The following is a 72,089-nucleotide window of genomic DNA, read 5'->3' as shown; positions in this document are numbered from 1 at the left end:
AGTGTGTCAGTGTGTGGGCTTACAGAGCGGGCGAGTGTGTCAGTGTGTGGGCTTACAGAGCGGGCGAGTGTGTCAGTGTGGGCTTACAGAGCGGGGGCGAGTGTGTCAGTGTGGGTTTACAGAGCAGGCGAGTGTGTCAGTGTGAGCTTACAGAGCGGGCGAGTGTGTCAGTGTGGGCTTACAGAGCGGGCGAGTGTGTCAGTGTGGGCTTACAGAGCGGGTGAGTGTGTCAGTGTGGGCTTACAGACCGGGCGAGTGTGTCAGTGTGGGCTTACAGAGCAGGCGAGTGTGTCAGTGTGGGCTTACAGAGCGGGCGAGTGTGTCGGTGTGTGGGCTTACAGAGCGGGCGAGTGTGTCGGTGTGTGGGCTTGCAGAGCGGGCGAGTGTGTCAGTGTGGGCTTGCAGAGGGGGCGAGTGTGTCAGTGTGTGGGCTTATATAGCGGGCGAGTGTGTCAGTGTGGGCTTTCAGAGCGGGCGAGTGTGTCAGTGTGGGCTTGCAGAGCGGGCGAGTGTGTCAGTGTGGGCTTACAGAGCGCGCGAGTGTGTCAGTGTGGGCTTACAGAGGGGGCGAGTGTGTCAGTGTGGGCTTACAGAGGGGGCGAGTGTGTCAGTGTGGGCTTACAGAGCGGACGAGTGCGTCAGTTTGGGCTTACAGAGGGGGCGAGTGCGTCAGTGTGGGCTTACAGAGCGGTCGAGTGCGTCAGTGTGGGCTTACAGAGGGGGCGAGTGCGTCAGTGTGGGCTTACAGAGCGGGCGAGTGCGTCAGTGTGGGCTTACAGAGCGGGCGAGTGCGTCAGTGTGGGCTTACAGAGCGGGCGAGTGCGTCAGTGTGGGCTTACAGAGCGGGCGAGTGCGTCAGTGTGGGCTTACAGAGCGGGCGAGTGCGTCAGTGTGGGCTTACAGAGCGGGCGAGTGCGTCAGTGTGGGCTTACAGAGCGGGCGAGTGCGTCAGTGTGGGCTTACAGAGCGGGCGAGTGCGTCAGTGTGGGCTTACAGAGCGGGCGAGTGCGTCAGTGTGGGCTTACAGAGCGGGCGTGTGCGTCAGTGTGGGCTTACAGAGGGGGCGAGTGCGTCAGTGTGGGTTTACAGAGCGGACGAGTGCGTCAGTGTGTGGGCTTACAGAGCGGGCGAGTGCGTCAGTGTGGGCTTGCAGAGCGGGCGAGTGCGTCAGTGTGGGCTTGCAGAGCGGGCGAGTGCGTCAGTGTGGGCTTGCAGAGCGGGCGAGTGCGTCAGTGTGGGCTTGCAGAGGGGGCGAGTGCGTCAGTGTGGGCTTGCAGAGGGGGCGAGTGTGTCAGTGTGGGCTTACAGAGCGGGCGAGTGTGTCAGTGTGGGCTTACAGAGCGGGCGAGTGTGTCAGTGTGGGCTTACAGAGCGGCCGAGTGTGTCAGTGTGGGCTTACAGTGCGGACGAGTGTGTCAGTGTGGGCTTGCAGAGCGGGCGAGTGTGTCAGTGTGGGCTTGCAGAGGAGGCGAGTGTGTCAGTGTGGGCTTGCAGAGCGGGCGAGTGTGTCAGTGTGGGCTTGCAGAGCGGGCGAGTGTGTCAGTGTGGGCTTGCAGAGCGGGCGAGTGTGTCAGTGTGGGCTTGCAGAGGGGGCGAGTGTGTCAGTGTGGGCTTACAGAGGGGGCGAGTGTGTGAGTGTGGGCTTACAGAGGGGGCGAGTGTGTCAGTGTGGGCTTACAGAGCGGGCGAATGTGTCAGTGTGGGCTTACAGAGCGGGCGAGTGTGTCAGTGTGGGCTTACAGAGCGGGCGAGTGTGTCAGTGTGGGCTTACAGAGGGGGCGAGTGTGTCAGTGTGGGCTTACAGAGTGGGCGAGTGTGTCAGTGTGGACTTACAGAGGGGGCGAGTGTGTCAGTGTGGGCTTACAGAGGGGGCGAGTGTGTCAGTGTGGGCTTACAGAGCGGTCGAGTGTGTCAGTGTGGGCTTACAGAGCGGGCGAGTGTGTCAGTGTGGGCTTACAGAGCGGGCGAGTGTGTCTGTTTGGGCTTACAGAGCGGGCGAGTGTGTCTGTTTGGGCTTACAGAGCGGGCGAGTGTGTCTGTTTGGGCTTACAGAGTGGGCGAGTGTGTCAGTAGGCTTGCAGAGCGGGCGAGTGTGTCAGTGTGGGCTTGCAGAGCGGGCGATTGTGTCAGTGTGGGCTTGCAGAGCGGGCGAGTGTGTCAGTGTGGGCTTACAGAGCGGGCGAGTGTGTCAGTGTGGGCTTAAAGAGCGGGCGAGTGTGTCAGTGTGGGCTTACAGAGGGGGCGAGTGTGTCAGTGTGGGCTTACAGAGGGGGCGAGTGTGTCAGTGTGGGCTTACAGAGGGGGCGAGTGTGTCAGTGTGGGCTTACAGAGCGGGCGAATGTGTCAGTGTGGGCTTACAGAGCGGGCGAGTGTGTCAGTGTGGGCTTACAGAGCGGGCGAGTGTGTCAGTGTGGGCTTACAGAGGGGGCGAGTGTGTCAGTGTGGGCTTACAGAGCGGGCGAGTGTGTCAGTGTGGGCTTACAGAGGGGGCGAGTGTGTCAGTGAGGGCTTAAAGAGCGGTCGAGTGTGACAGTGTGGGCTTACAGAGCGGGCGAGTGTGTCAGTGTGGGCTTACAGAGGGGGCGAGTGTGTCAGTGTGGGCTTACAGAGCGGGCGAGTGTGTCAGTGTGGGCTTACAGAGCGGGCGAGTGTGTCAGTGTGGGCTTACAGAGCGGGCGAGTGTGTCAGTGTGGGCTTACAGAGGGGGCGAGTGTGTCAGTGTGGTCTTACAGAGGGGGCGAGTGTGTCAGTGTGGGCTTACAGAGCGGGCGAGTGTGTCAGTGTGGGCTTACAGAGCGGGCGAATGTGTCAGTGTGGGCTTACAGAGCGGGCGAGTGTGTCAGTGTGGGCTTACAGAGCGGGCGAGTGTGTCAGTGTGGGCTTACAGAGGGGGCGAGTGTGTCAGTGTGGGCTTACAGAGCGGGCGAGTGTGTCAGTGTGGGCTTACAGAGGGGGCGAGTGTGTCAGTGTGGGCTTACAGAGGGGGCGAGTGTGTCAGTGTGGGCTTACAGAGCGGTCGAGTGTGTCAGTGTGGGCTTACAGAGGGGGCGAGTGTGTCAGTGTGGGCTTACAGAGGGGGCGAGTGTGTCAGTGTGGGCTTACAGAGCGGGCGAGTGTGTTAGTGTGGGCTTACAGAGTGGGCGAGTGTGTCAGTGTGGGCTTACAGAGCGGGCGAGTGTGTCAGTGTGGGCTTACAGAGGGGGCGAGTGTGTCAGTGTGGGCTTACAGAGCGGGCGAGTGTGTCAGTGTGGGCTTGCAGAGGGGGCGAGTGTGTCAGTGTGTGGGCTTACAGAGGGGGCGAGTGTGTCAGTGTGGGCTTACAGAGCGGGCGAGTGTGTCTGTGTGGGCTTACAGAGCGGGCGAGTGTGTCAGTGTGGGCTTGCAGAGCGGGCGAGTGTGTCAGTGTGGGCTTACAGAGGGGGCGAGTGTGTCAGTGTGTGGGCTTACAGAGCGGGCGAGTGTGTCAGTGTGTGGGCTTACAGAGCGGGCGAGTGTGTCAGTGTGGGCTTACAGAGCGGGCGAGTGTGTCATTGTGGGCTTACAGAGCGGGCGAGTGTGTCAGTGTGGGCTTACAGAGCGGGCGAGTGTGTCAGTGTGGGCTTACAGAGGGGGCGAGTGTGTCAGTGTGGGCTTACAGAGGGGGCGAGTGTGTCAGTGTGGGCTTACAGAGCGGGCGAGTATGTCAGTGTGGGCTTACAGAGCGGGCGAATGTGTCAGTGTGGGCTTACAGAGCGGGCGAGTGTGTAAGTGTGGGCTTACAGAGCGGGCGAGTGTGTCAGTGTGGGCTTATAGAGGGGGCGAGTGTGTCAGTGTGGGCTTACAGAGCGGGGGCGAGTGTGTCAGTGTGGGCTTACAGAGGGGGCGAGTGTGTCAGTGTGGGCTTACAGAGGGGGCGACTGTGTCAGTGTGGGCTTACAGAGCGGTTGAGTGTGTCAGTGTGGGCTTACAGAGCAGGCGAGTGTGTCAGTGTGGGCTTACAGAGGGGCGAATGTGTCAGTGTGGGCTTACAGAGCGGGCGAGTGTGTCAGTGTGGGCTTACAGAGCGGGCGAGTGTGTCAGTGTGGGCTTACAGAGCGGGCGAGTGTGTCAGTGTGAGCTTACAGAGGGGGCGAGTGTGTCAGTGTGGGCTTACAGAGCGGGCGAGTGTGTCAGTGTGGGCTTGCAGAGGGGAAGTGTGTCAGTGTGTGGGCTTGCAGAGGGGGCGAGTGTGTCAGTGTGGGCTTACAGAGCGGGCGAGTGTGTCTGTGTGGGCTTACAGAGCGGGCGAGTGTGTCAGTGTGGGCTTGCAGAGCGGGCGAGTGTGTCAGTGTGGGCTTACAGAGGGGGCGAGTGTGTCAGTGTGTGGGCTTACAGAGCGGGCGAGTGTGTCAGTGTGGGCTTGCAGAGCGGGCGAGTGTGTCAGTGTGGGCTTACAGAGGGGGCGAGTGTGTCAGTGTGTGGGCTTACAGAGCGGGCGAGTGTGTCAGTGTGTGGGCTTACAGAGCGGGCGAGTGTGTCAGTGTGGGCTTACAGAGCGGGCGAGTGTGTCATTGTGGGCTTACAGAGCGGGCGAGTGTGTCAGTGTGGGCTTACAGAGCGGGCGAGTGTGTCAGTGTGGGCTTACAGAGGGGGCGAGTGTGTCAGTGTGGGCTTACAGAGGGGGCGAGTGTGTCAGTGTGGGCTTACAGAGCGGGCGAGTGTGTCAGTGTGTAGTGCCGGCGTCCCTGCCCTCTGCTAGGCAGGGACGCTGTTCCCCTCACCGCTCTGCTCCGAGCCCGGCATCCCTCTCCCGCTCTGCTGGCAGCGCGCGCTACTTCCCGGCCACTGTGCATAGGGCGCGCGCGCCGTCCTAAGGAGTCCCCGGCCAATGGCCGGAGGACTTTACCGTATATAAGGCACCTCCTCCAAAATGGAGGTGCCCGAGCAATGTTGTTTGCACCTGTGTCTCACCTGTGCTTCAGCCCTCAGGTCCCGTTGCCAGTTACCTGCCAGTTACCTGCCAGATTCCTGCCTGATTACTTGCTACCTGCCTGCTAGTCTGAAGTCCGACGGTCTGCCTTACTAATCCTGTCAGTCTGTCTAAGGACCAGCCTGCCCGCTCACCTGGGAGCGCACATCTGATACCTGCCAGCTTGTCTGAGGTCCGACGGTCTGCCTTACTAATCCTGTCAGTCTGTCTAAGGACCAGCCTGCCCGCTCACCTGGGAGCGCACATCAGCTACCTGCCTGCCTGCCTGAGGTCCGACGGTCTGCCTTCCAACTCCTGTCAGTCTGTCTATGGACCAGCTTGCCCGCTCGCCTGGGAGCGCACATCTGCTATCTGCCTGCTAGCCTACCTGGAGGCTCCGCCGTCACGTGCTGTGACCACCTGCCTGTCCTGTGACTCCTGCCCGCTCACCTGGGAGCGCTCTTCTGCTGCCTGTCTGTTTGCCTACCCGGAGGCTCTGCCGTCACATGCTGTGACCACCCGCCTGTCCAGAGACTTCTGCCCGCTCACCTGGGAGCGCTCATCTGTCGCCTGTCCGCTGGTCTTCCTGGAGGCTCCGCCGTCACATGCTGTGACCACCCGTGCATCCAGAGACTCTCGCCTGCTCACCTGGGAGCTCACGTCTATCTTCAGCCGCCACAGATCGTACCAACCCTATACCTAGAGACTGTCCCGGTCACTTGCCGTGATCTCCAGCCCGTTCACTCAGAGACTGTCCCGTTCACTCAGAGACTGTCCCGTTCACTCAGAGACTGTCCCGTTCACCTGCTGAGACTTCCAGCCCGTCTTCCCTGGTCGCCACCCGCTCCCTTACAAGGACCGCCTCCTTGTATAGTAGCTCTGAGGTTCCGCCTCCCAGACCCATTACAGTTTGCTCGGGCCATGGAACCCGGTGGCACCCAAGCTCCCTCGCTCTCGGACCTGTGTCATGAACTGTCCCATCAAAGGTCCCAACAGGAGTCCATCCTGGGTCACCTGCGGAATGTCAATACTCGCCTGGACACTCTGACTGCTCCACCAGCAACCTCCGCCAGTGCCATGTCTCGCAATCCGGCAGCTCCGCTGCCCACTAATACCATGGTATCCTACCCTGGACCCCGGCTTTCTGCACCTCCTCGCTTCGGAGGCGACTCCGCCCAGGCTCGGGGCTTCATAAATCAGTGCACCCTGCACTTTGAACTTTTGTCCCACCAGTTTAACTCCGACCGAGCCAAAATTGCATTCATCATGTCCCATCTCACCGGGGAGGCCCTGGCCTGGCTAAATCCTCTATGGGAGAGAGGAGACCCCCTGGTGTCCAACTTGCCTGCTTTTCTCACGGCTTTCCGGAAAGTCTTCGACGAACCCGGACGGAAGACCTCATCCGCATCATCGTTGCTACGCCTCCGTCAGGAGAGTCTCACCGTGGGCCAATACGCCATACGGTTCCGTACCCTTGCCTCGGAGCTGGCCTGGGATAACGACGCTCTGGTTTCCGTCTTCTGGGAGGGTCTGTCCGGCCGTATTAAAGATGAACTTGCCGGTCGGGACATTCCTACCACTCTCGATGACTTAATAACTCTTGCCACCCGGATTGACCTACGGTTCCAGGAGCGTGCCAGAGAGGTCACCCGTGAGAGGAGGTTACCACGTCTAGCTCCTACTTTTCAGAAACCCGTCACTCCTTCTGTCTCTAACCAGGTACACCCTCCTGAGCCTATGCAGGTCGACCAGACCAAGATGGTCAAGACCCGTCAGGACTTACGTCGTGCCGAGGGGACCTGCTTCTACTGTGGCAGTAAGGAGCACCGGATCCGTGCCTGCCCGGAGAGATCGGGAAACGCCTGTGTCTAGGTTCGCTCAGAGAGGTCCACCTAGACAAGAATAAATCCTCTCCATCCCTGCTGTTGTCAGTTTCAATCGTCTACGGGGAGAACCGTTATTTCGAACTAGCCCAACTGGACTCTGGAGCAGCCGGGAATCTTATTTCACAGTCCCTGGTAGAGAAATACCGCATCCCCACCAAACCTCTGGCTGTACCCTTGTCTGTTGCTGCCGTGGATGGGGGGCTCTTACCACGCCCCATCCAACTCATCACCGAATCCATTACTCTGCAGGTGGGAATGCTGCATTCTGAAAGTATCTCCTTCCATGTTCTGCCTGGACTCTCTCACGCCCTCTTGCTAGGCCTACCTTGGCTCCAGAGACATGCACCCGTTCTTGACTGGCAGACCGGAGAGGTCCTTCGCTGGGGACAGGGCTGCCATAAGACCTGTCTGGTTCCCGTTCATCCCGTCCGTCCTTCTCCTACCCCAGCTAATCTACCTGGACTTCCGATTCCTTATTGGTCTTATGCTGATGTCTTTAATAAAAAGGAGGCAGAGACACTACCCCCTCATAGACCATACGACTGTCCTATCGACCTGTTACCTGGTACTTCTCCTCCCCGTGGGCGTATTTATCCATTATCCGCTGCTGAGACCCGGTCGATGTCCGAATATATTGAGGAAAATCTGGCCAGGGGATTCATTCGGAAATCTACCTCCCCGGCGGGAGCAGGCTTCTTTTTCGTCAAAAAGAAGGACGGCTCTCTCCGTCCCTGTATAGACTATAGAGGCCTTAACCAGATCACGGTGAAGAATAAGTACCCCCTTCCGCTCATTCCGGAGTTATTTGATCGTCTGAGGGGGGCTAGAATCTTCACCAAACTGGACCTCCGTGGGGCGTACAACCTGGTTCGTATCCGTCAGGGGGATGAATGGAAGACGGCATTCAACACCCGGGACGGCCACTATGAATATCTAGTAATGCCCTTTGGTCTCTGTAACGCTCCTGCCGTCTTTCAAGAGTTGGTCAATGACATCTTCCGGGACCTTCTCTACTCCTGCGTAGTGGTGTACCTGGGCGACATCTTGGTCTTCTCTCCGGATCTCCAGACTCACCGGAGGGACGTTCGTCAGGTCCTGCTCAGGCTCAGGCAGAACCATCTCTACTCTAAATATGAGAAGTGCCTCTTTGAGCAGACCTCGCTTCCGTTTCTGGGTTACATTATCTCTCAGACCGGCCTACAAATGGATCCTGAGAAACTGTCTGCCATCGAGAAATGGCCCCGACCAGAGGGGTTGAAGGCTATTCAACGGTTCCTGGGCTTCGCCAACTATTACCGCCTCTTCATCCCGCACTTCTCTTCCCGGACTGCCCCAATTTCCGCACTCACCCGTAAGGGTACTAATCCCAAAGAGTGGCCGCCCGAAGCAGAGGAGGCCTTTCTTTCCCTAAAACAGGCCTTCTCTTCCGCCCCGGTGCTGCATCGCCCGGACGGCAACAAGCAGTTCTTCCTGGAAGTTGACGCCTCCTCCTTTGGAGCCGGAGCGGTACTTACTCAAAAATCATCTTCCGGGAGAATGGTAACTTGTGGCTTCTTCTCCAAACTCTTCTCCTCTTCTGAGCGCAACTATTCCATAGGAGACCGAGAGTTATTGGCCATCAAACTGGCGTTGGAGGAGTGGCGTTACCTACTCGAGGGGGCTCTTCATCCGGTAATAATTTACACTGACCACAAGAACTTGGCTTACCTCCAGCATGCCCAGAGACTTAACCCGCGCCAAGCCCGGTGGTCCTTGTTTTTTGCTCGTTTTGATTTTGTTCTTCATTTTCGCCCGGCTGACAAAAACGTCAAAGCAGACGCCTTGTCCCGATCCTTTCTGGTGTCCGATCTCGAGGAAGAACCTAAACATATCATCGATCCCGCCAGAGTAATGCAGGTGGCTCCCGTGAGTCTAAATCGTCTCCCTCCCGGTAAGACGTTTGTTTCAGTACCTGATCGGGAGAAGATCCTACACTGGGGCCATTCGTCTAAACTAGCTGGCCACGCCGGTCAGAAAAAAACCCTCCAGCTTATTGCCCGGCACTATTGGTGGCCTACCCTGCACAAGGACATAATAGACTTTGTTTCTGCCTGTGTGTCCTGCGCTCACAACAAAGTCCCGAGACATCTGCCAGCCGGACGCCTCCTTCCGCTTCCTGTACCTGCTGCCCCCTGGCAGCATATAGCAATGGACTTTATAACTGATCTCCCCGTCTCTGCCGGTTGTACGGTCATTTGGGTGGTCGCTGACCGCTTTTCCAAGATGGCTCACTTTATTCCCCTGCCAGGCCTTCCGTCTGCACCCGAGCTGGCTAAAGACTTTATCCGCCACATCTTCCGTCTTCATGGCCTGCCCCTCCACATCGTGTCGGATCGTGGGGTACAGTTCACCTCACGTTTCTGGAGAGCCACTTGTAAACTACTAGACGTCACCCTGGACTTCTCTTCCGCTTACCACCCACAGTCCAATGGTCAAGTGGAGCGGATCAATCAGAACCTGACCAGTTACCTCCGGCACTTCGTTAATGCCCACCATTCTGACTGGGTGGATCTCCTACCATGGGCCGAGTTCTCTTATAATAATCACGAGAGCGAATCCTCCTCCAAATCCCCGTTTTTTGTAGTCTTTGGTCAGCATCCTCGGATTCCTTTTCCTGTCTCCACCTCTGTGGACAACCCGGCTGCGGAATCTCTCGTTAGCAAATTTTCCTCCATATGGGAGAGTACCCGGTCCGCACTCCTTCTGTCATCCGAGCGTATGAAAAGACACGCTGACAAAAAACGCCTGGATCCTCCACAATTTCGTCCAGGAGATAAAGTCTGGCTCTCATCTAAATATGTTCGACTCAAGATACCTTCTTACAAGTTAGGGCCTCGGTTCATCGGCCCTCTGGAGGTCATCAGTCAGATCAACCCGGTGGCCTATAAATTGAAACTCCCGGCCAACTTACGGATCCCTAACTCCTTCCATGTATCTCTCCTCAAACCCGTGGTGCTTAACTCTTTTTCCAAGTCTACAGGTACGCCTCCTGCTCCGGTTTCTGCTGAGGACGAGTTTGAGGTAGAGAACATTCTTGCCACCAAAAGGGTAAGAGGAAAGACCTTTTTTCTGGTAGATTGGAAGGGGTTTGGTCCTGAGGAGAGAACGTGGGAGCCCCGGGAGAACATCCATGCCCCTCTCATCCTAGCTAAATTTCTATCTGGCCTAAAAAAGGGGGGGCCTAAAGGGGGGGGTACTGTAGTGCCAGCGTCCCTGCCCTCTGCTAGGCAGGGACGCTGTTCCCCTCACCGCTCTGCTCCGAGCCCGGCGTCCCTCTCCCGCTCTGCTGGCAGCGCGCGCTCCTTCCCGGCCACTGTGCTTAGGGCGCGCGCGCGTGCCCTCCCTCCCTCTTAAAGGGGCCGCGCGCGCCGTCCTAAGGAGTCCCCGGCCAATGGCCGGAGGACTTTACCATATATAAGGCACCTCCTCCAAAATGGAGGTGCCCGAGCAATGTTGTTTGCACCTGTGTCTCACCTGTGCTTCAGCCCTCAGGTCCCGTTGCCAGTTACCTGCCAGTTACCTGCTAGATTCCTGCCTGATTACTTGCTACCTGCCTGCTAGTCTGAGGTCCGACGGTCTGCCTTACTAATCCTGTCAGTCTGTCTAAGGACCAGCCTGCCCGCTCACCTGGGAGCGCACATCTGATACCTGCCAGCTTGTCTGAGGTCCGACGGTCTGCCTTACTAATCCTGTCAGTCTGTCTAAGGACCAGCCTGCCCGCTCACCTGGGAGCGCACATCAGCTACCTGCCTGCCTGCCTGAGGTCCGACGGTCTGCCTTCCAACTCCTGTCAGTCTGTCTATGGACCAGCTTGCCCGCTCGCCTGGGAGCGCACATCTGCTATCTGCCTGCTAGCCTACCTGGAGGCTCCGCCGTCACGTGCTGTGACCACCTGCCTGTCCTGTGACTCCTGCCCGCTCACCTGGGAGCGCTCTTCTGCTGCCTGTCTGTTTGCCTACCCGGAGGCTCTGCCGTCACATGCTGTGACCACCCGCCTGTCCAGAGACTTCTGCCCGCTCACCTGGGAGCGCTCATCTGTCGCCTGTCCGCTGGTCTTCCTGGAGGCTCCGCCGTCACATGCTGTGACCACCCGTTCATCCAGAGACTCTCGCCTGCTCACCTGGGAGCTCACGTCTATCTTCAGCCGCCACAGGTCGTACCAACCCTATACCTAGAGACTGTCCCGGTCACTTGCTGTGATCTCCAGCCCGTTCACTCAGAGACTGTCCCGTTCAATCAGAGACTGTCCCGTTCACTCAGAGACTGTCCCGTTCACTCAGAGACTGTCCCGTTCAACTGCTGAGACTTCCAGCCCGTCTTCCCTGGTCGCCACCCGCTCCCTTACAAGGACCGCCTCCTTGTATAGTAGCTCTGAGGTTCCGCCTCCCAGACCCGTTACACAGTGTGGGCTTACAGAGCGGGCGAATGTGTCAGTGTGGGCTTACAGAGCGGGCGAGTGTGTCAGTGTGGGCTTACAGAGCGGGCGAGTGTGTCAGTGTGGGCTTACAGAGGGGGCGAGTGTGTCAGTGTGGGCTTACAGAGCGGGCGAGTGTGTCAGTGTGGGCTTACAGAGGGGGCGAGTGTGTCAGTGTGGGCTTACAGAGGGGGCGAGTGTGTCAGTGTGGGCTTACAGAGGGGGCGAGTGTGTCAGTGTGGGCTTACAGAGCGGTTGAGTGTGTCAGTGTGGGCTTACAGAGCGGGCGAGTGTGTCAGTGTGGGCTTACAGAGGGGGCGAGTGTGTCAGTGTGGGCTTACAGAGCGGGCGAGTGTGTCAGTGTGGGCTTACAGAGCGGGCGAGTGTGTCAGTGTGGGCTTACAGAGCGGGCGAGTGTGTCAGTGTGAGCTTACAGAGGGGGCGAGTGTGTCAGTGTGGGCTTACAAAGCGGGCGAGTGTGTCAGTGTGGGCTTGCAGAGGGGGCGAGTGTGTCAGTGTGTGGGCTTGCAGAGGGGGCGAGTGTGTCAGTGTGGGCTTACAGAGCGGGCGAGTGTGTCAGTGTGGGCTTGCAGAGCGGGCGAGTGTGTCAGTGTGGGCTTACAGAGGGGGCGAGTGTGTCAGTGTGTGGGCTTACAGAGCGGGCGAGTGTGTCAGTGTGTGGGCTTACAGAGCGGGCGAGTGTGTCAGTGTGGGCTTACAGAGCGGGCGAGTGTGTCATTGTGGGCTTACAGAGCGGGCGAGTGTGTCAGTGTGGGCTTACAGAGCGGCCGAGTGTGTCAGTGTGGGCTTACAGTGCGGGCGAGTGTGTCAGTGTGGGCTTACAGAGCGGGCGAGTGTGTCAGTGTGGGCTTACAGAGCGGGCGAGTGTGTCAGTGTGGGCTTACAGAGCGGGCGAGTGTGTCAGTGTGGGCTTGCAGAGCGGGTGAGTGTGTCAGTGTGGGCTTGCAGAGCGGGCGAGTGTGTCAGTGTGGGCTTACAGAGCGGGCGAGTGTGTCAGTGTGGGCTTACAGAGGGGGCGAGTGTGTCAGTGTGGGCTTACAGAGGGGGCGAGTGTGTCAGTGTGGGCTTACAGAGGGGGCGAGTGTGTCAGTGTGGGCTTACAGAGCAGGCGAGTGTGTCAGTGTGGGCTTACAGAGCGGGCGAGTGTGTCAGTGTGGGCTTACAGAGCGGGCGAGTGTGTCAGTGTGGGCTTACAGAGGGGGCGAGTGTGTCAGTGTAGGCTTACAGAGCGGGCGAGTGTGTCAGTGTGGGCTTACAGAGGGGGCGAGTGTGTCAGTGTGGGCTTACAGAGGGGGCGAGTGTGTCAGTGTGGGCTTACAGAGCGGTCGAGTGTGTCAGTGTGGGCATACAGAGGGGGCGAGTGTGTCAGTGTGGGCTTACAGAGCGGGCGAGTGTGTCAGTGTGGGCTTACAGAGCGGGCGAGTGTGTCAGTGTGGGCTTACAGAGCGGGCGAGTGTGTCAGTGTGGGCTTACAGAGCGGGCGAGTGTGTCAGTGTGGGCTTACAGAGCGGGCGAGTGTGTCAGTGTGGGCTTACAGAGCGGGCGAGTGTGTCAGTGTGGGCTTACAGAGCGGGCGAGTGTGTCAGTGTGGGCTTACAGAGGGGGCGAGTGTGTCAGTGTGGGCTTACAGAGGGGGCGAGTGTGTCAGTGTGGGCTTACAGAGGGGGCGAGTGTGTCAGTGTGGGCTTACAGAGCGGGCGAGTGTGTCAGTGTGGGCTTGCAGAGGGGGCGAGCGTGTCAGTGTGGGCTTACAGAGCGGGCGAGTGTGTCAGTGTGGGCTTACAGAGCGGGCGAGTGTGTCAGTGTGGGCTTACAGAGGGGGCGAGTGTGTCAGTGTGTGGGCTTACAGAGCGGGCGAGTGTCAGTGTGTGGGCTTACAGAGCGGGCGAGTGTCAGTGTGGGCTTACAGAGCGGGCGAGCGTCAGTGTGGGCTTACAGAGCGGGCGAGTGTGTCAGTGTGGGCTTACAGAGCGGGCGAGTGTGTCAGTGTGGGCTTACAGAGCGGGCGAGTGTGTCAGTGTGTGGGCTTACAGAGCGGGCGAGTGTCAGTGTGTGGGCTTACAGAGCGGGCGAGTGTCAGTATGGGCTTACAGAGCGGGCGAGTGTCAGTGTGGGCTTACAGAGCGGGCGAGTGTGTCAGTGTGGGCTTACAGAGAGGGCGAGTGTGTCAGTGTGGGCTTACAGAGCGGGCGAGTGTGTCAGTGTGGACTTACAGAGGGGGCGAGTGTGTCAGTGTGGGCTTACAGAGGGGGCGAGTGTGTCAGTGTGGGCTTACAGAGCGGTCGAGTGTGTCAGTGTGGGCTTACAGAGCGGGCGAGTGTGTCAGTGTGGGCTTACAGAGCGGGCGAGTGTGTCAGTGTGGGCTTACAGAGCGGGCGAGTGTGTCAGTGTGGGCTTACAGAGCGGGCGAGTGTGTCAGTGTGGGCTTACAGAGCGGGCGAGTGTGTCAGTGTGGGCTTACAGAGGGGGCGAGTGTGTCAGTGTGGGCTTACAGAGGGGGCGAGTGTGTCAGTGTGGGCTTACAGAGCGGGCGAATGTGTCAGTGTGGGCTTACAGAGCGGGCGAGTGTGACTGTGGGCTTACAGAGCGGGCGAGTGTGTCAGTGTGGGCTTACAGAGGGGGCGAGTGTGTCAGTGTGGGCTTACAGAGCGGGCGAGTGTGTCAGTGTGGGCTTACAGAGGGGGCGAGTGTGTCAGTGTGGGCTTACAGAGGGGGCGAGTGTGTCAGTGTGGGCTTACAGTGCGGGCGAGTGTGTCAGTGTGGGCTTACAGAGCGGGCGAGTGTGTCAGTGTGGGCTTACAGAGGGGGCGAGCGTGTCAGTGTGGGCTTACAGAGGGGGCGAGCGTGTCAGTGTGGGCTTACAGAGGGGGCGAGCGTGTCAGTGTGGGCTTACAGAGCGGGCGAGCGTGTCAGTGTGGGCTTGCAGAGGGGGCGAGCGTGTCAGTGTGGGCTTACAGAGCGGGCGAGCGTGTCAGTGTGGGCTTACAGAGCGGGCGAGTGTGTCAGTGTGGGCTTACAGAGGGGGCGAGTGTGTCAGTGTGTGGGCTTACAGAGCGGGCGAGTGTCAGTGTGTGGGCTTACAGAGCGGGCGAGTGTCAGTGTGGGCTTACAGAGCGGGCGAGTGTCAGTGTGGGCTTACAGAGCGGGCGAGCGTCAGTGTGGGCTTACAGAGCGGGCGAGTGTGTCAGTGTGGGCTTACAGAGCGGGCGAGTGTGTCAGTGTGGGCTTACAGAGCGGGCGAGTGTGTCAGTGTGTGGGCTTACAGAGCGGGCGAGTGTCAGTGTGTGGGCTTACAGAGCGGGCGAGTGTCAGTGTGGGCTTACAGAGCGGGCGAGTGTCAGTGTGGGCTTACAGAGCGGGCGAGCGTGTCAGTGTGGGCTTACAGAGGGGGCGAGCGTGTCAGTGTGGGCTTACAGAGGGGGCGAGCGTGTCAGTGTGGGCTTACAGAGGGGGCGAGCGTGTCAGTGTGGGCTTACAGAGGGGGCGAGTGTGTCAGTGTGGGCTTACAGAGCGGACGAGTGTCAGTGTGTGGGCTTACAGAGCGGGCGAGTGTCAGTGTGTGGGCTTACAGAGCGGGCGAGCGTCAGTGTGGGCTTACAGAGTGGGCGAGTGTGTCAGTGTGGGCTTACAGAGGGGGCGAGTGTGTCAGTGTGGGCTTACAGAGGGGGCGAGTGTGTCAGTGTGGGCTTACAGAGGGGGCGAGTGTGTCAGTGTGGGCTTACAGAGCGGGCGAATGTGTCAGTGTGGGCTTACAGAGCGGGCGAGTGTGACTGTGGGCTTACAGAGCGGGCGAGTGTGTCAGTGTGGGCTTACAGAGGGGGCGAGTGTGTCAGTGTGGGCTTACAGAGCGGGCGAGTGTGTCAGTGTGGGCTTACAGAGGGGGCGAGTGTGTCAGTGTGGGCTTACAGAGGGGGCGAGTGTGTCAGTGTGGGCTTACAGTGCGGGCGAGTGTGTCAGTGTGGGCTTACAGAGCGGGCGAGTGTGTCAGTGTGGGCTTACAGAGGGAGCGAGTGTGTCAGTGTGGGCTTACAGAGGGGGCGAGCGTGTCAGTGTGGGCTTACAGAGGGGGCGAGCGTGTCAGTGTGGGCTTACAGAGCGGGCGAGCGTGTCAGTGTGGGCTTGCAGAGGGGGCGAGCGTGTCAGTGTGGTCTTACAGAGGGGGCGAGCGTGTCAGTGTGGGCTTACAGAGGGGGCGAGTGTGTCAGTGTGTGGGCTTACAGAGCGGACGAGTGTCAGTGTGTGGGCTTACAGAGCGGGCGAGCGTCAGTGTGTGGGCTTACAGAGCGGGCGAGCGTCAGTGTGGGCTTACAGAGTGGGCGAGTGTGTCAGTGTGGGCTTACAGAGCGGGCGAGTGTGTCAGTGTGGGCTTACAGAGCGGGCGAATGTGTCAGTGTGGGCTTACAGAGCGGGCGAGTGTGACTGTGGGCTTACAGAGCGGACGAGTGTGTCAGTGCGGGCTTACAGAGGGGGCGAGTGTGTCAGTGTGGGCTTACAGAGCGGGCGAGTGTGTCAGTGTGGGCTTACAGAGGGGGCGAGTGTGTCAGTGTGGGCTTACAGAGGGGGCGAGTGTGTCAGTGTGGGCTTACAGTGCGGGCGAGTGTGTCAGTGTGGGCTTACAGAGCGGGCGAGTGTGTCAGTGTGGGCTTACAGAGGGGGCGAGCGTGTCAGTGTGGGCTTACAGAGGGGGCGAGCGTGTCAGTGTGGGCTTACAGAGGGGGCGAGCGTGTCAGTGTGGGCTTACCGAGCGGGCGAGCGTGTCAGTGTGGGCTTGCAGAGGGGGCGAGTGTGTCAGTGTGGGCTTACAGAGCGGGCGAGTGTGTCAGTGTGGGCTTACAGAGGGGGCGAGTGTGTCAGTGTGTGGGCTTACAGAGCGGGCGAGTGTCAGTGTGTGGGCTTACAGAGCGGGCGAGTGTCAGTGTGGGCTTACAGAGCGGGCGAGTGTCAGTGTGGGCTTACAGAGCGGGCGAGCGTGTCAGTGTGGGCTTACAGAGGGGGCGAGCGTGTCAGTGTGGGCTTACAGAGGGGGTGAGCATGTCAGTGTGGGCTTACAGAGGGGGCGAGCGTGTCAGTGTGGGCTTACAGAGGGGGCGAGTGTGTCAGTGTGTGGGCTTACAGAGGGGGCGAGTGTGTCAGTGTGTGGGCTTACAGAGCGGACGAGTGTCAGTGTTTGGGCTTACAGAGCGGGCGAGTGTCAGTGTGTGGGCTTACAGAGCGGGCAAGCGTCAGTGTGGGCTTACAGAGTGGGCGAGTGTGTCAGTGTGGGCTTACAGAGCGGGCGAGTGTGTCAGTGTGGGCTTACAGAGCGGGCGAGTGTCAGTGTGGGCTTACAGAGCGGGCGAGTGTCAGTGTGGGCTTACAGAGCGGGCGAGTGTGTCAGTGTGGGCTTATAGTGCGGGCGAGTGTGTCAGTGTGGGCTTGCAGAGCGGGCGAGTGTGTCAGTGTGGGCTTGCAGAGCGGGCGAGTGTGTCAGTGTGGGCTTGCAGAGCGGGTGAGTGTGTCAGTGTGGGCTTGCAGAGCGGGCGAGTGTGTCAGTGTGGGCTTACAGAGCGGGCGAATGTGTCAGTGTGGGCTTACAGAGGGGGCGAGTGTGTCAGTGTGGGCTTACAGAGGGGGCGAGTGTGTCAGTGTGGGCTTACAGAGGGGTCGAGTGTGTCAGTGTGGGCTTACAGAGCGGGCGAGTGTGTCAGTGTGGGCTTACAGAGCGGGCGAGTGTGTCAGTGTGGGCTTACAGAGCGGGCGAGTGTGTCAGTGTGGGATTACAGAGGGGGCGAGTGTGTCAGTGTGGGCTTACAGAGCGGGCGAGTGTGTCAGTGTGGGCTTACAGAGCGGGCGAGTGTGTCAGTGTGGGCTTACAGAGGGGGCGAGTGTGTCAGTGTGGGCTTACAGAGCGGTCGAGTGTGTCAGTGTGGGCTTACAGAGCGGGCGAGTGTGTCAGTGTGGGCTTACAGAGCGGGCGAGTGTGTCAGTGTGGGCTTACAGAGCGGGCGAGTGTGTCAGTGTGGGCTTACAGAGCGGGCGAGTGTGTCAGTGTGGGCTTACAGAGCGGGCGAGCGTGTCAGTGTGGGCTTACAGAGGGGGCGAGCGTGTCAGTGTGGGCGAGCGTGTCAGTGTGGGCTTACAGAGGGGGCGAGCGTGTCAGTGTGGGCTTACAGAGGGGGCGAGCGTGTCAGTGTGGGCTTACAGAGGGGGCGAGCGTGTCAGTGTGGGCTTACAGAGGGGGCGAGTGTGTCAGTGTGGGATTACAGAGGGGGCGAGTGTGTCAGTGTGGGTTTACAGAGGGGGCGAGTGTGTCAGTGTGGGATTACAGAGGGGGCGAGTGTGTCAGTGTGGGATTACAGAGCGGGCGAGTGTGTCAGTGTGGGCTTACAGAGCGGGCGAGTGTGTCAGTGTGGGCTTACAGAGCGGGCGAGTGTGTCAGTGTGGGCTTACAGAGCGGGCGAGCGTGTCAGTGTGGGTTTACAGAGGGGGCGAGCGTGTCAGTGTGGGCTTACAGAGGGGGCGAGTGTGTCAGTGTGGGCTTACAGAGGGGGCGAGCGTGTCAGTGTGGGCTTACAGAGGGGGCGAGCGTGTCAGTGTGGGCTTACAGAGGGGGCGAGTGTGTCAGTGTGGGATTACAGAGGGGGCGAGTGTGTCAGTGTGGGTTTACAGAGGGGGCGAGTGTGTCAGTGTGGGATTACAGAGGGGGCGAGTGTGTCAGTGTGGGATTACAGAGGGGGCGAGTGTGTCAGTGTGGGCTTACAGAGCGGGCGAGTGTGTCAGTGTGGGCTTACAGAGCGGGCGAGTGTGTCAGTGTGGGATTACAGAGTGAGTGTGGGTGAGAGCACTTTATGGCTGTGTGGGCTCTGGCAGCATGATGGCACTGCCCGGGTATTGTATGGGCAGATGACTGCACGATGTGATCAGTGTACTGACGCCATTTTCTCATGTGTGAGCCGCACACCTCCTACATGTGATCAGTTTTCCTTTTACTCGTTTCTTATCTGCACTGATGTCTGTAGGAGGAGCGGCCGCACAAGAGCTCCTCAGTGCAGTCCCCGGTATGTGAGTGCTGCGTCGTATATCACCTGCAGGAGGCGCAGTCACTGAGCCGTAAGTGAGTGCAGGACTTTTCCCGCCATTTTTCCTGACACAGCTTCATGGTACACTGACTGGGCAACACAGGAGGCGGCAGATACTGCGGAGGCCACATCACGGATTCTGATTGGTGCGTAGCATCAGCTCGTAGCCAATCAGAACGCGCAAAGAACGGACCCATGGATAGTGGTGCCGCCTGAGGATTTCTCTCTGAGGCGGGTCAGTCAGTCACAGCCGGCGGTGTATTGGATAGCACATAAATGTGCCGGGGGTAGTGAGTACAGTGCTCTGCGTGGTAACGCGTCCTGACCTGGAGAATTGAAGGGAACCTGTCACTAGCAATAAACGCTATTGACCTGGAGATACAGGGTTAATCTGCAGTTTAATAGCGTTATTAACCCGTCAGGTGCCTGCACTTAGCCGATCGCTGTGGGGTAAAAATTAACTTTATTCTTCCTGTCAGCGGCCCTCCCGTTTCAGTCACCGTTCTGTAACCGCGCCTCCGCCCGGTGCAGAGCGATGTCAGTCAGGGCCGGGCGGTAACAGCAGCCGCTCTCTATACTCCGCAGGGCCTGGACCCGTCTATGCCCCATCTCTGACTGAAACCGAAAGCTGCCAGGGAGACTAAAGGGCATTTTCTCTCCGCAGCTTTCGGCTAAGTGCAGGCGCCGGGCAGGTTAGTAACGCTATTAACCTGCAGATTAACCCGATATCTGCTGGTTAATAGCTTTTTTTTTTTGCTGGTGACAGGTTCCCTTTAAGATTCAGAGTAAGTTTTTCCCCGTGAAAAAAATAAAAGCTCAAAAAACAATGGCAGAATTATTTTTTTTCTCTCACAATTTCTAAACCCTTGGATTTTTAATCCATTTTGCAGTGCATTGAATGTAGCATGAATAGTGACCATCACAACTGCAACTCCTTCTGCAAAATATAGTAGGAAGTAGGGGAGCAAAAATAAAAATTGGCTGCAGAGAGAAGTAAAAAGGAATCTGCAATTGGATTTTTCTGCCCCACTGAGAGCAGCATAATGTAGGGACTGAGACCCTGATTCCATTGATGTATCACGTGGTGGGCTGCTTGCTGCTGTTTTGATAAAATATCTTATTTATCTGCCATAGATCTACCAGATCTCTGATTGCAAAGCTGTGTATAACCCGCCCACACCACTGATTGGCAGCTTTCTGTGTACACTGTGCATAGGCAGAAATCTGTCAATCAGTGGTGGGGGAAGGGTTATACAGAGCTCATGAGTATGGAGGACTACATGACAGCAGATTTACTAGGCCTCTAGTGATAATCTGCTGATAAAACAGTAATTTTATCAAAACTACAGCAAGTAGTCCAGTAAGTGACACATGGCTGGAATTAGGGTCGCTGCCCCTACATCATGCATGCTGCTCTCAGATTAGGTAGGAGAAAATGGTGATACTCTTAAAGGTGATTTTTCAGCAGGATTTCAGCCTTTGAGAACTATGCGCGTGTCTGTCCAAGACAGGTCCAGCAATACCTTTTACATGATCAGTCCATTCCTCCATTACTGATAAATTGATATTCCAAAGAGACTGATTTGTATATCTGAAGCCTCTGTCACTCCAGCTCTATTCCCCATCAGCAAGAGCAGGATTGCCAACTTGACATTTCATTTTTTATGGACAGTTTATCAAAAAATTACAGACAGTATTTTTTACGGACACATTGGAAAACCATAAGAAATCAGAATGATTATAAGTGATCCCTGTCTACAGCCTATAATTCTGATATGTGTAGACATCAGCTGCATTCATTGTAAACTGTAAAATGATAATTACAGTCATAATCTGTATAAGGTTCTTTGGCTTCAAAAACATCATGGATGCCTTAAAAAAAATTTTACGGGCACGGTTAAAAAGTGCCCTATTTTTATGGACTGTCCTGGAATTTCTGTACGGTTGGCAACTCCGACGAGGAGGCAGTGCTGAGTGGGGAATAGGGTTGAAGTAGTTTGATCCTACTGCCAGATTGCCTTTAAACAGGGGTGGTGCATATGTAGACTTACATGGTCTAGTCATTTTATTATTATAAGTGGATAGGCAGATGAGGGCTGCTTGGATGAATGGCCACAAAGGTCACCAGACCTTACCCAAATGGGGAGTTATCAAATATTAGGTATATTCAAGAAAATCATGCACAGTTGATAACATGATTCAACTATATACAGGTGCATCTCACTAAATTAGAATATCAAAAAGTTAATTTATTTCAATTCTTCAATATAAAAAGTAAAGTATGTGCCCACGATGCAGAAATGCTCAGGATTTTTTTTGAGCGTTTCTGCATCTCCCCTGGCAGAAAAAACGCATGCGGATTGTACATGCGTTTTTCCTGCCAGGGACAAGCGGAAGTGAAGCGTTCTTCACATGCGTTTCCGCATGCAGGTTGACAAGCGCTTTCCAAGCGATTTTAGCATCACTTGGAAAGTGCTTGTCAACTTGGTCACACTATATAAATCCATGCAAACAGCATGGATTTATATAGTGTGACCCGAGAGAATGTAGAAAAAAAAAAAAATCTATACTTACCTTCCGATGGCCCGCGCTGTCTTGCTTCACTCGGTGCTGACTACCGGCAGATCGCAGTACACTGCACTGAAGGACCTGCCGACGTCAGCGTTGCGTGACCCGTCACATGACTATGACGTCAGCGCAGGTCCTTCAGTCCATCGCGATTTGCCGGCATGAGAGGAGGAGCTCACCGGAGACCGCCAGAAGGTAAGTATCATATTTATTTTTTATTTTATTCTTTTTTTCACAGTTTCTATGGTACCTGGGTCTGGATGAGAGTCTCCTCTCCTCCACACCCTGGTACCATCCGCACATTGGAACGCGTGGATTGCGGATCTACATATACAGTGATGCGGAATCCATGCGTTCTAATGCAAGTCAATGGCGGCGAAAACACAGCACTTCTGCAAAATAATTGGTAGTGCTGCGTTTTTTTCCGCAATGATAATCCGCAGCGGAAATTTCCGCAGCATGTGCACAGCACATGCGGATTATCATTGGGGAACATGGCAGGCCTTCTACCATGCGTTTTTTAAGTGTATCTGCAGTGTTTTTGTCGCTGTGGAAACGCTTAAAAAACGCATCGTGGGCACACAGTCTAAAGCTCATATATTATATAGAGTCATTACAAACAGAGTGATCTATTTCAAGTGTTTATTTCTGTTAATGTTGATGATTATGGCTTACAGCCAATGAAAACACAAGAGTCATTATCTCAGTAAATTAGAATACTTTATAACAACAGCTTGAAAAATGTTTTTTAAATCCGAAATGTTGTCCTACTGAAATGTATGCTCAGTAAATGCCCTCAATACTTGGTCGGGGTTCCTTTTGCATCATTTACTGCATCAATGCGGCGTGGCATGGAGGCGATCAGCCTGTGGCACTGCTGAGGTGTTATGGAAGCCCAGGTTGCTTTGATAGCAGCCTTCAGCTCGTCTGCATTGTTGGGTCTGGTGTCTCATCTTCCTCTTGACAATACCCTATGGATTCTCTATGGGGTTAAGGTCAGGTGAGTTTGCTGGCCAATCAAGCACAGTGATACTGCTGTTTTTAAACCAAGTATTGGTACTTTTGGCAGTGTGGACAGGGGCCAAGTCCTGCTGGAGAATGAAATTTCCATCTCCAGAAAGCTTGTCGGCAGAGGGAAGCATGAAGTGCTCTAAAATTTCGTGGTAGACGGCTGCGCTGACTTTGGTCTTGATAAAACACAGTGGACCTACACCAGCAGATGACATGGCTCCTCAAACCATCACTGATTGTGGAAACTTCACACTAGATCTCAAGCAGCTTGGATTGTGGCCTCTCCACTCTTCCTCCAGAATCTGGGACCTTGATTTCCAAATGACAATTGGAACTCTGGGACCTTGTGGAGTGTGTCAATGACTGCCTTCTGGACATCTGTCAAGTCAGCAGTCTTCCCCATGACTGTGAAGCCTACTGAAACAAACTAAGGGACCTTTTTAAATACTTAGGAAGCCTTTGCAGGTGTTTTTTGTTAATTATTTTAATTTACTGAGATAATGACTCTTGTGTTTTCATTGGCTGTAAGCCATAATCATCAACATTAACAGAAATAAACACTTGAAATAGATCACTCTGTTTGTAATGACTCTATATAATATGAGTTTCACTTTTTGTATTGAAGAACTGAAATAAATTAATTTTTTGATGAAATTCTAAATTAGTGAGATGCACCTGAATTTAAACTGAATATCTTTTTCTGCACTCCCCTGTATGTGCAGGCTTAAAAATCCCCAAAAAATGATTGGCATTTGTGTTTCTTTACAGAATAGACATGGAAGCAGCCCATAGGATTATCAAACATTATATGTGCGAGATACTATGCATTAAATGGTGATGTGAGTGGCTATGTCTTGTGGTCATACTCAGACTGATACAAATGTACGGGAGCTGATCTTCCTAACGTAACCTCTGTTCTTTGGATTACAGGACAGAATAACAGATTCTGGAGCTAAAATAATCGCATAATAGCAAATAATATAGCAAGTTGCTCTAATTTTTTGGTTGCATGGCTTGTCTGAGACTGTGATGTCATCATCAAAGCACCTTGTTGCCCTAGCTGGAAGCCCAGAGAAAAAGGGTAATATAGAGATAAGGTTACCCCTACCCCTGAGCTGCAATACCAGGCACTGGCTGTGACTGACATCTGTGCTAGACAATCACTTAGCTGGAGGGTGATATGCACACAGAAAAAATGCTAAATACCAATGCCTTTCTAATAATGTCAATACAATGACTTTCCCTATTTTTTGTGTGTGTCACATTTGAGGTAGTATGCCCATACAGAAGAACGTCTGATATATGCACATTGAAGATGTAAAAGGTTTTCCAAGAACATATATAGTTTTTTTTACTCCCCTTTTTTTGCCAAGGTTAAAAAATCACTGCGCCAGTGCTGGTTCTCTGTTGCTGCTCCAAGTTCCCTTTGATTAAAGGTTGCAGTGGTGACGTCACAACTACAGTTGATATGACCTCTGCAGCCAATCATTGGGCTCAGCTGTGATGCTGAGATAGTTGGCACGAGTCTACTGAGCTGAGTGATTGGCTGCAGCAGTCATATCCACTGTAGTTGTGACGTCACCGCTACAGCCTGTCAATAGAGACTGAGGTCTGCAGATTGCTGGTGCTGGAGTAGCGATTTGGGTGTAATGTTCAGCTTGTTATTTTTAACCTTGGCAGGTTAAACAGTAATTATTCTTGAAAACACCCTTTACGCTTCATTCATATGTTTGTCACATACGGCAGGTGAAATAAGCATTGAACATGTCACCAATTTTCTAAGTAAATATGTTTCTAAAGGTGCTATTGGCATGAAATTCGGTAACAACTAGTGATGAGCGAGCACTAAAATGCTTGGGTGCTCAAAGCTCGGGTCGAGCACATTGGAATACTCGGGTGCTCGACCCGAGCAACGAGCCCAATGTAAGTCTATGGGAAACTCGAGCATTTTTCTGGCGGTCCCCCCCGGCGGTCTGCAGAAGGTCAAAAATTGCCCAAATCGATGGGAACGGTGCTCAATTAAACGTCAGGCAGGCAGAATATATAGGCAGACAGGTTGGCAGGGTATATAGGAGGGTGCATGAAAAACATAGCAGGGCAATTGGAACACACTAGTGCCCTCCGATTTTCATGCACCCGTCTTTTTAATAAAGCCGGCCGGCAATTCATCAGCGGCATACACCGGTACCCGACAATTTAGAACAGAAAGAATAGAGCATCATACATAGATTAGATAGATAGAAACATGTCAGTCACATATATAATAAGTACAGTGATAGTGTTGGTTACTGTACTTGTCATTTAGTGTTAAAATAAAGGATTTATAAAAAAAAATAATAGTATTTGTCTCTTTAAAAAAGCCGGCCGGCAATTCATCAGCGGCATACACTGGTACCAGACAATTTAGAACAGAAAGAATAGAGCATCACACATAGATTAGATAGATAGAAATAGATAAAAATAATTTAAAAAAATTCATGTGGGGCTTCGCCCTATTTTTGAGTCCAGCCAGGTACCGCAGGCAGGAACGGGCTGCCCCCAACCACCAGCTGCCTATTTGTACCTGGCCGGACACAACAATATAGGGAAGCCCTTTTTTTCTCAATTATTTCATGAATTTCATGAAATAATTAAAAAAAAAAATGCGTGGGGCTTCGCCCTATTTTTGTGTCCAGCCAGGTACAACTAGGCAGCTGGGGACTGGAATCTGCAGCGCAGGGAGACACCCGCTGCAAATTGCAGTCCGCAGCCACCCCGGAAAATGGCGCGTTCATAGAAGCGCCATCTTCTGGCGCTGTACCCAACTCATCCAGGGCCCTGGTGCGGTGGCTCACTGGGTAATAAAGGGGTTAGGGCCAGCTTGGCATTATCAGCTGGTCCTAAGCCCGAAATTCATTGGGTCACGCCAGTATTAGACATGACCGCCATGAATTTCTAGTAAAGAATTAAAAAAAAAACACAAACACCCAGAATAAAGTCCTTTAATTGAAATAAACACACAATTTTTTAATGTTCTAAATTAAACCATACTTACCATCACGCCCATTTCAGCTGAAGCCATTGTCTTCTGCAATAAAAGTAAAATAATAAAGCAACCTCATCCTTACCTTTCCATGGTTCCCAGGACCGCTTCAGCTCTGCTACATTCACATGACAGGCTGTATCGCAGCCGAAAGCTGCCATCCAGCTTGCCATGCTGCAGACACTGAGAAGCGCAGGCATGCTTGCGTTCCTCAGTGTCTGGCTGTGACGGCATCCAGATGAGCCGAGTTCATGTCCAATGAACTCAGTTCACCTCATGCTCGTCACTGACAGCGTGGGAGAATTCTCCTGCATTCTCACTGCATGCCTGCGCTCTGCAGTGTCTAAGAAGGATGGCATGCTGGATGGCAGCGCTCAGCTGCGATCCAGCCTGTCATCTCAATGCCAACCCAGCGTGGGAGAATTCTCCTGCTCAAGCGCTGAGCGCAGGAGAATTCTCCCACGCTTTCAATGACGTGCATGAGGTGAGCTGAGTTCATTGGACATGAGCTCACCTCATGGATGTCACTGACAGCGTGGGACAATTCTCCTGCGCTCACCGCATGCGCAGGAGAATTCTCTCACTCTCACCGCATGCGCAGGAGAATTCTCTCACTCTCACCGCATGCGCAGGAGAATTCTCTCACTCTCACCGCATGCGCAGGAGAATTCTTCCACGCTGTCAGTGACGTGCATGAGGTGAGCTGAGTTCATTGGACATGAACTCGGCTCATCTGCGTTTCTCAGTGTCTGCGGCATGGCAAGCTGGATGGTAGATTTCGGCTGCAATCCAGCCTGTCATGTGAATGTAGCAGAGCTGGAGCCGTCCTGGGAACCATGGAAAGGTAAGGATGAGGTTGCTTTATTATTTTACTTTTATTGCAGAAGACATTGGCTTCAGCTGGAATGGGCGTGATGGTATGTATGGTTTAATTTAGAACATTAAAAAATTGTGTGTTTATTTCAATTAAATGACTTTATTCTGGGTGTTTGTGTTTTTTTTAAACTTTGACTATGGGGTTAGTAATGGGGGTGTCTTATAGACGCCTCTCCATTACTAACCTGGGCTTGATGTTAGCTGGCATTATAAGCTGACATCAACCCCAGCTCTATTACCCCACTGCCACTGCTACAGGGCAGTGGGAAGAGCGAGGCTAAGTGGCAGAATTGGCGCATCCTATGGATGCGCCATTTCTGGGGCTGCTGACGGCTGGTATTTCTAGCCTGGGAGGGGGCCAATATACATGGCACCCTTCCTGGGCTATTAATATCAGCTCCCAGCTGTCTGCCTAGCCTTTGCTAGCTATTAAAATAGGGGGGAGCCCACGTCATTTTTTTGGGGGTCCCCCATTTTAATAGCTGGTAAAGGCTAGGTATTCAGCTGGGGGCTGATATTAGTAGCCTGGGAAGCTCCGTGGGTATTACCCCCTTCCCAGGCTTCAAACATCTGCCCCAGCCGTCTGCTTAACCTCCGCTAGAGACTAAAATGACGGGGAACCCCACGCCAATTTTTTTTTTAATAAATCCTTTATTTTAACACTAAATGACAAGTACAGTAACCAACACTGTCACTGTACTTATTATATATGTGACTGACATGTTTCTATCTATCTAATCTATGTGTGATGCTCTATTCTTTCTGTTCTAAATTGTCGGGTACCGGTGTATGTCGCTGCTGAATTGACGGCCGGCTTTTTTAAAGAGACGGATGCATGAAAACACTATTTTTTTTTAAATAAATCCTTTATTTTAACACTAAATGACAAGTACAGTAACCAACACTGTCACTGTACTTATATATGTGACTGACATGTTTCTATCTATCTATCTAATCTATGTATGATGCTCTATTCTTTCTGTTCTAAATTGTCGGGTACCGGTGTATGCCGCTGCTGAATTACCGGCTTTTCATGTTTCACTGTGAGCACTGTTCCCATCGATTTGGGCAATCACTGTATTGCCACAACCACCATGGCTGTGACATTACAGTGAGTGGCAGACAATCCCTGCATGATTGGTGCTCTAAATAGCGCCAAACATGCAGGACGGGGACCCGAGCTCCCGCCCGAGCATCTCGAAAGTACTCTGCGAGCTCCGAGCATTTCGAGTACTGAGATGTTCGGGCGAGTACCGAGCAGTGGCGAGCATGCTCGCTCATCACTAGTAACAACCCATCCAATTCACACAGGCAAAGAAATCAAACCATAGATTTCCATAAATTACGTTATGTGTAATAATGTGAAATAACAGAGAAAAAGTATTGAACATGCCTACTGAAATTTATTTAATACTTCGTACAAAACCTTTTTTTAGTGTTGACAGCTTCAAGACGCCTCCTGTATTGAGAAACTAGTCGCATGCATTGCTATGGTGTGATTTTTTTTTTTGTCCCTTTCTTCAACACAAACACTCTTCAAATCCTGAAGGTTTCGGGAGCTCCTTCTATGATCTCTGAGCTTTAGTTTCTTCCATACATTTTCTATTGCATTCAGGTTAGATGACTGGCTGGGCCATTCTAGCAGCTTTATTTTCTTTCTCTGAATTCTCTGAAACCAATTGAGCTTTTCCTTGGCTGTGTGTTTGGGGTCATTGTCTTGCTGAAAATGTCCACTCTCGTTTCATCTTAATCATCCTGGTAGATAGCAAATTTTTTCAAGAATGTCTCGGTACATTTGTCCATTCATCCTTCCTTCAATCATATCAAGTTTGCCAGTGCCGTATTCTGAAAAACAGCCCCAAACCATGATGTTCCCACCTCCAAACTTCACTGTTGGTCTGGGGTGATATGCAGTGCTTTTTGGCCTCCAAACATGGTATGTGTTGTATTATGGCATCCAAAGAGTTCAATTTTGGTATTATCTGACCAGACTATATTCCACAGGCTTGTCAAAATGTTGTTGAGCAAATTCCTGCCATCGAACACTGCGCTCATCGCACAGGGCCCAGGGGAAGACTGCACATGGAGGAGACACTGTGCAAAGGAGACACTCTGGGACAGAGCAGGGACCAGCCCCTGAAACGCGTGTCGCTTCGTTTCAGGGTGGAGAGGGGAGTAACAGCATTTTCTGCCAGCAGATGACGATTCGTTTGAGTATCCCATTATGCACTGGGGATTCTCAAACGAATCGTCGTAGGAAATGGGTAATATGAACAGAACCCTAAGTTGCAGTACAGAGTGAATGGTAGGGAATTTTACCATGACTTAAATTACAAAAGTTATTCGTTTTTAAAGATTTATTAACTGCAATTTACTTTTGGGTTTCAGACTAACCATTTAAATATTGAAATGTTGGGTAGATCTGGTTTCTATGCAGTGAAAAATGCCAACAAAAGCGTGGGTAAAGTCGGTCACTTATGAAACCTGCCTAAGGCTAAGTTCACATGAGAGTATAAAAAATCATCTGAGTTTCACCCAGAAATCTTGAACTATTTTTTTTCTCATTTATCATCCGTATGCAATCTGTTTTTGTACAACAGTAGTTATTAAAAAAGACTACAGTTTCCTATGTTACAAAATCGAATGCTAAGCGATGGCTCCATATGGAATTTGATTTTTTTGGGCGAGTCATGTGTGGTACATCATGGCCAATGGTTACATTCAGACTGACATAAATGTAGCTCAGCTTTATGGTAAAGTGTGTCCTCTTGGATTACAGGATAGGAGAATTCAAGATTACAGGACAGGATACGTTGATAAACATGAAGGACGGGAATGACTCTCAGTCCAAGAAAACCCCAATATATGATGATTATGACAGCGATGAAACAATGGTGGATGATTCCATTCCTGGCAGTGATGAGGAAGAAGATGACTCGTATCTTAAAAGGTTTTTTATTCTTTTTTTTTCAGTCCTTTCCATTTTTGTGACTAATTGATGAATGTAAAAGATCAGCTGGTTAAAACATTCGGAAATTATAGGGATTCAAGTATTTTCTGAAACAGACATGTCAGGAGAGACATTGGACATGTTAAAGTGTATTTATCCCAGTGTTTTATGGAAGTTCACCAATAAAAGTAATTTTCATTCCCACGTATTATATATCAATTTTGCACTGTAAGCATTCGTGTTGATATTTATTCACTTGTTAAATTGATGAATGGTAATGAACTTACATTAGCACAAGTTTCTCATAATGATTACAGAAGCACTCAGCCAAGCCAAACGTTCCTGTGTATGAAGAAGTCCTGAGAGAGAGCCATCAGTCAGGCTGTGTGCCCACTATGTGTTTTTCAAGCATTTTTGATGCGGAATTTCCACAGCAGAAGCACTTTAAAAATGCTTGGTAATCCGCGCCCCATGATCCCCAATGAAAATCTGCATGTTCTGTGCCCATGCTGCGGATTTTTCCGCAGCGGATTTTCCTTGCGGAAAAATCCACAGCGTGTCCATTATTTGTGCGTTTCTGCATGTGGATTTGAGGTCCCAATGGACTTGAAAAACACAAGTCAAATCCGCATGTAAAAACGCATCAAAAACGCGTGTAAAATCCGCATGTGTTTTTGACTGCCAAGACCATGCAGAAACGCTGCAGAAATTTTCTGCTTCATTTCTGCATCGTGGGCACATACCCTCAAACAATCATTTGTCCGACAACATTTAATGTTAATGAGTCCTTAAAGGGAAACTGTCAACAGATTTTTGTTACCTAATCTTATCGTTGGAATCAGGGTTTTTGTCTCATGCTGCTCTGTGTCAGTTACAGGACTGCTTGCTTTAGATTTAATAAAATCGCTGTTTTATCGACAGGAGATTATCACCAAAGGACTAGTAAACTTGCTGCCATGTATTCCCCCATATTCATGCGATTTGTGTTACCCTATCCCCACCACTGATTGGCAGTTTTGTGCCTATGCACAGTGCACACAGAAAGCTGCTGTCAGTGGTGTGGGCTGGGTTATGCAGAGCTCAGCATCCAGAGAACTGCTAGATCTACAGCAGATGAAACAGTGATTTTATCAAAACTGCATCAACCAGTAAAGTAAGTGACACATCACTGGAATCCGAGTCTCTGCACCTACATCATGCTACTCAAATGAGTTAACAGAATACTGGTGACAGATTGCTTTCAGTGTAATCTGTTCTATACTGAACTCATACTTTTTTCATCTGTCTTCTACTTCTTTTAAACATGCATTTGACCTGTTTTGCTCATTATAATACTATAATGTTTTACCAGCAAATTATAGAGATTCCCCTGTAAGCCAAAGACCCAACAAACAGCTGAATGGCTACATTCCCACCATCCGGAGCCTGCTGCGGAGAAACCGCCGGCGGCTTCCGCTCAATATGCTAATGAGCGGCACCAATTTTTTTTTTTCCAAATGCGGACTTTCTTCATAGAGGTTAGGTCTATGGGGAAAGCCCGCATGCGGACCCGACGGAGAAATTGACATGCAGCGGTCTGGAAAGACGCGCCGCATGTCAGTTTCCGCGGGTGATCCGCAGACTCATAGGGGACATGTGATTTCTACTAATCCCATCCACTATGCTGTAACTTCTGGCCCCTGCAGTTTGCACGCAGCGCAAGTGTGCTGCATCCAGTCTGCAGCGATTACTGATCATGTGCACATACCCTAAAACATGACCAGGAATTTAAGCCACCTAGCCAAGCTACAGGCACTATATAGATGCAAAATCCTAAATTTGATTCACATAAAAGTAACGAGTAACACACTGTAAAGCAAATGATACAAACCAAAAAGCACTGAGAGCAACCGGTTTATACAGCGAAAGAGAGAATGGCCACATTGTTAAAAATATATTTTATTAGAAATAGGTTAAAAAATATGCAAAAAGCATAATAAATGAAGAAAGAGGGATAAATGACAATAGAGAAGAAATAGTCCTACAGCAGATACAAGTCTGTTTAGCAGCCTATTTATAAAGAGAAATGCAGAAATAGCCTAGCTAGAAAAATCTATGCTTAAATATATGTATGCATCATCTCCCATCGCATGTATGCGCCATCACTGTGTGGCATCTTTTTGATCGTTTTGTCAAAGTGAGTCTCAAAAGTTCAGGCATTTAATTAACGGAGGAAAAATGGATTACACGTGGGAGAAAAATGGCCTGTTTTTGATTAATGTAAAAATTGAAAAATGTGTATAAATGTAACCCTAAGATGTAATGTGTCATCTGACGTTCTTAGATTGTTGATTGTTTTGTATGTGAATTTTAAAGGATCTTTATAAATGGTGACGTCTCTCCCACATCTGCTGGTTTATGTCCTGCAAACAAAATTGTTGGTAAGTCACATAACGTAACCCTTACTGTTATCAACCTTTTATACAATATTCACCATATATGTGATTTTCCAAATTGTTTGAATAATACGGAATACGGTAGTTTATTACAAAAGTGAACGAAATGTGTTTTGAGCATGTGCTGTCACCTATGGAGAAACATAAAATAAAGTGCATATTACAACTACAGGTTTCACTTGCAGTACAGAATTGATCAATCTTGGAACCAGTGGCTAAAGTGTTCCAGGAGCCATTTTTCAACACGATAATGCCAGGCTGCATGTTGCTCATGCTACTGTTTGCAGCCTGAGCATGGCTGAAACGTGCTCTCATGGACTGCAGCGTATCATTGAGCCCATCTGGGATGTCATTGATCGGCAATAAAGGGAGGAGCCAGCAGCGGATCTTGATGATTTGCCCAAGTACATTCAGCGCAGCAGAACATTCCTCAGACGTGTAAGTGCGGGGATTTCTTTGTGTTGTGCTCACACTTGATACTTGAAAAAAATCTAGTTATTTTGAAATAGTTTTTTTCATTTTAGATCATTTGCATACCATTAACATTATATATACATCGGGTGAAATAAGTATTGAACACGTCACCAATTTTCAATATATTTCTAAAGGTGCTATTTATCACCATTCCTCCGCTCAGTGTATCTTGGATGTAGTGAGTGACAGCTCAGTTGTCCAATCTGAGACTGGGAGGTCCCTTCAGATGTTCCCTGTTGTAGTGATTACCAGCTACTTAGCTAAGCGGTCAGTCCCAGATCTCTGCCAATCATAGCATTTGCTCGGTGGTGCATGTTTACTTTGTATTCCTGTGCTCTGTTTGTTGATCTATTGCTGCCTGACCTTGGACCTCCTTCTGACTATCTGTTTGCTTAGCCCCTTAGCGCTGATCTGGTATTCTGACCTCGAACCGTGACCTGACTACGCCTTTGTCTTTCCCCTTTAGTTTACTACATGCTCTCTTGGTATCTGATCCTGGAACGTTTGACTTCCCTGCCTCATCGCTTGTCACATTATGATAGCTATATACTTTTTTTTTCTCCCACCAATGGATCCAGTTTGTGCACTCTGATCAGGTGGTGAATCTGACCCAGATAGTCCAGGATAAGGCCAGGGTACACCAGAAGCTAGAATCTTCACAGTCCCAGCTGCAGGGTCAGTTTTCTAGTACCATGGGGGCTTCCCAAAGCTCTCCGCTACAGAATGTAGTTATGACTTCTGTACCTTATGATATGCAGTTGGTCTCTCCCAAACCAGTAGTGGCACTTCCTGATAAATTTTCAGGGGAGAAACACCAGTTTAGGATATTCAGGGAGAGCTGTAGACAATTCTTTACTTTGCGAACCCAGTCTTCAGGTGATGAGTCCCAGCGGGTGGGAATAATCATGTCATTAGCCCCAGAACGGTCTACTGTTGACCCCTTTTTTTGACACCTTAGGGATGAACTATGACGAACCTGACAGGGTCCAGGTCGCGGAGGCAAAGATCATGAACCTGACACAGGGGGGTCGGACTGCTGAGGATTATAGTTGCAAGTTCAGGCAATGGTCCTCTAAAGTTCTGTGGAATGGTGCAGCTCTCAGGTGCTAGTTCCATAGAGGTCTTTCTGATACTCTTAAGGATGCTCTGGATCTAGCTCTGCATACTCTACTTTGTTCTTTCGGGGAGGCCATTACTCAGGCCATTCGAATGGATTGAAGAATTCGGGAGAGACGTGATGAACGATAGAGGGATTAGCTCATTCTTCCCGAGTCCGTCCACTTACCTCAGGCGGAACCAATGGAGATTGGAGCTGCCAGCTCCAAGGCTGTTGAGAGGAGATGTTGGCGCAATCTTGGGCTCTGCTTTTACTATGGTCAAGCACACAGTTTGTTTACATACTCCTCTTGCAGACCAGGCAGCTTACTGGACTTTTTTCTAAACTCACAGTCAGACCTAGCTCCTCTCCCGGCCTCAGTGTCCAGCACCGCCCACTGCACACTCATTGACTGTTAGCATCTGCCCCAGCACTGACCTCTGTCATTCCTCCCAGCATTGCAAGTGATAGTGATCCTGGTCCTCTCATCTGTAGAAGTGAAGCTCTAATCCTATACACCTCACATCACATCCACAGTGGTGATGGAGCTGTCACAAGTCCCCCACATCACTCCTGTACAGGGGTTAAAGGGTGAAGGCTGGGCTTACTCTGGTATCTACCAGATTAATGGCTTGCGCTAAGTCTGTCCATGGTGGCCTTTTTGGGTCTGTGGCCGCTGACAAACATTATAACTGGTTGCTGCCAGTTCTGAGCTGATGACTTTGCTGGACATCTTCCGATTTCAAAGGAAAGTAAGCATGATGTATCGTTCATCTGCGGCACTAAGTTTTATTGGCCAATCAGTGTCTACCGTCCTAAAAGTTGCCTAGATCTTGGTGTCTTCAATTCTGAGAAATACAGATTGGTCCTTGTCCATCATGCAATACCATCAGGGATGCATCTGATTGGCTCTAAATGTATTCTGCAGCAGGACAACAACCCCAAACATACAGCCAATGTCATTAAGAACTATTTTCAGTGCAAAAAAAAGTCCAGGAAGTTAGGATATGGACTGCCCATGCCCTGATCTCAACATCATCGACTCTGTCTGGAATTACATGTAGAGACAGAAGGATTTGTACAAGCCTACATCCACAGGAGATCTGCAGTTAGTTCCCCAAGATGTTTGGAACAACCTACCTGCAGAGTTCTTTCAAAAAGCATGTGCAAGTTTATCTACAGGGTGGGCCATTTATATGGATACACCTAAATTAAATGGGAATGGTTGGTGATATCAACTTCCTGCTTGTGGCACATTAGTATATGGGAGGGGGAAAACTTTTCTAGATGGGTGGTGACTATGGCGGCCATTTTGAAGTTGGCCATTTTGGATCCAACTTTTATTTTTTTCAATGGGAAGAGGGTCATGTGACACATCAAACTTATTGAGAATTTCATAAGAAAAACAATGGTGTACTTGGTTTTTACGTAACTTTATTCATTCATGAGTTTTTTACAAGTTTATGACCACTTATAAAATGTATTCAAAGTGCTGCCCATTGTGTTGGATTGTCAATGCAACTCTCTTCTCCCACTCTTGACACACTGATAGCAACACCGCAGAAGAAATGCTAGCACAGGCTTCCAGTATCCGTTGTTTCAGATGCTGCACATCTCGTATCTTCACAACATAGACAATTGCCTTCAGATGACCCCAAAGATAAAAGTCTAAGGGGGTCAGATCGGGACACCTTGGTGGCCATTCAACTGGCCCACGACAACCAATCCACTTTCCAGGAAACTGTTCATGTAGGAATGCTCGGACCTGACACCCATAATGTGGTGGTGACCATCTTGTTGGAAAAACTCAGGGAACGTGCCATCTCCAGTGCATAAAGAGGGCAACACATCATCATGTAGCAATTTCAGATATCCAGTGGCATTGAGGTTTCCATTGATTAAGAATGGCCCCACTATCTTTGTACACCATATACCACACCATACCATCAAGATGCGAGATGTGCAGCATCTGAAACAACGGATACTGGAAGCCTGTGCTAGCATTTCTTCTGCGGTGTTGCTATCAGTGTGTCAAGAGTGGGAGAAGAGGGTTGCATTGACAATCCAACACAATGGGCAGCATTTTGAACACATTTTATAAGTGGTCAAAAACTTGTACAAAATTTATGAAAGAATAAAGTTACGTTAAAACCAAGCACACCATTGTTTTTCTTATGAAATTCTCAATAAGTTTGATGTGTCTCATGACCCTCTTCCCATTGAAAAAATAAAGTTGGATCCAAAATGGCCGACTTCAAAATGGTCGCCATGGTCACCACCCATCTGGAAAAGTTTTCCCCCTCCCATATACTAATGTGCCACAAACAGAAAGTTGATAACATCAACCATTCCCATTTAATTTAGGTGTATCCATATAAATGGCCCACCCTGTAGATTAGAGGAACTGATGTTTTGATGCTGTTGTGATGGCAAAAGGTGGACACCCTAATTATTGATTTGATTTAATTTCTTTTTTGCTCATTTTTGTTAATTGATAAAGATAAACTTTTAATACTTTTATTTTTGTAAACATTGTCACTTTGCAGCATTTTCCTCACCTTCACTGTAGTTGTAACTTTATATATACTGTATATATACTTTGTAAAAGTCTTGAGCAAGTTGAGGCAAACATAACTTTTTTCACTCTTAGGCGAACAGTCTCCAGAAATATATTTGGCTTCTAAATTTTTCCCAGCTGCACAGGCCAAAATTATGGAAACTGCATCAAAACAGGTATTATTAGTAGCATTTAGTGGCATTTATAACTTTTATAATGTGAGCGTGTCTGAATGTACATTGCTGATCAACTATTAGTTGCTTATGGAAGATAATGGCTGTTCAGCATCTCTACTTGTTTCATGTTTTCACTAGGTTTCTGATACACTATTAGAGGAGGAGGCTTCTCAGTCTTTATTAAGGTACTAAAAAGTGAATATGGGAGTAAATTAATTTGTCAAGGGAAAATATTATTATTTGTTTTAAGGTGCTCTTAAAAGTTTATTTTCAGAATTGCGAGTTATACACTATTAGTGATGATAGAGAATGTATTGTTAACCCTTTCGACGAGCACGCTTGGGTGGTCACCGAGTATTTGCGGCGTGCTTGGCATCTATGTTAGTGTCGCTGCGGCGGCATGTGTCATGGCTGTTAGACAGCTGTGGCACATGCAGGTATTGCCTAACAAACAGGCAATCCCCGCATGTGCCACAGCTGTCTAACAGCCGTGACACTTGCCGCGGCGACACTAACATAGATGACCAGCATGCCGCAAATACTCAGCAAGCAAGCTCAGGTTAACAATACACGCTCGATCATCACTATACCCTATCAATAAGGGTTTCTGTAAGTCTATCAAGTCTCTTCACAACTGAATTGGTCAAACAGTGTGTTTATGGACCTTGCTTTCTACACACTGGGGGACAATCATGCTGGAACAGAAAAGGGCATTCCCCAGAGTGGGAAGCATACAATTGTTTAAAATATTTTAGGAATTATGTTTTCTGTTAGATAGCGTTTTCCAAGCCCATGTTTGTTCACCAGACTGCTAGTTTCATGTTATACTTCACATTGTTAGGTGGATCCTCAAAATGCTTGTTTCAGATGAGCAGTTCTAGTGTAGCACAGACTAGTGGCATCGGGGCAGCAGGAGAGAAAATGGTTGTGGAAGAGATGCTGAACTAATATAGTGGAAGTGGATCAACGAGGACTGGTACAGCCCAGATGGGTTAGTGATGTCCTGTGTAGCAGACTATATCCGTGAGTACTGGTGAAGCAGATGGCTAGTTGAGCAGAACTAGATCTGAAAAGCTTTTGGAATATATTACGTGAAAGCGGTGCTGAACCACAGGAAAGCAGAATTGTGCAGCAGGGCTTGATGTAGCAGTGATGGAACTAAAGAATAGCTGAGTTGTACAGCATAGGCTGATTTAGCAGAGCACATTGTCCAAAGCAGAGCTGATGCAGGAATACCCAGCGAAATAGCAGAACTGGGTATGTCAAGTGGTTTATAGGTAGGAACATGCACATTACACCAGTCTTTTTTGATGAATTGGACATATGGTGTGGCACACGCCAGACTCCTCCCCAGCTTCACCCATTTCAACAAAGTTGGTTCAATCTTGTGTTAAAAAGCACCAAAAGCTGCAACATTTTTGCGCAACTTTGCGATTTTTCAAAGCTTTTACGCCACTTTTCTAATGGAAAAGCTTTGATGAATTGGCACCACTGAGTATTATGGTGTGATAGGAGGTTTTGTTTTTGTTGGGTGCTGTATAGTTTATAAGGATCCAAAAGGTAGTAGAAGCTCCAGCACACCTAAAAATATATTTAAAAATAATTACGTTTATTTAAAAAATAATATATAACTTATCAGTGTTTTATCCAAGGCAAAAACACATTAAAAAGGCATGTTAGACATGGGAGTACTGCGTGTTTCAAATTCCTAAACGATCCAACAATTATACAGTGCGTTAATCTTGCAGTTGATATACGGTATTTCTACATACTTCTGGGGTTGTCTGTAATCATTTGATATAAATTGATCAAGGAGTCTTTTCTGAATTTTAGGGGAAAAGAGCACTATGTTACACGAAAAGATTAACTTGTATACTTCAAAGCAAATAGGACTTTTTTTTACCACTATGGACTAAAAATGTCTTAACAAAGCAGTCAATAGGAGTTTCCCTAACCAGACTGCCCCTACGAAAGATAAAGAATTGGATAGAGTTAGTATAGAAGCTGTTAAAATACACTTTGCTTTGATTATTTTTATTACAGTATTTCTAAAATTCATTGATCACATTGTAGCTGACTAAATGCATTTGTTTTAATAGTTGCAATAAGGCAAATGCCTATGCTTATTTTCCTGAAGTTGATATGAAAATTGAATAATTATTTTGCAATAGGGCCAGAATAAGGCTTTATGACTTCTGGTAATGCATTATAGATCATAAGGAAGCACAATATCAGTATTTATAATAAATGAATGAATATTTAGATTAAAAATGCATAATAATGTATCATTATTTTAGGAACTGGGAAAGACTTCCACCTCCTAAAGATAGTGTTCCCTCTCCGCCTTCCATGGATCTTGAAGGTACTATTCTTCAATAATCTGGTCATTCATGGAGAGAAATACCAAATATGTGTATGCAGTAAAGGATTAAACAGATCACTTTTATTAAGTTGTACAGTAAATTTGCCAGCTGTAACCTCTTTCTATACGATCTTGTAAAGGGCTAGTTTCTACACTATTTCTCTCTCCAAAGGAACTCACTGTATGCCCAGTTAATATAGCTGTAGTTACCGCACTTCATTTTTTTGATCGCAGGTGCATTTGACATTTTCAAATCTTTTTTTCAAACATTTTTGATCATTGTAATAGTACAGAACAAAAATATAAAATGTATAATTTCTCGATCAAAAGAACATTAGATTTTTGCTACTTATGTCTATTTCTCTGACAGGCTCTTGATCCTCACAGCCTTCTTGTTCATGTATAAAAAGCTGCTGGGTAAATGACCTGTGGCTGTACGTTTTCCTATGCTGCTCTTCTGGTACACCGTAAGACATCAATCCATAATAAAAGCCATTAAATGTTTCGAACAATGTCTTCGTAACATACATATTTCTCAATGAGGAGCTCTTTTCCCTTTGGTAAGTTGGTAGTGCCAGGGAAAGCTTCGATATATATCTATATATATATATATAATCGTCTTATCCCGTCTGTCTGTCTGTCTGTGTGTCTGTCTGTCCAGAAAATCCCGCGTCGCTCATTGGTCCGGCAGCGGCCAATCAGCGCCGGGGGATTTCTAAAAAAAAGATGGCGGCCGTTAGCGGCTCTTCTGCGGGACGGAGCTGAGCGGCGATGCAGCCGGGAGATGACCGGCGCGAGGCGCTCATCTCCCGGCCGGCAACAGTAGAAGGAACCCGACCGCCGGACCCATCTGCGGGACGGAGATGCAGCCGGTAGATGAGCAGCGCGATGCGCTCATCTCCCGGCCGGTAGCAGCGGAAGGACCGCCGGCGCCGCTGACCTCCATGCGGAAGGGAGGACCGGGGAGCGGCGCTGCGGGTCGGGATACTTCTGCTGCGAGCGCCCGCTATGTCCCGGGTTCTCGCAGCGTAAGTAGCCGCACAGGCAGCGCCGCTCCCCGGTCCTCACCAAGACGATTCGATGATTGGTCGCGGTCTTCGGACCCGACCAATCACTGATCTTAGCACAAAACTTAAATACCGCTGTGCTGATTGGTCGCTGGCGCTGCCCGCGACCAATCACCGATTTGGGCGCCAAATTTAAATATCGGCCGCGACCAATCACCACAGCGGTGTTTAAATGTGGAGCCAAGATCGGTGATTGGTCGCGGCCGATATTTAAATTTGGCGCCCAAATCGGTGATTGGTCGCGGCCGATATTTAAATTTGGTGCCCAAATCGGTGATTGGTCGCGGTCAGCGTCCGCGACCAATCAGCACAATAGTGTTTAACTTTGGCGCCAAGATCAGTCATTGGTCGCGGGCCAAGACAGCGACCAATTACCGATTTGTGCGGCAATTTTAAATAGCTTCCGCGACCAATTGGATGTCAGCGCCGCTGCCTGTGCGGAAACTTCCGCTGCAAGAACCCGGGACATGAGCGGGCGCTCGCAGCAGAAGTATCCCGACCCGCAGCGCCGCTCCCCGGTCCTCCCTTCACACCCTAGCCGCTGATGTCCCCACTGTATCCACATGGTGTTACAAAGGTCCGGAAATTTGTGTTAAAAATCGCTGATTGGTCGCTGGCGCTGCCCGCGACCAATCACCTATTTGGGCGCCAAATTTAAATATCGGCCGCGACCAATCAGCACAGCGGTGTTTAAATGTGGAGCCAAGATCGGTGATTGGTCGCGGCCGATATTTAAATTTGGCGCCCAAATCGGTGATTGGTCGCGGGCAGCGCCAGCGACCAATCAGCGATTTTTAACACAAATGTCTGGACCTTTGTAACACCATGCGGATACTGTGGGGACATCAGCGGCTAGGGTGTGAAGGGAGGACCGGGGAGCGGCGCTGCGGGTGGGGATACTTCTGCTGCTAGCGCCCGCTCATGTCCCGGGTTCTCGGAGCGGAAGTATTCGCACAGGCAGCGCCGCTGACATCCATGCGGCTAGGGTGTGAAGGGAGGACCGGGGAGCGGCGCTGACATCCAATTGGTCGCGGACGCTATTTAAAAGTGCCGCACAAATCGGTGATTGGTCGCGGTCTTGGCCCACGACCAATCACGGATCTTGCCACAAAAGTTAAACACTACGGTGCTGATTGGTCGTGGACGCTGCCCGCGACCAATCACCGATTTGGGCGCCACATTCAAATATCGGCCGCGACCAATCACCGATCTTGGCTCCACATTTAAACACCGCTGTGCGGATTGGTCGCGGACGCTATTTAAATGTGGCGCCAAAATCGGTGATTGATCGCGCCCAGCGTCGGCGACCAATCAGCACAGCGGTGTTTAAATGTGGAGCCAAGATCGGTGATTGGTCGCGCTCTCCGCACGCGACCAATCAGCGAATCATATTGGCGAGGAGCGGGGAGCGGAATCGTATTAGTGAGGACCGGGGAGCGCCGCTGCCTGTGCGGATACTTCCACTTCGAGAAGCCGGGACATGAGCGACTGCTCGCAGCAGAAGTATCCCGACCCGCAGCGCCGCTCCCCGGTCCTCCCTTCGCACCCTAGCCGCTGATGTCCCCACAGTATCCGCATGGTGTTACAAAGATCCGGACATTTGTGTTAAAAATCGCTGATTGGTCGCTGGCGCTGCCCGCGACCAATCACCGATTTGGTCGCCAAATTCAAATATCGGCCGTGACCAATCAGCACAGCGGTGTTTAAATGTGGAGCCAATATCGGCGATTGGTCGCGGCCGATATTTAAATTTGGCGCCCAAATCGGTGATTGGTCGCGGGCAGCGTCCGCGACCAATCAGCACAGTAGTGTTTAACTTTGGCCGCAAGATCAGTGATTGGTCGCGGGCCAAGTCCGCGACCAATCAACGATTTGTGCAGCACATTTAAATAGCGGCCGCGACCAATTGGACCCGCAGCGCCGCTCCCCGGTCCTCCCTTCACGCCCTAGCCGCATTGATGTCAGCGGCGCTGTCTGTGCGGATACTTCCGCTCCGAGAACCCGGGACATGAGCGGGCGCTCGGAGCAGAAGTATCCGGACCCGCAGCGCCGCTCCCCTGTCCTCCCTTCACACCCTAGCCACTGATGTCCCCACAGTATCTGCATGGTGTTACAAAGGTCCGGACATTTGTGTTAAAAAATGCTGATTGGTCGCTGGCGCTGCCCGCGACCAATCACCGATTTCGGCGCCAAATTTAAATATCAGCCGCGACCAATCACCGATCTTGGCTCCACATTTAAACACCGCTGTACTGATTGGTCGCGGACGCTATTTAAATGTGCCGCCCAAATCGGTGATTGGTCGCGCACAGCGTCGGCGACCAATCAGCACAGCGGTGTTTAACTTTAGTGCCAAGATCACTGATTGGTCGCGTTCGGGGAGCGCGACCAATCAGCGAATCGTATTGGTGAGGAGCGGGGAGCGGAATCGTATTAGTGAGGACCGGGGAGCGCCGCTGCCTGTGCGGATACTTCCACTCCGAGAAGCCGGGAGATGAGCGACTGCTCGCAGCAGAAGTATCCCGACCCGCAGCGCCGCTCCCTGGTCCTCCCTTCACACCCTAGCCGCTGATCTCCCCACAGTATCCGCATGGTGTTACAAAGATCCGGACATTTGTGTTAAAAATCGCTGATTGGTCGCTGGCGACCAATCAGCACAGCGGTGTTTAAATGTGGAGCCAAGATCGGTGATTGGTCGCGGGCAGCGCCAGCGACCAATCAGCGATTTTTAACACAAATGTCCGGACCTTTGTAACACCATGCAGATACTGTGGGGAGATCAGCGGCTAAGGTGTGAAGGGAGGACCGGGGAGCGGCGCTGCGGGTCGGGATACTTCTGCTGCGAGCAGTCGCTCATCTCCCGGCTTCTCGGAGTGGAAGTATCCGCACCGGCAGCGGTGCTCCCCATTCCTCACTAATACGATTCCGCTCCCCGCTCCTCACCAATACGATTCGCTGATTGGTCGCGCTCTCCGCACGAGACCAATCAGTGATCTTGGCGCTAAAGTTAAACACCGCTCTGCTGTTTGGTCGCGGCCGCTGCCCGCAACCAATCACCGATTTGGGCGCCACATTTAAATAGCGGCCGCGACCAATCACAGATCTTAGCGCCATATTTAAACACTGCTGTGCTGATTGGTCACGGACGCTGACCGTGACCAATCACCGATTTGGGCGCCACATTTAAATAGCGGCCGTGACCAATCACCGATCTTTCCGTGACATTTAAACACTGCTGTGCTAATTGGTCGCGGACGCCAGCCGCGACCAATCAGCGAGCTTGGCGCCAAATTTAAACAACGCTCTGCTCATTGGTCGCGGACGCCAGACGCGTCCAATCAGCGAGATTGGCGCCAAATTTAAACAACGCTCTGCTGATTGATCGCGGTCGTTGGCCGCGACCAATCAGCGAGATTGGCGCCAAATTTAAACAACGCTCTGCTGATTGGTCGCCGGCCGCGACTAATCAGCGATTTTGGTGCCAAATTTAAACACGCTCTCCATTCCTCACTAACACGGTTCGCCGATTGGTCGCGGCCGCCGCCCGCGACCAATCAGCGATTTCGGCGCCAAATTTAAACACCGCTCTGCTGATTGGTCGCGGCCGCCATCCGCGACCAATCAGCCAGATTGGCGCCAAATTTAAACAACGCTCTGCTGATTGGTCGAGGCCGGCGACCGCGACCAATCAGCAGAGCGATGCAGAGCGGGGTTTAAATTTGGCCCCAAAGTCGCTGATTAGTCGCGGCCGGCGGCCTCGACCAATCAGCAGTATTGGCGCCAAATTTAAACACCGCTCTGCTGATTGGTCGTGACTAATCAGCGATTTTGGTGCCAAATTTAAACACGCTCTCCAGTCCTCACCAACACGGTTCGCTGATTGGTCGCGGCCGCCGCCCGCGACCAATCACCAATATTGCCGCCAAACTTAAACACCGCTTAGCTGATTGGTCGCGGTTGCCGAACGCGACTAATCAGCTATTTTGGCGCAAAATTTAAACACCGCTCTGCTAATTGCGCACCGTCGGCCGCATACCTATTCTAGAATTCCCGATGCATTAGAATCGGGCCACCATCTAGTATATATATATATATATATATATATATATATATATATATATATATATATGTATATATAAGTACATAATTCAGTTCTAATCAGAGAAGTTTTTATAGATTTGAGAAAAACACATATGGGTCATTGGTAATGGGAACCCCTCAGGTCCATCGATGTTTCTAAACTGCGTCCATGACCTTTTAGTCTTTTATTTATGTTTTCTAGTAATTGTTTAATATTAAATAACTGACAGTCCCCACACTGCCGGCATCTTCACAGTTTGCTTGGCCCTTGGAATTTCTGTTGCTTTATCACTGCTCTCCTAACCTCACAAGCTGTGAAGGCGCCGGCAGTGTGGGGATTGCCAGTCATGTCCAAGGGGTGAAATTGCTTCATCTCAACCCCAGACTAATGTTAGAAAGTAAGCACATCTCCGATCTAGTCCAGCTTCAGTAGCATGCAGCGAGTGCTTTATTTATTTAAATTCATTTTTCGAAAATGTGCAGTTATATTACACAATATAAAACATTACTGGAAAACCTGGACTTAAAGGTCATTGTGCAGTTTTTGGGTCTGGCTTATTCCCTTTAAGAAGCTTAATTGACTGAATTTTGGATCACAAAACGCTCTTTTTTTCTGTTAAGTACTGATCACACAATTAGGTCTAGTCCAGGAGTTGTGTAATTATTGTAAACATTTATTGTAGGTATGGTTAAAGGACAGAGAGTGAGTGCTTGGCTTATTCCGGAATGTGTACTGGAGGTGGGGTGGTAAACTGCGAGCGCAGCCCCACCGATTTCACCCGCTATTATAAAGTATGGTATAGGGGAATGCAGCTAGTAGGAATTAGAGATTGTACTAGATTTACAGTGATTTGTCATAGGCCTTCTCATCCGGAACTACATAACCTTTTAACATTTACTGGCTGGGATGGTAGGGGCGTTTTCCTGCTAGCATTATTCTAAAAGGGATCTGCTTAAGGACTTTGCATGACTGCAGTTGAATTTCCATTAGATATACTATCAATACCTGCAGCTTAGACACAAATGAAGCAGACTAGAATGACTGTAGAGGACCATTTTATTGTAGGGTACTAACCAGGGCTGTGGAGTCGGTGTCCATTTTGGTAGAGTCGGTATAAAATGGAACGACTCCTAAAATATATGTAATAAATTGGGTACAGTAATACAATGCAGTATGTGCTGTAAGTTTTTCATAAGAATTTGGGAAAGTTATGAAATGTCCTATAAACGTCTGTCCTATTCCTGATCTAAGTATCTCGGCTTTTAGCTGAGATGAATCTGTGCTGCACTTTATGTACACGCTCAGTAGTGGGGCCGTGCTGTGGAATCGGAGTTGGAGTTGGCTTCGGAAGTCAGGGAAATTGAGGAGTCAGAGGTTTGGCTTCCCTACTCCCCAGTCCAAGTTCTAACAGGCTGTATCAGTGTTAAACTGACAGGTGTCATGCACTGCCGTACAGAAGTATTGTAGTATATGAGATTAGCAAAGCAATGAAAAATATTCAGGTCTCAAAATGATACTAAGAAAAAGGTAAAAAAAAAAAAAAAAAAAAAAGTTCAATAATATTTGTGAAAAAGACACAGAAAGAATGCTTGAAAAACACGGCGAACAACCATTTTGCCACTAAAAATGCAGCTTTTATGTAAAAAACTAAAATAAACCAAACACATACAGTTTTGGTATTGACACAGCTGGAATGACCCAAACTTTAAAACTTACATTATTTATTCTACACTGTGAACACCATAAAGAATAAAAAACATACCAAAAATGTAGCTTTGTCATCATACTGACACTCAAAAAAATGGAATAAAAACTGTTTAAAAAGTTGTATATAAAAAGATTGCATCACTAGAAACATCAACTCATTTCTGAAAAATCAAGCGCTCATTTGGCTCTGTCGGCAAAAAAAACAAAAATTTTTACAGCTCTTGGAATATGGACATGCAAAAACAAATTATATTGTGTGTAAATTTTAAAGTAGCAAAGCATAAAAAAACTTGTATGTCTGTAATACTGAACTGTTGAAGAAAGCTGTCTTAGACCTCTTTCACACGTCAGTGTCTCCTTTATGTGTGGTGACCATTTCCACACGTACCAGAGACACACACGTAGACCCATTCGAATGAATGGGTCTGCGCACATGTCAGTCTGTTTCCACGGACTGTGTGTCCTTGGGCAAGACACGCAGAGATGTCCGTTTTTTGCACGCAGCACGGGCCGCAAAACGTCCCACACACATGCACACTGATGACACATGGATAACATCCTTGTGTCATCAGTGTCACACTTACCAGCGCCTGGGAATCAGTGGTACAGTTAGCGCTGTTCCCAAGCGCTGGGTGCTGAAGGCAGCTCTCATCATTGTCCCCTGCTCGCGCTGCGATCAGCGTGAGCAAGGGACAGTGTTGAGAGTTGTATTCAGCCCACGCTGAGGAGTAGAGGAGAATGATTCGATGCAGCGAGCGGGTCCTTGAACTGCTCTAGGCTCAGTGAGTTCAGCGCAGTTCAGGAGCCCGCTCACTGCAGCGAGTCATTCTCCCCTGCCCCTTAGTGTGTGGTCGCTTCAAGCCACTGCACACGCTGATGCAGAAATGTCGGTCAGATGGATTACAGCATGGGACACTGGATTATTTCAACTTCGGACAGGTGAGGGATTCTGTGTTTTTTTTATTTTTGGTTTGTTTACACGGGGCAATGTCTTCGGGGAATTAGGTGTAAAAGTGAGTATAATGTGTTTTTTATTTTATTCTTAGAGTGTAAAATTATGTAGACAGCGGGGCCTGAATACAACTCTCAACATTGTCCCTTGTTCGTGCTGATTTCAGCACAAGCAGGGGACAATGATGAGAGATTCCTTCAGCACCCAGCGCTTGGGAACAGCAATAACTGTACCACTGATTCCCAGGCGCTGGTACGTGTGATACACAGTTGCCACACGTATGCCACACACGGACATGGATATCTCTGGCACTGTTTTTTCCAGCACCGGAAATATCAAGACGTGTGAAAGAGGCCTTAGGCCCCCTTCACATGTCTGTGTTTGCACGTACCCATTATTATATATGGTGCTGCATACAAGTCCATGTGTTTGCAAGGACCGTATGTTTGAGCAAATCACACAGAGACATGTCTGTTTTTTACTAGCAGCACGGATGACAAGGGTCAATACTAGTCTTTGGGTCCGTGTAAAACACGTACAGCACACCAATGGCATCCATGTGTCGTCCGTGTGCTGTACGTATTTAACATTGCAAAGCATAGGAGAAGCTTTGGAATTGATTTTTCTTCAGCCATACTGGAAAAAAAATGGATGACACACTGATGGGTCACAGATGGCACACTGATCTAAAACATTGAAGATACCGGTACCATTTTTTCTGGTACCTATGTTATACAGACATGTGAAGGGGGCCTTATTATTTTTACCACTCAAGTGATTGGTGTAAAAAAATAACAAAAAATATTCAGCACCCAAAAAAAATCTGAATAAAATGCACTTATAAAATGCTCTATGTATCCCAAAATGACAAAAATAAAAAACTTAAGCTCATCCTGCAAAAATAAGCCTTCATAATACAGCCTTGTCCGACAAAAAAAAGTTATAGCTCTAAGAATATGCAACATTTATTTGCAGAAGTTACAAAATCTAGATGTAAAAAAAGATATAAATCTGGTATTGTGGCAGTCACACTGACCCAAGGAATACATTTATCTATTCTCTTATACTCCGCGGTGTGTGGCATAAAAAAAAATAATGAAGAATTCTTGAGCTGCTGTTTATATGTTCAATATCCCTCCAAAAAATTAGTTTAAATCTTGGCTCACATTTATTCTGTGCTCTATACTGTAAACTTACTTTGGGGTTTTCATTTAAAGGGGTATTCCCATCTCCAATATCCTATCCCAATATTTAGTAGGTATAATAATAATTATATTCGCAAATACCTCCAATTACAAAAGTAGTACAGTTTTTCTAATTTGCTTTGTCTCTTTCGTCATGTGCAGGTATTGCAGGTCCTTAAGTATCCATGGTTATGACAGTTAGCAAGTAGCTAACTGACTAACTGTCACTATATCGGTGGTTTTAACCATGGATACCTATGTCTTAGTAGTGCACAAACGTGTGGCTGACCACAATTGTCTGCATGCCTAAAAACACAGACACAACTGGCACAGAGGCAAGTCAGAAGACAAAGTGACTCCATCTGCCTCATCATAGTGATTGGTTCCATTGGAGGTTTCGTCTTAATCACATTTTGGGGGGATTTAGATGCAAACCGTGACGTAAGTGCTCAGCGTAGAGCACAGGATAAATGTGGACCGAGCCCTAAAAGTGGTCAAAAAATGTTATGTACTCTAAAATGATATAACAATAGAAGATTTTCCAGCAGATTCTTAATTAAAATGTTTGAAAAACTTTTATTCTATATCTTAAAAATTGCCATTCACAATAAATCCAATCATGATGTAGTTTCCAGCTTGCTCGAAAACTACATCATGCTTGGATTTATTGTGAATGGCAATTTTTACGATATGAAATAAAAGTTTTTCAAACATTTTAATCAAGAATCGGGTGGAAAATCTGATTTCTGTTATGCAGTCTTTGGCCCCAAGGGGCAGGAGTGGCATTTCCGTGCTGAGAATCATTGAAAGCCTCAAACAGGGTGACCTGGTCTACACCTATTTGTGTTACTCCAAAATGATCCCGATAAAAACTTCAGCTCATCTGGCAAAAATCAAGTCACCACATGTCCATGATATTTAAATGGAAAAATATGGGTTTTCTACATTACTGGTAGCACAAAGGCTCTGGAAAAGCGACATGGCTCATCCTTTTCCCTTCCTTCAAAGAAAATCTAGTGAAAGCTGCACTCTGCAATCCACATGCCACATTGTGAGATTTCTTTCTGTTCTGGCACCTATGGGACACTACTAATGGCGCAAAATGTGAATTCCAAAAGCCAAATATTGCTCCTTCCTTTCGGAGCCCTGCTGTGTGCCCAAACAGTAGTTTACCACATATGGGGTATTACTGGTAGAATTTGCATAACAAATTGTGGGGTATGTTTTGTATTATTTCCCCAAAATTTGAGGCTAAAGTAGCATTTTACAAGATAGAATATAATTTTTCATTTTAACAGCCTAATCTTATAAAGTTCTGTGAAGCACCTATGGGTTAAAATGCTCACCTCACCCCTAGATGAACTCCATGAGGGGTTTAGTTTCCAAAATGGGGTAACTTGTGGTGGGTTTCTACTGTTTTGGCACCCAGGGGGCTCTGCAAATGTAATACGGTGGCCAGAATTTATCCAGAGATATTTGTGCTACAAAAGTCATATAGCGCTCCAACCTTTCCAAGTCCTGCCGTGTGCCCAAACATTAGTTTTCAACCACATATGGGTGTGACCACATTCAGGAGAAGCTACATAATAAATTCCTGCGTCCCTTTTTTCCTATTACATCTTGTGAAAATGACAAATCTGGGGCTAAAACTACATTTTACTGGAAAAACATAATTCTTTGTTTTCATGTCCCAAAAAACAAAAGTTTGTTTAAGCATCTGTGGGTTCAAAATATTCACGACAAACCTAAGTGAATTCCTTTAGGGGTCTAGTTTCCAAAATGAGGTCCCTTTGGGGGAAGTTTTTGATGTTTTGGCACCTCAGAGCCTTTGCAAGAGTGACATGGTGTCACAATCTATTCCAACCAAATTTACTCTGCAAAAAATCAAATAGCGCTTATTCCCTTAAAAGCCCTCCTGTTTGCCCAGCCAGAAGTTTTCAACCACATATGGGATATTATCACATTCGAGAGAAGTTGCATAACAAATCATGGGGTCCATTTTCTCCTATTACCTCTTGTGAAAATGAGAACTTTAGGACAAGGGCAATATTTTACTGGAAATAATGTACTTTTTCATTCCACGTTACATTAATTCCTGTGAAGTAACTGAAGGATTAGCAAATTTCCTGACAATTTATAATAATTTGAGGGGTGTAGTTATTAAAATGGTACCTCTTTTGGGGGTTATCCAATATAGGCCCCCAAAGTCACTTAAAAACTAAATGGGTTCTGAAAAAAATATACAGTTAGTCCTCGGGTTACGACGGTCTCGAGTTACGGCGTTTCGTGGTTACGACGCTTTATACGACGCTCATTCCTACTTACGAGGTTTAGCGTCGTAAGTCGAACTGTACGTGCGCCTCATTCCACGTGCGGCGGAAGTCATAGAGTCCAGTACTGTACTGGACACTGTACCCGGTTACACGAAGAAAACGAGTCTCCTACATGCCATAACACCCTTCATTATGGCTCCCAAACAAAAGGTAGACTCTCTTTGGAATTGTTATCTTTGTTTATTATAGTACTGTACACTGTTTATTACTGTTGCAGCACTGCAGTACAGTATTTCATTATTAAACGTACTGTACTGCACAATATTTTACTGTACCTATGTTTATTGACAATTATGTAGGGTACTGTGTTAGGATAGGTGTTTGGATAGGCTAAGTGTTTGCAGTACTGTACTATTATTATGGTACAGTACTGTATGAACCTATGATCCGACTTACGTCGAAATTCGGTTTACGACGCCGCTTAAGAACGGATCAACGTCGTAAGTCGAGGACTTCCTGTAATTTGAAAATTTCCTTGAAAAAATGCGTCTAAATTTCAAACCTCTTAACAAAATATGTGGTTTAAAGGTGTAAATATTTAGAAAATTGCAAATGTTTCAACATTTTTGTCAAATTTCAGGTATTTTTATTAAACGTAAAATCAATCTAAATTTACCACTAACATTAAGTACAATGCGTCACAAAAAAAATCAATCTCAGAATCACTATGATATGTGTGGAAGCATTTCAAAAGAACGCCCTGTTAGAGCTGCTGAGCTCACCCATTTGTTGCCGCGCTGTCGACAGGACGTTTGCGCCTGAGTCAATACCAGACACTCAGAACAGTCGCGGAGGCTCGCTGTTTGACCCAGGGAAGTTGAGTAGGGAGCAGTTCATTTTTTATAGCAAACTACAGTCGGGGGAGAAATTTAATTGAAAGGGAACAACCCCTTTCATGTTAAGATTGGCTCCACCATTAAGTGGGTCAAAGTATGTACTGTATAGATCTACTTAGACCTCATCCCCTGCCTGACATGCACATTTTCTCACTGGATGGATTTGCTGTTTCTGCAGGTTTATGTGAAGACGCGCAGAAGTTTTTCGATTCTTCTGAGCTTGAGGTTAGTAGCATGGTCATTATTTGCAATGAGACAGTAGCCAAAATACACAATTCCTTTAGTGCTTTGTTTGTTTGTTTTTGTAATTTTATCCATAAGGCTGCGTTCACATGCAGCGTTCATGCTGTGGCTTTAAACTGCAGCAACCCTCTTGTGCTGCAGTGTTAGGACGTCGGCTCTCCTGACCTGAGCGTGACAGCACGTATTTCTATGCAGCTATCACGCTCAGATCAGGAGAGCCGACAGCCGATCCGAGGATTGCGATGCGATACTCGCACGAGTCATATGGCCGTATGATTGCACCCTTAAACTGTTCCTCTGAACAATCACTTAATTTTGCAGGGAAAGAGCTGTTTCTCCTGCAAAATCACACAGCCATTACAATTGCTCACATGGTCTTGCGGGTGAAACATCGGTTTCCCTGCAAGTTTAAGTGATTGTGCAGGGAAACCATGGAAAGACCCAGCGGCACAAGGTTGCTACATGTAAACACAGTTTTAATATAGTTTATTAATTGAAGTTATTGCTGACCTTTGTAGCAACTTATACTTGTATGATAGCTGAAAAACCTTTCCAAAGTGCAGGCTACGTGAAGTTTCATTTCATTTAAACTTGCTGTCCACGGCCTGTTCTTATGTCTCAACCCGCGAGGTGGACTAGAGGGGTTGGTCGCCACTCCACTCCCTGTGTTTTAAACTTGTGAAGGATGGATGGATGTAATGGCAACTTACAATCATCCTGTAAGCATCTGTAGTCTTAAAAACACACCTGGCCAGCTTCAAACAAGGGATTTAACCCCCACCAGCTAGCTAGATGCAAGCTTCTACAGGAAGACCCCGTGTGGATCCAAACCATGCGGTCTGATTTGTTCAGACACATAGGAATTTAATATCGAGTTATTGAAATACTAAAGGTCCTAGCCGCACATCGTGTATATTTTCGAGATCCCCAGGACATGGTGAATGTCCGCCTTGGTCTCGACCCATTCTAGCCCAAAGGGATAGAGCGATACGTGGAATAGCTTGCAGGAAACAGATAGTACAGCCGTGTTTGGTCTCCACACGTAGCAGGGGCCCGGCTTGATCCAATGACAACAGAACTGCCTCCCTAGGACTGTCCATTAAGGAGTTATGTACCCATCTGAAGTTTTGGAGTTATTATCTGACAGGGGCACAGGGAGGGGACTCAGGTTCAGCCAGAGAGCAGGAGGGTAGTTACCCATAGGAAATATAAGCTAGAGTAAAGCCATATGGCTCTCTCTGATGCACGCGGACCACTTTGAACAGGGGGGCTCACGTTGAATAATGTGCTGCAAAGGACCTAGGAACCCGCTGGAAGCTCAGGCCCCCATGAGACCCAGAGCACGCATGGTCGGACGTCACCGGTAATTGACATGATTCATCTGCTTATATCTTTTGTTCTACCACTAATGTATTTGCATATGACTCGCCCCCTGGGCTGTGGGGTACCCGGAACCGGGCTTCTATGCGATGCTGGGGGTAGTAGTGGCAACCCGATCCCGTGGCTCAGGGTGGTCAGACCAAATTGTGGCAGTCTATTTATCAGTGTTTTGAATGTCCAACTACGCCACCCTTGGATTGCGGTCAGAGATAACCGCCGCTGCGAGGCAGACCACTGAGGCTGGTGTTGGTGTGCAGCACAGGGGTAGGATAACTCCCCACGGGAAGAGTGTAGCCTCAGGGCAGTGTAGGTGAATGTTGGGGATGATAGTGCAGGCCGCAATAGTAAGAGTTCAGAGTCCACTTCAAACAGCCCAGGGTCTTTATTGCAGATGTTATTACTGACCCAACAGGAGTACCGGTTAGAAATGGGCCTGGGTATCTGAGAGCATTCGGGCGAGCCCCACTGATCAGGGTGAATGTGTAGGCCTACCGTTCTCTCTATGCTCTTTCTGACTATCCCCCTTTTCGTGGTGTAATAGCCCACGTCCCTGAGCTGGCCGTGTACTTTGCCTGTATGGCTTACGACTCGGGCCTTGGGTACCTTTTGCTTCTCCTTGCTGTACTGGTCCCTCTGTGTGACGGAGCCTCCAGGCTTCTTAGGCCAAGGGACCTGAAATCCCTCGCCGGTTGGTTCTCTGTTGCTGGGCTTGCAACCCTGACAGCCTCGGACCCCAATGTCCGGTTGTGTACTTCTCTCAGCCAGGACCGGCTCTTGTCGCCTCTGTCCCTGGCTTGCAGTTTCTCCTCTGCCTCACGGACTCCTCAGCTGCTGCTGACCTGTCCCTCTTCTCTGAGAACCCTTCTGGACACTTCAGAAGTGGGTTCTGGTCTCTCTGACCCTGCCCCAGTTCCAGCTTTAATAGGGGCAGCCTGCTCCCCCTACTGGCCTGGGACAGGAGGTGCTACATGCTAATGGTCCCTGACCAGGGAACCTCCCTCCTGCTCTCAGACACAGCCTTTAATATTTGTGGCATCCAGGCCTGGGGTGACACACATATCTGACCATTATATATGTATAACCCTTGTGTATATAGTGTATTGTCTAGTGTGCCCTTAAGGCGATTAAATATATAATTTAACCTTGGGCTGCTCTTTTATTTCGATCCACAAATCCAAACATCTGTTTCTCTGTTTACTTTCCCATGCTGCCGGGGCTGGTTTCTAGCCCGATATAATTCCCGTTAACGGACCTGGCATATATCGAGTAGGAACTGATGGCAGCTCTGCTGGGCTGATAAGGTTGTGTTTCACTGGGGCTAGTGAAAGGGGCTTCTCAGCCTGTCACTGGTGTGAGCGAGTGTGGTGTACCTTCCTGGGCCCATGAGGACAAGGGGTGTCTGTGCAAAACTGGACCAATCTGACATTATGTGTCCCTGAAGGATGAAGAACGTCACGGTGCAAAATGCGGATCCGTATCACGTGATTTGCCTGACTTAATAGTGACGTCAGGCGGGGTGGCGAGGTGTGGGTCCTTCACAAAACTGATTTCACTTTTTATAGCTGTCACGTACACTCTTCTCAGTATGTGAGAAGGTGTCAGGGTTAATCAATCTCATCTCACTCAATCTTGCTCTTAACCTCCATTAGAGGCTACAAACTGAGCACAAGTCATATCCCAACACAGTCCACACACCCAGGATACACAACACACTGCCACCTACCATCAAACACACTGGGTGATGAGTCCTCGAACTATATATTACTGTCCACCAGTCAAAAGCTACACACATTCTGAAAGGCTATGGATTCTTTAGAGCATACAAGGACCAAAATTATTATATAGATTTAAGCTTTAGCCCCATCCCAACATCCGTCATACAGGTATAGTGCAGCGGGAAATGCGTTCCCGCAAACCGCAGTACAAGTCATCAGCGGGTGTCAGCTATATGTTATTGCATTACCATATTCTGAGAACTATTTTTTTCTTTTTCCACTGAATGAGCTGTGTGGGGGCTTGTTTTGCAGGATAAGTTGAACTTTTTATTCGTGCCATGTTAGACTACATGATTTCTTTTTATTTTTTTTTTATTTTTGGGTGGCATAGACCAAAACCAGAAATTTACAAATGTTTTTTTTTTTTTTTACGCTATGCAGTAACGCAACTTTATTCTTCAGGTCATTACGATTGCAGGGATACCAGATTTAGGGTATGTGCACACGATGCAGAAATGCTCAGGATTTTTTCCTGAGCGTTTCTGCATCTCTCTGGCAGGAAAAAACGCATGCGGATTGTACATGCGGTTTCCTGCCAGGGACATGCGGAAATGAAGCGGTCTTCACTTTCATTTCCGCATGCGGGTTGACAAGCGCTTCCCAAGCGATTTTAGCATCACTTGGAAAAGTGCTTGTCAACTTCACACTATATAAATCCATGCAACCGGCATGGATTTATATAGTATGTGAATGTCAAAAAATAAAAAATAAATATATACTTTACCCTCTGATGGCCCCCGGTGTCTTGCTTCGCTCGGTCCCGGCTGCCGGCAGTGAAGACTTTAGGACCTTCCGACGTCAGCGTCACGTGACCCGTCACATGACTCTGACGTCAGCGAAGGTCCTTGTTCATTCAACCGCGAAGTGCGGGGAATCAAGCAGGAGCGCTACGCGGGCCGTCAGAAGGTGAGAATATATATATTTTTTATTTTATTATTTTTTTTTTTTAATGGTACCTGGGTCTGGATGAGACTCTCCTCTCCTCCACACCCTGGTACCATCCGCACATTAGACCGCATGAAAAGCGCATCAACATATACAGTGATGCGGATTCCATGCGGTCTAATGCAAGTCAATGGCGGCAAAAGAGCAGCGTTTCCACAAAATTAATTGACATGCTGCGGATTTTTGACCGCAGCGTTTACGCTGCGGAAAAATCCGCATCATGGGCACAGCACATGCGGATTTCAATTGGGGAACATTGCTGCCCTTCTACCATGCGTTTTTCATGCGTTTCCGCGGCGTTTACGCAACTGTAAAAACGCCGCGGAAACACATGAAAAACGCATCGTGTGAACTCAGCCTTATATAGGTTTGTTGTGTGTTTTGCTTCTTTTGCACACTAAAATACATTTTTAAAATCAATCATTTGTTTTTCCATAGTCATACTCTGATAGCTGTGACTTTTTTTTTCTTCTTTGGAGCTATGTAAGGGCTTGTTTTTTGTGGGTCAAGAAGACTATTATTGATAACTTTTTTTTGCCTGTGATTTTCTTGATCAATTTTTATTTTATGTTTTGTGTGTCAGTATCATGAAAAAGCATATTTTTGGTTTATTTTTGTTTATTTTTACAATGTTCACCAGACGGGTTAAATAATATGATAGCTTTACAGATTGTTTTGACGAAATGGCGGACCAGGTTTTCTCTGCAGTGTACTAGTGCGCAGGTGCCGGGGAGTCACTGTGACTTCCGGGCGCCTGCGCACTAGAACACTGGAGAGACAAACGGGGCTGGGAGGAAAAAAAAAAAAAACGCTCCTGATGATAGCGGCGATGTGTGCATGCAGTGAAGTAGTTAGCTGGTCACTTGACAAGTCACATGACCAAAAACATTTGTCCAGCTTGTCTGTGAATTGCTGTGGCCTTATAATTTTAGAGCAGCAATTTATCTGGAAAAACAGAAACATCACAGACAGGTGGCATGGGAGTCAAGAGTCACAGAGAACTTGCAATCAGATCTGTGGGGAAAGCTCACAATAAACCGGGGATCAATAATTCATCAGTGTTGGATTCTTATGACGTCACAGGGCGTAATTCAGCCCTTAGGACAATCATTAGATGTTATGTTGCAATGTAACACAGCACAATATTTTTGTTATGTCACTAGTACTGGTACTGATAGAGGGAGAGGAAGAATAACTAAAAGTCTAAAGGCCTCCATACACATTATACCAAAGTTGTCACAACCCGCTAATATCAGCAGAAGATATCAGGGGAGAATGATCCAATGGATTATACTTATGTTCTCCAGGAGATAATCTGCTGTCAGACTCCTCTCTCTCATAGAGAACACAGGCAATGCCAAGCTTTCATCTATTTGGAGGAGTCAGGGGAGATAGCTGTGACCAAAAATTGCTCGGGTTTGGATTTTTCCTGAAAACAGGAATACATTATTATTTATTTCTGCGTACTTACTGCTCGTTACTCGCCCGAGCATCTCGCTACTCGGGATGTTCGGTGAGCATCGAGCATTTCCGGTTTACTCGTGCGGGAGCTCGGGTCTCCACCCTGCACCTTTGGTGCTCTTTACAGAGCCAATGAACATGCAGGGATTGCCAGCCAGTCACTGTAATGCTGCAGCCATGTTGTTTGTGGGCATTACAGTGATTGACTGGCCGTACAGCGTCACCTCGAGTATTTAAAACGGGGCGCCGCCATCTTGGACACAGTCGCTCCGGATCAGACAGTGTAGGGAGAGTGCTGCTGAGCTAGGGAGAGATTTATACTGCAAAATAGGTAGTGTAGGGTCTCTAAAGCCTGCCAAATCAAACAAACAGTCCTTCTCAGGACTAATATCCATCCCAGATATCAGGCAGGCAGGCTGTATAGGAGACGCAGTGGTTATACCAGCAAACGCTGCATTACAGTCCTGTGTGCTCCTGTTGGTCAAATTGCTAGACTTATCACCCCGGTCTCAGGGGCCAGGAAATTTTTTTTTTCTTTTTAATCTAAATCCTGTATTTTTTTTTTTCCCTCAGTCAAACTGTCCAAATACGCGTCTTATTAACCTTTTGGTATCCTCCCCCCCCCCCCAAAAAAAAAAAAAAAATTGAGTGTGTCTGTGACTGTTCAGACACTAATATATCTGTTTAAAAGAGTCTGGTGGAGGCCAGAAAAATAGAACTGTGGTTTTGCAGTTCCTCGGGTGAAATCTCTGTATTATCCACTTTTGGGCCTTTTTTACATAAAAAAAACAGTTTGAGTGTGTCGCTGACTGTTCAGCCCCAAATATATCTATTTAAAAAAGTCTGGTATACGCCAGTAAATTAGAACTGTGGTTTTGCAGTTCCACTGTTCAAATCTGTGTATTATCCAGCTTTTGGCCTGTTTTACGTAAAAAAAAACAGTAATAGTGTCTCCCTGTCTGTTCAGTCACAAATATATCTGTTTAAAAGATTCTGGTGTAGGCCAGAGAAATAGAACTGTGGTTTTCCTCTTCCACGGTTCTAATCTCCTTTTTATTACCCTTTTTCCATTGATAGTGCGAGTGTAAGCTATTTTACTTCATTTACAATGGGCAAGGCGCGTGGCAAGGGACGTGGAACTGGACGTTCTGGTGATGGTGCGTGTAGAGGACGGGGCCGTGGCCAAGGTGAAAATGTGCCACAACCAACAGCCACATCTTCTCGCTCCCACTTCTTGACCGAATTACTAGGGAAGCACACTACAACACCAGTATTGCGAACTGATCAGTGTGAACAGGTTATTAATTGGATAGCAGATAATACTTCCAGTTACCTGGGCACCACCACCTCCGGTATGTCTTTCACACGGTCAAGTTTTAGTAGCCGTGAGTCTCGACCGCATTCTCCTCCTCACCCTGATGCTCCTTCCTCCCACCATGCCGAGTGTCGTCAGACAGCAACTGATCCCACACTTGGACACTCTGAAGAGCTGTTCACTGGTCCATTTCCATATTTGTGCCCCTCGCCTGCTCCACTTGAAGTGGTGGAAGAGGAGATCCCATGTTGCGATGCCCAAATATTTGAACAGCCACGGGCAGAGGAAGTCGACGCTGGCAATTTGTCACAAGAGGTGGACGATGATGAGACACAATTGCCACGAAGTGAGGAGGAGGATCGTGGTGCGCAAGTGGAAGAGGAGGAGGTGGTGGATGATCTAGTAACTGACCCAACGTGGCAGGAGGACACGCAGAACGAGGCCAGCAGCACACAGGGGGAGGGAGGCAGAGTACCCCAACAGGCAGGAAGAAGCAGTGTGGTGGCCGCACACAGAAGGCGGGCAACAGTTCCCCGTAACACCAACACGATGGACTTTACCAGTACAACCTGTAGGTCTTCCAGAGTCTGGAATTTTTTTAAAGACTCTGCTGATAACCCCAAAAAGGCCATTTGTACCACCTGCCCTGCCAGCATCAGCAGGGGTGACAAAACTACCAGCCTGACCACCACCAGCATGATCAGGCACATGGCAGCAAAGCACCCGACTTTGTGGGGCGAACCCCAGGGTCCACGACCAGTGTCAGCGGGTGTCACCACGGCTTCTTCCGCTATTGTGCGTGTAATAGAACCCCCTGTTGTGTGTGCAAGGCAATCCCCTGTCCATACTGCATGCAAAGACGCCCCCTCCTCTCAGTCTTCACTTGTTATGGCAGTTTCTCAAGAAACAGCATCAACGTCCACGTCCCACCGCAGCGTTCAATTGCCCATATCCCAGAGCTTTGAACGAAAGCGCAAATTCGCAGCCAACGCCCCACAGACCACAGTCCTAAATTCGCACATTTCACGACTGCTTGCGTTAGAAATGCTGCCTTTTAGGCTGGTGGAGACGGAATCCTTCCGCAACCTTATGCCGGTGGCCGTCCTTCGGTACTCGGTCCCCAGCCGACACTATTTTACCCGGTGTGCCATCCCCGCACTACACAAGCACGTGTCCCAAAACATCTGCCGTCACCTCAACAACGCAGTTACTGGGAGAGTCCGCCTGACAACGGACACGTGGACAAGTGCTTGTGGCCAGGGACGGTACATCTCCCTGACGGCACACTGGGTAAACATAGTGGAAGCCGGGACCCAGTCGGACCTTGGGACGGAACACATCCTCCCCACACCGAGGATTGCGGGCCCTATGTCAGTCAGAGTTGCCCCCACAGTGTACAGCTCCTGCCCATCATCCTCCTCCTCCTTCTCCTCATGTTCAGCCTCCATCTCAGATATCACCACATCAGTTACAAGCTGGATGCACTGCAGTACTGCCTCAGCCAAGCGGCAACAGGCTGTGCTGAAACTCATAAGCTTAGGTGATAAACCTCCCACTGCTTGTGAGTTGTGGACAGCTGTGAAAGAGCAGGCAGATCTGTGGCTGAGACCGCTGAACCTACATCCAGGCATGGTCGTGTGTGACAATGGCCGTAACCTTTTGGCGGCTCTGAGGCGAGGCGAGATCACACACGTACCATGCCTGGCTCATGTGCTTAACCTCGAGGTTTCTTAAATCGTACCCCGAGTTGCCAGATCTGCTCATCAAAGTACGCCGCCTGTCAGCTCCTTTTCGCAAGTCGGCTACAGCTTCCGCCGCCCTTGCTGTGTTGCAGCAGCATTTGCAGCTTCCGGCACACCGACTGGTGTGTGATGTCCCCACACGTTGGAACTCTACCCTCCACATGTTGCAAAGGATTTGTGAGCAGAAGAGAGCAGTTGTGGAGTACCAGCTGCAACAAGGCCGTCGATATTCAGGTCAGACTCCACACATAAGACCTCAGGAGTGGACCTGGATGTGTGACATATGTACCATCCTGACAAACTTTGAGGAGTCCACCAAGATGGTGAGTGGCGATGACGCCATCATTAGCGTCAGCATCCCACTTGTCTGTCTTTTGCAACGCTCTCTGCAGAGAATTAAAGAGGAGACATTGCAGCCAGAGTATGATGAGATGGATCAAGAAGCCGTAGCGGGCGATTACACACAGCCCAGCCTCATCTCATCCCAACGTGCATTGGGGGACAATGAGGGAGAGGAGGAGGAAGAACAGGAGCTGGTATCATGCGCTGTAGACGGTAGTACCTGTACAACTGTCATACCGTCGGTTCAGCGTGGGTGACCTGAGGACAGGGGGGAGGAGGAGGAGGAGAGCATGGTCAGTCGTCATCTTGGTGAAGACACGGAAGTCTTGCCCGTTACCAGTCTGGCACGCATGGCTGACTTTGTTACTTTGCCTTTACCGTGACCCTCGCGTTGTCAAAATGTTGGGTGACAGTCATTACTGGTTGGTGACACTTTTAGACCAGTGGGGCAGTACCAGAAGGCCCTTGCTGCAGAACTGTTAAAAAAATTCCCATCTGAACACGCTAGCGGCAAAGGTCACAGTTCGTTGCCCAACCAAGGCGTACAGGCGAAAGAGACGTAACGCCAATCCAGCAGAGGCAGGGGAACACTGTCAACATTCTGGGACAGTTTTCTGAGACCCGCCCAGCTTACAGGCCCTGAGGCGCGGGGTACTCTCACAAGGAGTGGAAAGTTTCAAAAGATGGTGAGGGAGTACCTTGCCGACCGTACCAGCGTCCTCCGTGATTCCTCTGTGCCTTTTAATTATTGGGTATCCAAGCTGGACACTTGGAATGAACTCGCTCTGTACGCCTTGGAGGTCCTGGCCTGCCCTGCCTCTAGCGTGTTATCGGAGCGTGTTTTTAGTGCCGCTGGAGGAATTATAACTGATAAGCGCACTCGCCTGTCAACTGACAAGCTGACCCTTATCAAAATGAACAAGGGCTGGATTGGGCCAGACTTCTCATCACCACCAAATGACAGCAGAGTAAAATAAAGTCAAATCCACTGTTATTTCGGGAGGTGTATTCCCATGCACCGCTTCACACCCACACATGGGTATACGCTTACTCATTTCGGCTGTATTTTGCTCTTCTCCTTATCCTCAGCCTCCACCACCATTATACCACCAGGGTGACCTTGGTCCGTGTTGCCAGCATTGCAAGTTCCTCCGTCCTAATTTTTGGCAGCTTTTGCTTGGAAGGCATAGGCAAAGTCCCACTCCCCAATAATGGGAATAATGTTTTTAAGATGCTGTACTGCATGGCTCTTCCAAGGGGCATTTAAACCGTATTGTTAAGCTACTGCAACCTCCATGTCTCTTCCAAGGAGCATTAAAACCTCCACCACTTTCCCTGAGGGGCATTAAAACAGTCTTGTTAAGCTCCTGCAACCTCCACGTCTCTTCCAAGGGGCATTAAAACCGTCTTATTAAGCTACTGCGACCTCCACCACTTTTCCCAGGGGCATTGATATTGTCTTTTTATTCCACTGCGACCTCCACGTCTCTTCCAAGGGGCATTAAAACCATCTTGTTAAGCTACTGCGACCTCCATGTCTCTTCCAAGGGGCATTAAAACCATCTTGTTAAGCTACTTCGACCTCCACCACTTTCCCCAGGGGCATTAAAACCGTCTTGTTAAGCTACTGCGACCTCCACCACTTTTCCAAGGGGCATTAAAGCTGTCTTGTTAAGCTACTGTAACCTCCACCACTTTTCCAAGGGGCATTAAAGCTGTCTTGTTAAGCTACTGCGACCTCCACCACTTTTCCCAGGGGCATTGCTATTGTCTTTTTATTCCACTGCGACCTCCACTTCTCTTCCAGGGGGCATTAAAACCATCTTTTTAAGCTACTGTGACCTCCACCTCTTTTCCCAGGGGCATTGATATTGTCTTTTTATTCCACTGCGACTTCCAACACTTTTCCAAGGGGCATTAAAACCGTCTTGTTAAGCTACTGCGACCTCCACCACTTTTTCAAGGGGCATTGATATTGTCTTTTTATTCCACTGCGAACTCCACCATTCTTTCAACGTGCATTGCATTTCCTCCTAATTTTAGTCAGCTTTTGCTTTTCAATGCATAGGTGAACACTAAGGGAGACCCACTCCCCAATAATGGGTAGAAGGTTTTTAGTTTGCTGTAATCCACGTCTGTTTCAAGGGGCATTGCAGTTCCTCATTATTTTTGGAAAGCCTTCCATTCACTGCTTAGGCCAACAGTGCACAGGAGACCCAGTTGCTATAAATGGAAAAAACGGCTTAGTTAAGGCCATCTGACCTCCATGTCACTTCCAAGGGGCATTGGAGTGCCTCGAAATTTTTGGTAGGCATTGCACTCACTGCATGCCCTATAACTGTGTAGCCGAACCTCTCCTTTTGGTACAGAAACATATCCTACTAGACTTGTGTGGTTGACTGTCTTGATATTGATGTGAATGGTCCCTGTTCCTCCTGCTCTTTCTCCTTTGCCACCACCTCATCCATCATTCATCACCTGAAGCTTTGTTTTAACGGGAGTCATAGAACTAGGATAGTAGCAGGAAAACATCCAGCAATCCTCGGAGGAGGTAGGATATGCGCCAAAACGCTGACCACCTCAGGCCTAGCCGCTACTACATACATGCGCTTGCATTCCAAGAAAACAAAGCAGATGCTAACTTCTATCATCATCATCATGCTCCTCACCTTGCACTCTCAACTCCCCTTATGGAGAAGCCAGGGCCCACCAGAGGAGTCTGGTTCTCTGGTGGGCTCGTCCAATGCTGCCCTAAAGCAGGCTGGGCTAAGAAAAGTGTGGGGGGATGTTCCAAGGAGAAATAGAGGCGGCTGGGGACCGTTTATGGACACCCGGCCGCCCCAAGGCGGCTGGGGACCGTGTGTGGACACCTGGCTGCGGGGCGGCTGGGGACCAAGTTTGGACACCCGGCCGTCCCCTGGCGGCTGGGGACCGAGCGTGGACACCCGGCCGCCAGGTGGCTGGGGACTGAATATGGATACCTCGCTGCCGAAGCAGCCATGATGTAGTGTCCAGCTTCGGCCTCCTCCAAACTAAAAGGCCCCATTTCAAGTGCAAGCAAGCTAGCAGTATGGTATTGCAGTCTGGGGGTGGGTGGGTGGCAGGCTGCAAACTTGCGCTTGCATTGCAAGGAATGGGGGAGGTACAATTGAACACTGCCCTGGGACAAGGACTTGCACGGGGATAGTTGCAAGTCTGCATCTTCTGATGCTTCAAGGATCACTTCTGATGGGCACACTTTTAGGCAGTGACCTGGGTGTCAGAGATGCTTCCAGGGGTCTTCCCCATGCTGTTCCCATGTCTTTTCAGCACTGTATGCATGTGTCACACAGCACATGGCCAGATAAGGTTGTAAAATGTTAAAATGACATTTCCCGGTGAATGCATTTGTCACGGTTGAAAGCAATACAAAAGTGCAAAAATGCATAAAAAATGCTACTTGTGAGCATAGCCCAAGGTGTGGAGGAGTATTTTTGTATTTGGTTATTTATTTTACCTTATACACAAGTCTTTACCCTGGAAAGGAAGTTCCTTAACATATTTCACAGGAAAGCAGTTTCAGTTTCGTTTTTGTATGTTTTATTGTGAGCCTGTAAAAGTGGCTTAATACCTCTGACCACGTTGTTGACAGCAGTGACCTGGGGGTCAGAAATGCTTCCTGGGGCGATGCCCATGCGGTCCCCATGTCTGTTGAGCACTGTCACTATCGTTTTGGGCACTTTTTAGGCTTTCTACAGACTGCCGGGGGTGCCGCCGCAAAAATGCTCGGATCTCCCATAGACTAACATTGAGCTCGTTGCTCGGGTCGAGCACCCGAGTATCACGGCGAGCTCGGTCCGAGCTTCGAGCACCCGAGCATTTTAGTGCTCGCTCAACACTAGTAATGAACTTTTATTGCTGTCTCGTTCCCTCTGAGTAAAGGCTTCGGGTAAATGTTCTTTGCATGTAAATATTTTATAGTTTTTTCTGTCAGTATGACACATGTGCCTGCCAGTGTTTGTCACAACGAGATACCACAATAGTTTAACACTTGCTTTATCCCTGGTACGAAGCTCTCACCCAATTACAGTAAAATTCTCAAAATCCAGCATCTTTGGGACTGCCGAGGAGTCAGTTTAATATATCCAGATATTTATGTTTATACCGAATGATAGCTCCTAAAATGTTATGTATTCCAAGTGGCCCCAAAGCTGATACTTAGCAGCCCATTTTATCATGACACATTTCTTTTTTTTTTTTAATGTTTAAATGTATTTATTTTTATTTAGAAGTGTTTTTACATTTTCCTTCTCGCTATATTAAAAAACAAAATCAGAAATCTTGCAATTTTCTCACTGGCCACTAGACCCTTTACTTGGGCTTACACTTCCTGTTCAGTACAAAAGACTTTTCAGCAGTCTCATTATCATCAAGGGATCTTCCATTCACAACAGATGATGAAACATCTCAGCTTCTACCCCTTCCTTTACAAAGACAATTGCTCAGATTAGAGCAAACTTAGAAAGCTCTCCTGTACAAGTCAATGGGTCTGAGATAGTTTATTGCTGCTTATTTACATGTAGCTGCTGAATAGAACAAAAGGTAGGGGACTAATATTAAGCCAGGAGTCCAGTATAAAATTTGCAAAATTTCAGAGTTTCTTTAACTCCTGCAAAGCACAAGATGCACCAGTACATTCTGATTGGAAAGATCCCGCAACTGATCGCACTGGTTAATCCCGGTGATCGGGCTGGCACAGGAGCTTTGCCAAGCATAATCACTGGAGGAGCAGACAAACAGAATTAATGTAAAAACCAGATCCGTTGCATAACTGATGGAAAACGAGGGACCCCATTGCATACATTATTTTTGTTTGGCTGTTCCTAAAAGTGGAACAAACAAATGGAATGTCAAAATGCTAATGAAAATGCAACCTAACTGACAGCCACTGATCCTGGCTGTTTAACCCTCTAGATGCCAAGGTGATTAGTGTCAGTGGCATCTAAATGATTGACAAAGGGAAGGAGCTTTGACTTTTACCCTGTGGCCAGGGCCCCATTATCTTTATTTGGTCAGTATTCGGTCAGTATTTTTTCTCAGGAGTGGGAGCCAAAACCAGGTGAGGAACAATCAGAGAAAAGGTATAATAGAAACAAGTCACCAATTTTGTATTTATCACCCACTCCTGGTTTTGGCTCCCACTCCTGATAAAAAATACTGACCGATACTGATAGGCCGTGGCCCCACTATCACAGGGTGTTGGTCGTTGCAATGGCCTCCTGGATTGTCATTTGTGGTAGTCTATGAAGTCCTGCCTGCAGCAGGGTCTAGTAGGCTTTTTGTCTGTGTACAACTGACAGGTATAGTGCACTGCGATACAGAAGCATTACAATGTTTTACACTAGATATCAGAAAACTATCTTTTCAAGTCACATAGTGGGACTAAACAAAAAAAGTACTAAAATGTTCAGTAAAAGCACAAAGTAACAAAAAAATGTTAGTTTAAAAAAAAAAGTATAAAAAATGAAACAACATTCACCTTATTAGGTTTTGCTTATTTAGCGCCATCATGTTCCACAGCGCTTTACAGAAATTTTCATCACTGTCCCCATTGGGACTCACAATCTAGATTCCCTATCAAGTATGTTGTTTAGAGTGTGGGAGTGTCCTTGGTGAGATTTGAACACAGTACCCAGCTCCGCAAAGTAACAGTGCTAACCACTGCACCAACGTACTGTCTACCTAATTGCTATCTCTGTGTCCAGAGCTATAAAACTGTTAAATTCCCAAAATTAGTTTTTGACGATAGGAATTTTCATTGCACAAAAAACACAGCATCTTACAGTTCCAGCAAAGTGGATGGGATTTATAGAAATCTCTTGCCCACTGTGATTTTTTTTTTACGCTGTGTAAACTGAGCTGCGGTGCGTGTTTGAAATCCACAGCGTGTCAATTTTTCTTGCTGGTATGTTGAGTAAATAAATACTCACCGCTCCTTCGCTCCAGCGCTGCACACTTCCGCTTGTGAAGCCAGCAGCTGACTCCGACGTGTGCGACGGGAGCGTGTGACGTCACTGCCATGCACCCCGTCACGTGCATGTGACATCAGCTGCTGGCCTCTGATTGGCCAGCTGCATGTATTGTAATGCGCGGACCCACACACCACAATACATTTCAACTGTATGTGCTTCTGAGGACTCACATATAGTTGAAGCTTTTGCTGGCGTCAGCGGGTCCCACCCCTGAGCCGCCGGGCCCGGTCGCAGCAGCAACCGTGGTTGTTACGCCACTGGTTGCCACAGTACCATTATAGAAAATTGCATCTGCCTGAGGCTTTAAACGTACTGTGCCTGAGTAGACTATGTGACATAGAAGCGAAACACAGAGATGATATACACTTGCTATTGAAATATCACCTATATAGATATACATATACTGTATGAAATGAAAGTCCCATGCAGACAGGAACAACAGGAAGGTAAACATAAAAGTAAAACACAAAATATACTTCCTAACCATACACCAGGCCCTCAAAAAAGAAATGGGGGACACGGTGTCCGCAATTTATTCCACCTAAAACTGCATTCAAAAAGTCAAATCGCTTTTCCCCTTGTTTCCAACCAAATATGGGGTATCGGGGTACTCTAGAGAAATTGCATAACAAACTGTGGGGTTTATTTTTTTCCTGTTACCCTTGTAGAAATTAAAGATTTGTGACTAAAGCATAATTTTTCATTTTTTCCTTTCACTTTGCATTAATTCCTGTGAATCAACTGAAGGGATAGCATGCTTTCTATATGTGGTTTTGAATATTTTGAGGGGTGCAGTTTTTAAAAAGAATCTGTCAGCAGGTTTTTACTATTTAATCTGAGAGCAGCATAATGCAGGAGCTGCGATCCTGATTCCAAGGATGTGATGCTTTTTAGGCTTTGTGCAGTAATTTCAATAAAATCAGTGTTTTAACAACAGGAGATTATCACTGCAGGATTAGGTGTCACGTGCATGCCAGACAATCTAATCTACAGTACAGACCAAAAGTTTGGACACACCTCATTTAAAGATTTTTCTGTATTTTCATTACTTTGAAAATTGTACATTCACACTGAAGGCATCAAAACTATGAATTAACACATGTGGGATTATATACTTAACAAAAATGTGTGAAACAACTGAAAATATGTCTTATATTCTAGGTTCTTCAAAGTAGCCACCTTTTGCTTTGATGACTGCTTTGCACACTCTTGGCATTCTCTTGATGAGCTTCAAGAGGTAGTCACTGGAAATGGTCTTCCAACAATCTTGAAGGAGTTCCCAGAGATGCTTAGCACTTGTTGGCCCTTTTGCCTTCACTCTGCGGTCCAGCTCACCCCAAACCATCTCGATTGGGTTCAGGTCTGGTGACTGTGGAGGCCAGGTCATCTGGCGTAGCACCCCATCACTCTCCTTCTTGGTGAAATAGCCCTTACACAGCCTGGAGGTGTGTTTGGGGTCATTGTCCTGTTGAAAAATAAATGATGGTCCAACTAAACGCAAACCGGATGGAATAGCATGCCGCTGCAAGATGCTGTGGTAGCCATGCTGGTTCAGTATGCCTTCAATTTTGAATAAATCCCCAACAGTGTCACCAGCAAAGCCCCCCCACACCATCACACCTCCTCCTCCATGCTTCATGGTGGGAACCAGGCATGTAGAGTCCATCCGTTCACCTTTTCTGCGTCGCACAAAGACACGGTGGTTGGAACCAAAGATCTGAAATTTAGACTCATCAGACCAAAGCACAGATTTCCACTGGTCTAATGTCCATTCCTTGTGTTCTTTAGCCCAAACAAGTCTCTTCTGCTTGTTGCCTGTCCTTAGCAGTGGTTTCCTAGCCGCTATTTTACCATGAAGGCCTGCTGCACAAAGTCTCCTCTTAACAGTTGTTGAAAAGACGTGTCTGCTGCTAGAACTCTGTGTGGCATTGACCTTCATTTCTTAAAATAATGATGGCCACTCGTTTTTCTTTACTTAGCTGCTTTTTTCTTGCCATAATACAAATTCTAACAGTCTATTCAGTAGGACTATCAGCTGTGTATCCACCTGACTTCTGCACAACACAACTGATGGTCCCAACCCCATTTATAAGGCAAGAAATTTCACTTATGAAACCTGACAGGGCACACCTGTGAAGTGAAAACCATTTCCGATGACTACCTCTTGAAGCTCATCAAGAGAATGCCAAGAGTGTGCAAAGCAGTCATCAAAGCAAAAGGTGGCTACTTTGAAGAACCTAGAATATAAGACATATTTTCAGTTGTTTCACACTTTTTTGTTAAGTATATAATTCCACATGTGTTAATTCATAGTTTTGATGCCTTCAGTGTGAATGTACAATTTTCAAAGTCATGAAAATACAGAGAAATCTTTAAATGAGAAGGTGTGTCCAAACTTTTGGTCTGTACTGCATGTAACTCCACTCTCACCACTGATTGGCTGCTTGCTGTCAATGCACAGTGTACACAGAAATCTACCAATCAGTAGTGTGGGCGGGGTTATACAGAGCTCAGCATTTAGAGAACTGCTACATCTACATTGTAGAAAACAGAAATTCTATGAAAGCTATATCAAGCATCCCAGTAAGTGATACATCCCTGGACTCATGACCTCTGCCTCTACATCATGCTGCTCTCCAGATGCCCTTTAAATGACAAATTATTTGGGAGTTTTCTAACATATACTGTAGGTCTATAAATGTCACTTCAAAAGTGAAGTTGTCCTTAAATATTTTTTGACAATTTCATTTAAAAAAAAAATAAAATAAACTGCTGATAAAATGTTCACCCTACTAGCATCATAACAAAAAGGGATAACGTTAAAAAATTGTGCCGATGTAGAGTAGACATATGGAAATGTAATTTCCTAACTATTTTTCCGGTATGACTATCTTTTTTAAGGGTATACAAATTCTTAGTTCAAAAAGTGAGAATTTTTCTAAATTTTCTTCATAATTTTCCATATTTTCATAATTAAATGCACATTTTAGCAACCTATTTCACTACAAAAATAAAGTACAATGTGTCATAAAAAAAGTCTCCAAATCACTTGGATATCTAGAATATTCCAAAATTATTACCATCTAAAGTGACACGTTACATTTTAAAAATTTGGCCTGGTTAGGAAGATGAAAACTGACAGGTGGGAAGGGGTTAATCCAATTGGTCTTTTTTTTCCAGTCTTGAAGCGATAACCTGTTGTCCTTGTAGTGATCCAGCATTTCTTGTGATTTTACTGTGAAGGGACAGTATGAGAATGTGAAATGAATATATATATATATATATATATATATATATATATATATATATATATATATATAAAACAACTTGGTGATTGATTACATCATTATGGTCCTTAGTAACTAAAATACAGAATTACAAGAGTACAAAACATTTTAGGCATGTTCTCACTGAGAAAAATCTGACAGTGAAGTCTATATGTTGTGCAGATCCATCGATTATGTGTGTTTATAGGCTGCACTCTGGTTTGTTGTCACTGTGGAGTGCATCCAATCCACTGTGTTATATAGTGCTCACAGTCATGTCATATTCGGAGCTGTGGAGTCGGAGATCGTTTTGGATCTAATCGGAGTCTGTAGAAATGTTTACTACACCTCTAGATAAATTGCAGCTTCCAAAAAGGGGTCACTTGTGTTAGGTTTCTTCTCTTTTTACAACAGAGAGGCTCTTCAAATGTGACATGTTGTCCTTAACTATTCCAGCTAAAAGTGCACTCCAAAAATCATACAGCTGTCCCCACCCCCCCCCCCCCGAGTCCTGCAGTGCACCCAAATAGTAGTTTCAGACTACACATGGGTTATCTGTGTGCTCAAGAGAATTTGCACAACAAACGGTGTTGTCTATTTTCTCCTTTGAAAATTAAAATTTTGGAACTAAAGCAGCATTTTCTTAAAAAAAATTATAATAATTTTACATTTTTTTTTCTTCTAGTGTGCATTACTATATGTGAACTAGCCATAGGGTTAACAAACTTTCTGAATGTGCATTTGAATATGATGAGGGCCTTGTTTGCAGGGTATTTTTATATAGGCCCCCTAACCCCTTAAGGACGGAGCCAATTATGTTTTTAATGACCAGGCCAAATTTTACAATTCTGACCACTGTCACTTTATGAGGTAATAACTCTGGAACACTTCAACGGATCCCCCTGATTCTGAGACTGTTTTTTCATGACATAGTGTACTTCATGATAGTGGTAAAATTTACTCGATATCACTTGTGTTTATTTGTGAAAAAATCGGAAATTTGGTGACAATTTTGAACATTTCTCAATTTTCAAACTTTTAACTTTCATGCCCTTAAATTAGAGAGATATGTTACACAAAATAGTTAATAAATAACATTTCCCACATGTCTACTTTACATCAGCACAATTTTGGAACCAAATTTTGTTTTGTTAAGAAGTTATAAGGGTTAAAAGTGATTTCTCGTTTTTCCAACAAAATTTACAAAAACATTTTTTTTAGGGACCACATCACATTTGAAGTGACTTTGAGGGGCTTTTATGAAAATGCCAAAAAGTGACACCATTCTAAAAACTGCATCCCTCAAGGTGCTCAAAACCACATTCAAGAAGTTTATTAACCCTTCAGGTGCTTCACAGGAATTTTTGGAATGTGGAAGAAAAAAATGAACATTTAATTTTTTTCACAAAAATGTTACTTTAGACCCAATTTTTTTATTTTCGCAAGGGTATCCGAAAAAAATGGAGCAAATGTATGTGCAATTTCTCCTGAGCACGCCAATACCTCATATGTGGGGGAAAACCACTGCTTGGGCTCACGGCAGCGTTCGGAAGGGAAGGAGCGCCATTTGACGTTTTGAATGTAAAATTTCCTTGAATAATTAGCGGACTTCATGTCGCGTTTGGGGAGCCCCTGATGTGCCTAAACAGTGAAAACCTTCCACACGTGAAACCATTTTGGAAACTAGACCCCTCAGGGAACTTATCTAGATGTGTAGTGAGCACCTTGAACCCCGAGGTGCTTCACAGAAGTTTATAACATTGAGCCTTAAAAATAAAATTTTCACATTTTTCACACAAAAGTGTTTTTCAGCCTCCAATTTTGCATTTTCGTAAAGGTAACAGGAGAAATTGCACCATCCAGTTTGTTGTGCAATTTCTTCTTTCATTTCATTTCAACAAATCTTTTTATTAAATTTCTTGAGAATACAAAAAGTCACATTTGGATGAGTATAAGAAGTCAAAATGATGATGTGTATCAATAAACATTGCATTCTTACATAGTTCAGATGAAAGACTATGATAGACTCATACAGTGTTTTAATGAGAAAAATTTAGATTGGTAGCACAAATTAGTAAACGTATAAAGCACAAGTTAAACAAAGGTAGAGCCTAAGAATAGGTGAGAGGTGAGAGGGAGTCAGGGGAGTACGGAGTAGGGGGAATCAGGTGGTAATTTACTAAGCTGTTATTTGTTAACCTCGGTTTGTTTTATGTCTGTATCGATCTATAATTGTCTGTGTGTGTTATCCAGGGGCACCAGTATTCTGCGAAAGCCTTTTGAGAATGATTGACGTCCGCTGCTATCTCAGCTACACAATATAGTTGGTCTATTTTTTCTATTAGTTGGTGCTTCGATGGGATGAGAGGAGATCTCCAGAAGGTGGGAATAAGTATTTTCGCTGCGGCTAGAATATTTAGGGCTATAGTTGAAAATTTTTTATGGTCTGGCCATATGGGAAAGTTCAAGAGAGCCACCTCAGGGTTTAGAGTAGTCGGACGTCCTGTAATTTCTTGAATAGTGTTCTCAGTCACTTCCCAAAAGGGGCGCAGAGCCGAACATTGCCACCATAAATGAAAGAAGCTCCCATCTACCTCCCCACATCTCCAGCAGTTGGTCTGTGTATAATGTTTCCAGATCTTCGATTGAAGAGGTGAAATGTACCATCTGGATACTACTTTATAGGAGTTTTCTTGGGTTTTTACACAGCTCGTCGGACCATGAGAGTGTTTGTAGATATAGAGGGTTTGCTCGGGTGTAAGCTGATATCCCAGATCTTTCTCCCAATTAGTAATGTAAGCTCTTTTCAGGCACAAGTCACTTGTCAGGAGGGACTGGTAGATCGTGGAGAGGGTTTTGGTAGGTTTAGTGCTTCTGGCACATAGTACCTCAAATGTGGTTAATTTACGTGTTATATCTAAGGTATAATGAGTTTTTTGAAGTATGTTCTTAAGTGAGTTATATTGGAGAAAATTGAGATGCGACAGACCTGGGAGCTTTTGCAGATCAGGGAAGGAGATTAGGGCTCCATCGGTTAGAATCTGGTCAATTGTAATATTGTCTATCTCAGAAATGCTTTTATCGCTTGTGTATGACAATTAATCCGCTCTCATCAGAACATCCGATAGTTTTAGTAACGGAGTTGAGGGTGGAACTAGTAGCTTGTGGGAGTTTGACCAAATTTTGAGCATCGTGCAGGTTAGGGGGTTGGTTTGGACATCATAAGGGTATTCCTTAGAGTAGGTTAATAGTAAAGCACTGAGCGGGTGTGAGGACAGAGTATTTTCTATATCAATCCATGGCTTATTACTGTTATTCCGGATTATATCAACTGACCTTGAGAGTATTGCCGCAAAGTAATAAGTCCTAATGTCCGGAGCTCCCATGCCTCTGTTCGATCTGTGTAACATCAATGTGTGTGCATTTATGCAGGGTTTTGCGGTTTTCCATATATAGGAAAAAAAAAATGAGTTTACTTTTTTGAGGTAAGAGTCTGGTATTTGGATAGGAACCATAGAAAATAGATATATGAATTTTGGGAGAATTAAACTTTTAAGTATATACAGTACAGACCAAA

At 47.9% G+C, this 72,089-nt stretch overlaps 2 long non-coding RNA genes across 2 annotated transcripts; both read left to right on the top strand.

Annotated features, from left to right (window-relative positions):
* Nucleotides 1-18,417: 18,417 nt before the first annotated feature.
* On the top strand, nucleotides 18,418-28,830 carry LOC141168088 (uncharacterized). The gene is made up of 3 exons (XR_012251844.1): nucleotides 18,418-18,635; nucleotides 22,855-23,005; nucleotides 28,602-28,830. It is a non-coding gene; the product is annotated as an uncharacterized lncRNA (long non-coding RNA).
* A 6,817-nt stretch (nucleotides 28,831-35,647) lies between these two features.
* Nucleotides 35,648-50,263, top strand: LOC141168077 (uncharacterized). The gene is made up of 3 exons (XR_012251834.1): nucleotides 35,648-35,695; nucleotides 37,808-37,872; nucleotides 50,211-50,263. It is a non-coding gene; the product is annotated as an uncharacterized lncRNA (long non-coding RNA).
* The last annotated feature ends 21,826 nt before the right edge of the window (nucleotides 50,264-72,089 follow it).

This window comes from Phyllobates terribilis, unplaced genomic scaffold (genome assembly GCF_046119375.1).
Source record: "Phyllobates terribilis strain yellow unplaced genomic scaffold, ASM4611937v1 Scaffold_1__5_contigs__length_1240528914, whole genome shotgun sequence".
Taxonomy (NCBI): Eukaryota; Metazoa; Chordata; class Amphibia; order Anura; family Dendrobatidae; genus Phyllobates; species Phyllobates terribilis.
Note: the sequence above shows the minus strand (reverse complement) of the source record. Positions and strands in the feature narration are given on the sequence as shown.